Source organism: Mesoplodon densirostris, chromosome X (genome assembly GCF_025265405.1).
Source record: "Mesoplodon densirostris isolate mMesDen1 chromosome X, mMesDen1 primary haplotype, whole genome shotgun sequence".
Taxonomy (NCBI): Eukaryota; Metazoa; Chordata; class Mammalia; order Artiodactyla; family Ziphiidae; genus Mesoplodon; species Mesoplodon densirostris.
The window spans coordinates 95641259-95697460 of record NC_082681.1 but is presented as its reverse complement, the minus strand read 5'-3'; the positions used below and the strand labels follow the sequence as shown (position 1 = coordinate 95697460).

Genomic DNA, 56202 nt, shown 5'->3' with positions numbered 1-56202 from the left:
CAATGGCTAATTACTCAGCAATAAAAAGAAGCAAAAGTGCTGACATACAATACAGATGAGTTTCAAAAGCGTTATGCTGAGTGAAAGAAGCCAGACACAAAAGACCATACAGTGTGACCCCATATATCTAAATTCCATATCACTCTATAACTCCATATGCATGCCTCTGTACTGTATGTTTACCTGAAACTCTAGAACAGGCAAATCTAGTCCATGGTGACATAAAGAAGGTCAGTGGTTACCTCAGGTTGGAGGCGGTGTATAGACCAGAAGTATCATGAGGGAGACTTCTGGGGACTATTCTATATTCTGATTTGAATGAGTTGTCAAAACTCATCAAATTGTACACTTAATATGTGAGCACATTATATACCTTACTGTGTATATTATCCCTCAATAAAAGAAAAGTTTTTTAAAAAAACAACAAAACTTAGAACACAGGATTTACCTCAGAATAATACCAACCCACACCTTTTCCAAGAGGCATAGGTTTGTTTTTACCAAGCATATTGATGCTTTCACAGATTCTGATTTTCTAACATTTGCACCCATGGGATCTTCCTCTGTGGTCCTCTCCCTGCCTGAAGTCTCACCTGAAGGTGTTGGGGACTGAGTGATAGCTGCCTGAGTAGATGGGATGGATCCATTTTGTCTGATGCTGTCTTCCTCACACCTCAACAATGCCTGGACCAGGGTTAGTGCCAGAAATATGTGCTGAATGAATGACACCGGAAAGCCTCCTACAGTAACTGAGAGGACATTTCATCTCATGAACTTTTTTTTTTTTTTTTTTTTTTTTTTTCTTTTTGCGGTATGCGGGCCTCTCACTGCTGTGGCCTCTCCCGTTGCGGAGCACAGGCTCCGGACGCGCAGGCCCAGCGGCCATGGCCCACGGGCCCAGCCGCTCCGCGGCATATGGGATCCTCCCAGACCGGGGCACGAACCCGTATCCCCTGCATCGGCAGGCGGACTCTCAACCACTGCGCCACCAGGGAGGCCCATCTCATGAACTTTTTAAGGTGCATGGTTCTCCAAAACGTACTTGGTTTGTGTGCAAGAAGAATCCTCACTCAAGGAGGGAGGGCTGCAACAGGGTGGAACAGTGGGAGCTGTTTGTCAGTCTCTTCCCATGATCTCCATTTCCATCGGTTCCCAGCAGATCTTTTCCCAAGAGTCAGTATCCAGCGGATTTTACATAGACGTGCATACAAGTAACTATCTTGCTGGTACAAACAGATCCAAAATAAACATTCCCACAGTATTTCTGATTATTTTCTTTATTGGGGTATAATTTACATACAGTAAAAAGCTACCATCTTAGGGTTTACAGGGTGTTGAGTTTTCACAAATATATAGACCCATGTAACCTCAACCCCTACCAAGATATTTCTATCACTCCAGAAAGTTTCATCATGATCTCTTCCCAGTCAATCCTCCCCACCCAGTAGTAACCATTATTCTGACTTCTATCGCAATAGATTAGTTTTGCTTTTCTAAAACTTCAAGTAAATGGAATCATACAGAATGTACTCTTTTCTTTGTGGCTTCTTTTACACAGCATATTGCTTTTGAGATTCCTCCATGCTGTTGCATGTATCAGTTTTTTGTTCCTTTTTATTGCTGAATAGTATTTCATTGTATGGATGCACCAGAGGTTGTTAACCTAGTCACCTGTTGTTGGATAGTTTGGAGCTATTATGAATAATGTTGCTATACATATCCATGAAGGGCAATGAGTTGGTTTCTGAAATGAAAGTCATAACATCCTTCAGGAAAGGTCTGTGTTTGGCTGCTCTATAGTTTTGGTTTTAGAAACTATGTGGGTCAGTAACTGGCAGTCTGGGAAGATGGATGATTGGAAACCTGCCGGGGGTGTGGCACTGGTGTGCCTGTGTTGGGCATTATTCAAGGTTCCTGTGGTTATCACTGTGGATTAGTGATACGAAGAGCCTGGCCATTCCAGTGATTGGGGGACTTTGAAGTGTCCACTGGCAGTCCCTGTAGTTCAGCCATGGGTGGCTTCTGCTGGTCAGTAAATGATTGGCAGCAAGAGGAATCAGGGGCATGGTCCCAGGGATTTGGGACCTCACGTGACCAGAGATCAACTTTCCTGAGTTCATCAATCACTGGAGTACCTGGTGCACACCTGGTTTTCAGTGTCTAAGAAGTGGGTGGGGAGGGTGAGTTTGAGTTTTCATCTGTTAGAAGAGGGAGGGCCAGGTAGGTTGCCCTGGATGTGCACTGAAACATGCAGAAGCTCAGTTTATGCACACAAGATGTTGCCCCCCCTCAGCCTGAACACTTTGAAGACAATGGAAAATAGGAATATTGTTTATTGGGAGCCAACCCTGCATGGGGTTCAGAATCGCAGAGTGACAGGGACTTCCCTGGTGGTCCAGTGGTTAAGACTCCATGCTCCCAATGCAGGGGGCATGGGTTTGATCCCTGGTCGGGAAAGATCCCACATGCCGCATGGCATGGCAAAAAAAAAAAAAAAAAAAGAATCGCAGAGTGACTGAGTATGGGCACTTTGGAGTCAGCTGAACTTGGCTTAACTATTTCCTGGTCCTTCTACTTGCTAGCAGTGTGACCTTGGGCAACCAACTTCACCTCACTGTGCTTCAGCTGCTTCTACTGTCAAATGGTCCTAATGATAATCACTGTCATGTAGCTGACAAGGTTGCAGTGAAAATTAAATGAGGTACCTGGTATTGATCACCAGGGCCTCAGGACAGGGGCAGGTGTGTCACAGGAGGAGCAAATTCCAGACTTGGTGTCCCTGAGACAGGTCACCATCCTCCTGCTGTGTGAGCACCATGGGGCTGGTGTCCCACATCCAGAGCCCTTCCTGTTTCAGTGGAAAATGTGATGCAGCCGATGGAGGAAAGGTGGGATGGGAGGGTCAGCCCCACAGCCTAGAGGAGGGGGAGGCAGCTCCCTGCAGGGTGTCTGCGAGCAAGGTCTGGGTGGGGGTGACCACCGGTCCCAGTCAGGGAGACGCTACCCCCTGATGCCCCGCACAGGCCCTTCAGTCCTCACTGGCTCTGTGCACATGCTCAGTTGATCCCCACCAGAGCTGCTTTCCCCCCAGCACAATACTGTTAATTAAGCTATAGACCTAATTCAAATTTCACCATTTTTCCCACTACTGTTCTTTTTGTTTCAAGATCTTCTCCAACCTTTGTTCCTCTGTCTATCCTTGTCTTTAATGACCTTGACACTTTTGAAAAGTACAGTTCAGTCATTTTGTAGAATGTCTCTCAACTTAGGTTTGTCTGTTGTTTTCTCATGATTAGATTGAGGTTTTGCATTTTAGCAAGAATGCCACAAAAATGTCCTCGGTGCACTTCTTGAGGAGGTACGTGATGTCGATGTTAACCTTGATCATTTGGTTAAGGTAATATCTGCTGGTTTCTCCATTGTAAAGTTTCTATTTTTCGCATTGTACTTAATAAATACCTTGGGGAAGATACTTTGAGACTATGCAAATATTCTGTTTCTATTCAATCTTTTGCCCACTGATTTTAGCATTTATCAGTGGATCTTGCCTACAACAATTATTACCGTGGTGTTTGTCCAATAGTGGTTTTGTATTTCCTTCATTCCTTCTACATTTATTATTTGGGATTATTCTCTAAGAAAGAGCTGTCCCTCCCTTCTCACTTATTTATTGGTTTTTTATTCACTTTTTAATTTATATCAGTATGGACTCATGGATATTTATTTTATTCTCTGGGTTATCCTCCAATACAGTAACCCCTCCTTATCTGCAGTTTAGTTTTCCACAGTTTCAGTGACCCATGGTCAAATGTGTTCCAAAAATATTAAATGGAAAATTCCAGAAACCAACAATTTATAAGTTTTAAAATTGTGTGCCATTCTGAGTAGTGTGATTAAATCTCCCGCCATCCCGCTTCGTCCTGCCTGGGGCTGTGAATCATCCCTTCATCCAGTGTATCCCACCTGTTTGTTGCAATATAGCAGTGATTGTGTTCAAGTAACCATTATTTTACTTAATAATGGTCCCAAAGTGCAGGAGTAGTGATGCTGGCAGTTTGGCTATTCCCTACTGTGCCTAATTTATAAATTAAACTTTATCATAGGTATGTATGTGTATAGGGAAAAATAGTATGTATAAGGATCGGTACAATATGTGCTTTCAGGCATCCATTGGGGATCTTGGAACATATCCCCCATGGATAAGGGGGGAGCTACTGAACTAGCATTATTTATTGTGTTGCTCACATTGTCCCAGCTGTGGCCATTGGGAGCTCCTTCAGGTTGGCTCCTGTGTCCTTTTTTTATTGTTTAAATAAACTTCTAAAAATCTACAATAGCTTTCGATTTATAGAAAAATCTCAAAGATAGTTTTCCCTATTGTTAACATCCTACATTGCTATGGTATGTTTGTCACAACTAAGGAGCCAACATTGGTACATTACTGTTAACTAAACTCCACACTTTATTTGCATTTCTTTGGTTTTAAACTAATGGCTTTTTTCTGTTCCAGGATCTCATCCAGGACACCACATTACATTTATTCATCATATCTCTTTGGCTTCCTCTAGACTGTAACAGTTTCTCAAACTTTCCTTGTTTGTGATGACCTTGACAGTTTTTAGGAGTACTGGTCAAGTGATTGATAGAACATTCTTCAGTTGGTTTTATCTGACATTCTTCTCATTATCCGACTAAGGTTTGAGATATGGGAAGAATACCACAGAAGTGAAGTGCCATTCTCATCACTTCATATCAGGGGTACATGCTATCAACCTGACTTATCCCCAATAATGTTAACCTTGATCACTCCCTTGGCAGATGTTTGCCAGCTTTCTCCACTATAAAGTTACTCCCCACCCCCTTTCTATACTCTACTCTTAGGAAGCAAGTCACTAAGCACACCCAGGGATGGGGAGAGGATGTTAACCACTACTTCCTGGAAGGGGAAATACCTACACACATTATTTGAAATTCTCCAAATTATTTGTCTCATCTCCCCCATTTATTAATTTATTCAATCATGTATTTATATCAGTATGGACTTATGGATATTCATTTTTATTTCATGGATTATAATCCAATACTATTGTTTATGTTTGTTGCTCAGATTTCTAGCTTTGGCCATTAGGAGCTCCTCTGGGTTGGCTTCTGTATCTTTTTGACATGCCCTGCCTTTTTTGAGTACGTTCTTACTTTTTGGCACCACAAGATGTTTCAGGTTCATCTTGTAGTTTCCTTGCTCCAGCCCTGGACTCAACCACTTCTCCAAAAAGCCCTAACTCCTTTTATTGGAGAATGGTATTGAGAAACAGGATCTGGGCACTAGATGTGCTCACTGACTAGTCAGAACACTCCAGTGTTACCTAATATATTCTTAGAGCCCAATCAAGAGACAGAAATCACACAGGAGTTTGAAGAGAGCATGTTTAATATAAGTAATTAACTATAACAGGGAATTGGAGTAATGGGAGATTGGCTCCTAAGACGTAAAGAGCACTCCAAAGAATAGCAAATATAGGGAGTAGCCTTTATCCCTAGTGCTGAGATAAAGCACCTGAGAAAGAGGCCACTCCCCATCTCTCCACGCAGCTTAAAATTTGATCTAATTGGAAAGGGCACGACCATGACCCATTGGATGGCAGAGAAGTTTGCTGAGCTGGTTGGCAGGGCTTGATGGAAGTCTGCCCTCTGGGATGACGGGGGAAGACGCTTATGGGATGTGCCACATGCTTATGGCCGCTGGGTGCTGCTGTCCACCTAGGGATGCATTGCAGAAGCCATGGGTGCTGCAGGAGCTTGGTGAGAGCAGCACACCAGAACTAGGAAGAGAAGTCTCTTCCTCCTCCAGTGTCTTTCTATGCCCTCTACTGATAACTGAAATACTTAGGCTAATTTCTTTCCTTTCCCGTCCTCTTCAGTGCCATTATACTATTCATTTTTAATATAGGTATGTTCATTTGTTAGCTTATATATCATTTAGGGTTCACCCCACACTGTAGTTAATTTTAGTTTTTATTTTTTTGGAGTATGTGAAACAATATGGTTCCATGAGTCAAAGCTACACAAAAAGGTATATTCAGAGAAGTGTCACTTACCCCCTTGTCCCTACTATCCTATCCCTTTCCCACCCATCCCCTATAGGTAAGTGAGCTCTTTAGTTTCAAGTGTATCCTCCTGTATTTCTTTTGCAAGTACATGTATGTCTTCTTATATCCCCTTCTTTCTAGATATTCTTTAAAACTTCACTTTTTTCATTTAACAGTATGAAATCATTCCATATCCATTCATAATCTTCCTTTTGTTGGAGATCTTTAAGGTGGATTTCTAGATGTAGGATTGCTGACTCAAGAGGTAAGAACAAATGTAGTTTAGTTAGATATTACCCAATTCCTCGCCAGAAGGATCGAACCAGTTTGTGTTCCCAACAGAAATATACTAGAGTGCTTTTTTCCCCACAGCCTCACCAACATAATATATTGTCACACTTTTTTTACCAGTCTGATAGATGAGAAATGGTATCTCGGTGTTATTTTAATGTGCATTTTCCTAATTATAAGTAAGTTTGAACTTTAAAAATATATTTGGTGGCCATCGTACATCTCTTTTGCTTCTTGTGAATTGCCTGTTCATGTCTCCCTTTTTTTTTTTTTTTTTTGCGGTACGTGGGCCTCTCACTGTTGTGGCCTCTCCTGTTGTGGAGCACGTCTGGAGGCTCCAGACGCGCAGGCTCAGCGGCCATGGTTCACGGGCCCAGCCGCCCCGCAGCATGTGGGATCTTCCCGGACCAGGGCACGAACCCGTGTCCCCTGCATCGGCAGGCGGACTCTCAACCACTGCGCCACCAGGGAAGCCCCATATCTTCCCATTTTTTATGATGTGTTTGGGGTTTTATTTTCAAACCCACGCATTTTTTTTTTTTTTTTTGCAGTACGCGGGCCTCTCACTGTTGTGGCCTCTCCCGTTGCGGAGCACACGCTCCGGACGCTCAGGCTCAGCGGCTATGGCTCACGGACCCAGCCGCTCCGTGGCATGTGGGATCTTCCCAGACCGGGGCACGAACCCGTGTCCCCTGCATTGGCAGGCGGACTCTCAACCACTGCGCCACCAGGGAAGCCCTCTTCCAATTTTTAAAATTTATTTTTTATTAAAGTATAGTTGATTTACAATGTTGTGTTAATTTCTGCTGTACAGCAGTGATTCAGTTATACATATACATACATTCTTTTTTTAATATTTTTTTCCATTGTTTATCCATTCCATATATGATAACTTGCATATGCTAACCCCAACATCCCACTCCATTCCTCCCCCACCCTCCATCCCCCTTGGAAACCACAAGTCTGTTTTCTATGTCTGTGAGTCTGTTTCTGTCTCGTAGATGCATTCGTGTCATGTTTTAGATTTCATATATAAATGATATCATATGGTGTTTGTCTTTCTCTTTCTGACTTACTGCACTTAGTATGATAATCTCTAGTTGCATCCATGTTACTGAAAATGGCATTAGCTCATTCTTTTTGATGGCTGAGTAGTATTCCATTGTATGTATGTACCACATCTTCTTTATCCATTCATCTGTCAATGGACATTTAGGTTGTTCCCACATTTTTAAAATGAGGTTTTTAGGCCTATGTTTCTCAATTTTATGAGTTCTTTATATCAGGGATCAGCAAACTAGAACCCATAGGCCAAATCTGGCCCACCTCCAGGTTTTATAAATAAAGTTTTATTGAAACACAGCCACACTCATTTGTTTACTTATTGTCTATGCTGCTTTCACACTACACCTGCAAAGTTGGTAGTGTAGGCCGAGTCAATTCTTTTCATTCTTGTTTCTTTATTTTGCTCTGTGGTAGTTATTTCCACTATTTTATCTTCCAGGTCACTTATCCATTCTTCTGCCTCAGTTATTCTGCTATTGATTCCTTCTAGAGAATTTTTAATTTCATTTATTGTGTTGTTCATCATTGTTTCTTTGTGCTTTAATTCTTCTAGGTCCTTGTTAAACGTTTCTTGTATTTTCTCCATTCTATTTCCAAGATTTTGGATCATCTTTACTATCATTACTCTGAATTCTTTTTCAGGTAGACTGCCTATTTCCTCATTATTTGTTTGCTCTGGTGGGTTTTTACCTTGCTCCTTCATCTGCTGTGTATATCTCTGTCTTCTCATTTTGCTTAACTTACTATGTTTGGGGTCTCCTTTTCGCAGGCTGCAGGTTTGTAGTTCCCGTTGTTTTTGGTGTCTGCCCCCCAGTGGCTAAGGTTATTTCAGTGGATTGTGCAGGCTTCCTGGTGGAGGGGACTGGTGCCTGTGTTCTGGTGGATGAGGCTGGATCTTGTCTTTCTGGTGGGCAGGACCGTGTCCGGTGGTGTTTTGGGGTGTCTGTGACCTTATTATGATTTTAGGCAGCCTCTCTGCTAATGGGTGGGGTTGTGTTCCTGCCTTGCTAGTTGTAGGGTGTCCAGCACTGTAGCTTGCTGGTTGTTGAATGGAGCTGGCTCTTAGCTTTGAGATGGAGATCTCTGGGAGAGCTTCCACCGTTTGATATTACGTGGAGCTGGGAGGTCTCTGGTGGTCCAATGTCCTGAACTCGGCTCTCCCACCTCAGAGGCACAGGCCTGACACTTGGCTGGAGCACCAAGACCCTGTCAGCCACACGGCTCAGAATTAAAGGGAGAAAAAAAGAAAGAAAGAAAGAAAAACATAAAATAAAGTTATTAAAATAAAAAATATTAAAAATTTTAAAAAAGAAAGAAAGAAAGAAGAGAGCAACCAAACCACAAAACAAATCCACCAATGATATCAAGCACTAAAAACTATACTAAAAAAAAAAAAAAAACAAAAAAAAACGGACAGACAGAACCCTAGGACAAATGGTAAAAGCAAAGCTATACAAACAAAATCACACAAAGGATGCACATACACACTGACAAAAAGAGAAAAAGGAAAAAAAGTATATATCTATATATATATAAAAAAGGAAGAGAGCAACCAAATCAATAAACATATCTACCAATGATAATAAACTCTAAACACTAAACTAAGATAAACATAAAACCAGAAACAAATTAGATGCAGAAAGCAAACTCCAAGTCTACAGTTGTTCCCAAAGTCCACCGCCTCAATTTTGGGATGATTCGTTGTCTATTCAGGTATTCCAGAGATGCAAGTTGATTGTGAAGATTTAATCTGCTGCTCCTGAGGCTGCTGGGAGAAACTTCCCTTTCTCTTATTTTTTGCATGGCTCCTGGGGTTCGGCTTTGGATTTGGCCCCACGTCTTCGTGTAGGTCGCCTAAGGGTGTCTGTTCTTTGCTCAGACAGGATGGGGTTAAAGTAGCAGCTGATTAGGGTGCTCTGGCTCACTCAGGCCAGGGGGAGGGAGGGGTACAGAATGCGGGGCAAACCTGCGGTGGCGGAGGCTGGCGTGACATTGCAACAGCCTGAGGCGCGCCGTGCATTCTCCTGGTGAAGTTGTCCCTGGATCCCAGGACCCTGGCAGTGGCGGGCTGCACAGGCTCCTGGGAGAGGAGGTGTGAATAGTGACCTGTGCTTGCACACAGGCTTCTTGGTGGCTACAGCAGCAGCCTTAGCGTCTCATGCTCGTCTCTCGTGTCTGCACTGATAGCCACGTCTCGCACTCGTCTCTGGAGCTCGTTTAGGCGGTGCTCTGAATCCCCTCTCCTTGCGCGACCCCAAACAATGGTCCTCCAATACTTCTAGGTAGGTCTCTGGACCTGCTGTGGCACTGTGGGGCCAGCTCAGACTCTTATCTGGCCTTACCTCTGCGTGTACTTGTCTCCAAAGTCCGCAGTTGCCCCCAAAGTCCACAGCCTCGATTGTGGGAACACTCGTTTTCTCTTCAGATATTTCACAGATTCAGGTCTTACCAAGCCAGTTGCAGGGGTTTAATCCGCTGCTCCTGTGGCTGCACGGAGAGATTTCCCTTTCTCTTCTTTCGTCGCACAGCCTCTGGAGTTCACCTTTGGTTTTGGCCCTTCCTCTGCCTGTCAGCCACCCTCAGGCATCTGTTCCTGCCCAGCCAAGAGGGGTGAAAGCAGTGGCTGATTAGGGCTCACTTGCTCACTCAGGCCGGGGAGAGGGAGGGATACAGCAGTCACAACTGGGGTATGTGGGGAGTGCCTGCAGTGCCAGAGGCCAGCAGGAAGTTGCTACAGCCTGAGGCATGCCATGCGTTCTCCCAGGGAAGTTGGCCCCAGGTAATGGGACCCTCGGCAGTGGTGGGCAGCACAGGCTCCCGGGAAGGTGTGGGCAGTGACCTGCACTTGCTCCCAGGACCCTCAGCAGCAGCAGCAGCAGCCGTCGTGCCCGCCTCTGGGGTCCTAGGTAGCAGCTGCGGCTCTCATGGGTGATGCCCTGCTGTCTGTGAGTGCATGTAGGTAGAAGCTCCTATGGCGGGATTGCCCCTCTCCTTGAGCACCCTGCAACAATGGTCTCTTGCCCCTCAGGAAGGCCTAGGCTTTTCCCCAGACTCCCTCAGCTGTGGTGCACTAGCCCCCTCAGGCTGTCTCCACACAGCCAACCCCAGTCGTCTCCCTGGGGTCTGACCTCTGAAGCCTGAGCCTCAGTGCCCAGCCCCCACCTGCCCTGAGCAGACAAGCATCTCAGGCTGGGGAGTGCTGGTCAGCACCAATCCTCTGTGCCGGATTCTCTCTCCTTTGCCCTCCACACCCCTGTTGCTGCGCTCCCTTCCATGGCTCTGAAGCTTCCGCCCCCCCCCCCCCACCCCGCCATCTCCACCAGTGAATGGGCTTCCTAATGTGTGGAAACTTTTCCTCCTTCATGGCTCCCTCCCAGAGGTGCAAGTCCTGTCCCTATTCTTTTGTCTCTGTTTTTTGCTTTTTTCTTTCGCCCTACCCAGCTACGTGGAGATTTTCTTGCCTTTATGGAAGTCTGAGGTCTTCTGCCAGTGTTCAGTAGGTGTTCTGTAGGAGTTGTTCCATGTGTAGATGTATTTTTGATGTATTTGTGGGGAAGAAGGTGATCTCCATGTCTTACTCCCCCACCATCTTGAAGGTCCTCCTGGAAGTTTTATTTTTTTAAATTACAGATTCAATTTCACTTCTAGTGATCAGTCTGTTCAAACTGTGTTTCTGCTTGACTCTGTCTCGGCAGGGTGTATGTTTCTAGAAATTTGTCCATTTCTTCTAGGTTGTCCAATTTGTTGGCATATAACTGTTCACAGTATTCTCTTATGATTTTTTTTTTTTTTTTTTTTTTTTTTTTTTTGCGGTACGCGGGCCTCTCACTGTTGTGGCCTCTCCTGTTGTGGAGCACAGGCTCTGGATGCCTAGGCTCAGCGGCCATGGCTCACGGGCCCAGCTGCTCCGTGACATGTGGGATCTTCCCGGACTGGGGCATCAGCAGACGGACTCTCAACCACTGTGCCACCAGGGAAGCCCTGGCTTATGATTTTTTAAATCTCTGTAATATCATTATTATCTCTCCTGTTTCATTTCTTATTTTGTTTATTTGGGTCCTCTCTCTTTTCTTCTTTGTGAGCCTGGCTAAAAGTTTATCAGTTTCCTTATCTTTTTTAAAACCCAGCTCTTGGTTTCATTTACCTTTTTGGTTTTTTAATCTCTATTTTATTTACTTCCTCTCTGATCTTTATTATTTCCTCCCTTCTTCTGACTTTCAGCTTTGTTTGTTCTTCTTTTTCTAATTCTTATATGTGGTAGGCTAGGTTGTTTATTTGAGATTTTTCTTATTTCTCGAGAATGGTCTGTAATGCTATGAACTGATTTTGCTGCATCCCACAGATTTTAGAAAGTTGTGTTTTCATTTTCATTTGTCTTGAGGTATCTTCTGATTTCCTCTTTGATTTCATTGTTGACTCTTTCTTTAATAGCATGTTGTTTAGTCTCCACGTGTTTGTTCTTTCCCCCTTTTTCTTTCTGTAGTTATTTTCTAGCTTTGTGCCCTTGTGGTCGGAAAAGATACTTGAAATAATTTCTATCCTCTTAAATTTGTTGAGGCTTGTTTTGTGACTTAGTATGTGATCTATCCTGGAGAGCGTTCCATTTGCACGTGAAAAGAATGTGTATTCTGCTTTCTTTTAACGTAGTGCCCTGTAGATATCAATTAAGTCCAACTGGTCTATTGTGTCATTTCGGACCTCTATTGCTTTACTGATTTTCTGTCTCAGTGATCTGTCCATTGATGTCAGTGGGGCATTAAAGTCTCCTACTCTTATTGTACTATTGTCAATTTCTTCCTTTATGTCTGTCAGTATTTGCTTTACATATTTAGGTGCTCCTGTATTGGGCACATATATGTTAACGAGTGTAGTATCCTCTTCTTTTATTGATCCCTTTATCATTATATAATGCCCTTCTTTGTCTTTCATTATAGCCTTTGTTTTAAAGTGTATTTTGATACGAGTATTGCTACCCCTGCTTTCTTGTCATTTCCATTTGCATGAAATAACTTTTTCCATCCCCTCACTTTCATTCTGTGTGTGTCTTTTACCCTGAAGTCTCTTGTAGGCAGCATATTGAAGGGTCTTGTTTATTTATCCAATCAGCCACCCTATTTTGTTAGGAGTATTTAGTCCATTGACATTTAAAGTAATTATTGATAGGCATGTATTTATTACCATTTAATTCCTTGTTTTCTCATTTTTTTGTAGTTCTTTGTTCATTTCTTTTTCTTTTTGTGGTTTGATGATTTTCTTTTGTAGTATGCCTGAGTTCCTTTCTTTTTGGTTTTTGTGTACCTATTGTTGATTTTTGATTTGTGGTTACCATGGGATTCATATATGTTGACCCATAATTGTATCTACTTGCTATAAACTGATAATCATTTAAGTTCAAACACATTCTAAAAGATGTACATTTTTTACTTCCCTCCCCCACATTTTGTGATTTTGATATTCTGTTTTACATCTTCATGCTTATCCTTTTGCTGTTAATTGTAGTTATAATTGCTTTTACAAAAATTTTTTTGATTGTTTTTTAATCTATGTACTGGCTTATTTAAGTGATCATCAATCCTTTTATATATTTGCCTTTCCTATTGTGATTTTTCCTTTCCAATAGATTCTTGCTTCTTTTCTTTTTAGAGAAAACCCTTCAATATTTCTTTTAGGGAGGTTAATATTGCTGAATTATTTTAGTTTTTGCTTGTCTGAGAAATTCTTTATCTTTCTTTCTATTCTAAATGGTAATCTTGCTGGGTAGGGTATCCTAGGTTGCAGGTTTTTCCCTTTCAGGACTTTGAATATATCATGCCACTCTCTCTGGCCTGCAAAGTTTCTGAAGAGAAATCAGCTGAGAGCCTTATGGGGGTTCCCTTGTAACTGACTCTATTTTTCTTTGCTGCCTTTAGAATCCTCTCTTTATCTTTAACATGTTCCATTTTAATTATGATATATCTTGGTGTGAATCTGTATGGGTTCATCTTGTTTGGGACCCTCTGTGCTTCCTGTACCTGGATATCTGTTCTTTCTTTAGGTTTCAGAAGTTTTCAACCATAATTTCTTCAGATACATTTCAATTCCCTTTTCTCTCTTTTCTCCTTCTGAAACCCCTATAATGCGGATGTTGGCATGTTTTATATTATCCCATAGATCTCGTATGTTGCTTTCATTTTCTTTTTCATTTGTCTTTCCGTCTCCTGTTCTAATTGGGTGATTTCCATTTTTCTATCTTCCAGATCAGTTATGTGTTCTTCTGTATCACCTAGTCTGCTGTTAATTCCTCCTAGTGTATTTGTCATTTCAGTTATTTTATTCTTCAGTTCTGCCTGGTTCTTTTTAATATTTTCTTGTTCCTTGTTAAAATTCTCACTGTGTTCATATATTTGTTTCCCTAATTCGGTTAGCATTTTATTGCTAATGCTTTGAACTCTTTAATAATCATAAATAATTTCTGTTTCATTAGTTGTTTTTTCAGGGGTTTTCTCTTGTTCTTTCATCTGAAAAAATTCCTCTGCCTTCTCATTTTGCTTAACTTCCTCTGTCTCTATGAAATTAGGTGAAATAGTTACCTATACCAATCTTGAAGGAGGGTCCTTGTGTGGGAGCATCACAATACTGTCTTCATGTGCCCAGTGGCTTTGATGGGAGAGCTGGATCTGAAGTGAGCATGAATCACATCTTCCCCCAGAGTGTGCTGGTAGCTATCACATTGGTAGGAGGTGGGGCTGGAAATGGAGGGGCTAGAACCAGAGCCAGATGTGGGCTAGGGCTTCTCCTCTGCTCAGTGGCCAACACCACCCTATTGGGGGTGGGGGTGGGTCCTAAGTTGCTGGAGCATAAGTCCTAAGAGTCTGGTCTGAGCTGGCTCCATTCCCTCTAAGTGTGTGCTCTCCTGTCTCCCAGCACTGGCACCCTTGTCCCAAAGGGGAGCAGTGCTGGAGCAAGAGGAGCTGGAGCAGGTGCTTGGTTTGGGTCAGGGCACAGGCTGTGGCAGTACCAGCACCAGTCAGTGTTCTGGACCATTCCTGCAAGTGCCAGCAATGGCTGCCTTCACCTTGTTTAGATGCCATGCTGGGTCTGAGCCAGCTCTATCCCTCACAACTGCGCACTCCCCTCCGCCATGGTAGCCCTCACCCTAATGCAGAGCCGCACCATGGAGCAAGTGGGGCCAGAGCAGATGCTTAGCTCAGGCTGGGTCACATGCTGGGTTGGTCATGGGAAACCAGCCAGAGTCCTGGGTAGTTTCAATATTCTTCCCCACCCTTGTTCTGGGAAGTAAGCAAGTATGAGCATGCTCTTCATGAGTGGTGTGTAGGTTTCTTACAGCCCTCCTATTAGTCTCACTGGTTTTCAAACCAGCTCCAGTTTCTTGTCTTCCCCGTGTCAGACCCCAAGGCTGGGTGCTCAATATGTGGCTTGAACTTCTCACTCCCCAGGGAGGACCTCTGAGCCTGTGCAGTCCCCTTCATCTTCTGTGCCCCCTCCCAGGGCTGCAGGTCTTAACCTGATTGCTTCTCTTCCCTTCCTAGTTGATTCTGTGTGGATCATTTTTACAGCCTTTTTGCCAGTCTCCAGTTTGTTTTCAGTGAGAATTGCTCCACACGTTGATGTATTTTTCATGTGTTTGTGGGTATAGGTGAGCTCTGCATCCTCTTCCTCTGCCATCTTGATCTCCCCTTCTCTCCTCCCTCCCCCTTTTTTCAATCTCCTCTTCTCCTGACCTTTGAAAAACTTTAAGAATTACAAAAACAGCTTTCAAAAAAACTGTCCTGAAAGCTGCAGGCATGAGATTGCACCTATGATCCTGAGAAAAAGGCATGAAAAACTGGAACAGTCTCTCAACAGTTCCAACCACAAACTTTCAGCAGTTACAGATAAGAAAAATTGCAGCCTGGGACAGACCTCAGTCATATGCCCTTCTTGCCCTATATAAATTAATCCTGCTTCAGCTTGGGAAGTTTATTGTTCTTAAGTTTCTAACTGATGCACATCAGTTGAGTAAAATCTTTAAATACTCTTAGAGTCACAGTTTTTCTCTTGACAGGTTCATTCTGTAATAATAAAGGGGTTAATTCATCAAAAGGACATAACAATCCTGAATGTTTAGGGACCTAATAACAGAGCTTCAAAATATGTCAAGGAAAACCTGATAGAACTGTAAGGAGAAATAAATCAATCCACAATTACAGTCCAATATTTCAACACCCTTCTCTCAATAATCACTAGAGTAAGTAAACAGAAGAGAAGAAGTAAGGATGTAGAAGACTTGGATAACACTATCAACCAGCTTGCCCTCATTGACATTTATAGAGCATATCAGCAGACTACACTTCCTTTACAAGAGCACATGTAACCCATTTACCAAGATAGACCATATTCAGGGTCATGAAACCAATCAAATACATTTAAAAGTATTCATATCATACAAAGTATGGCCTGGGACCAGAACTGAATTAAATTAGACATCAAAACCAGAAAGATCCCTGAAAAATCCCCAAATGTTTTGAAACTAAATTACATACTTCTAAATAATCTGTAGATTAAAGTAGAAATAAAACTTGAAATTAGAAGGTATTTTGACCTAAATGAAAATGAAAGCACAGCATATAAAAATTTGGGGATTCAGCTAAAGAAATATTTAGAGGTAAATGTATAACACTAAACATTTATATTAGAAATTAAGAATGCTCTTAAAGCAATAATTTCAGCTTCCTTCTTAAGAAACAAAAGCCATAGGAGCAAATTAAATCTAAAGTAATTAGAAGAAGGGAAATAATAAAGATCAGAGCAGAAATCAATGAAATAGAAACCAGAAAATCAATAGAGGAAATCAATGAAACCAGAAACTAGTTCTTTGAGAAGATCAATAAAATTGTGAAACTTCTAACCATAATGATCAGGAAAAAAAGAGAGAAGACACCAGTCACTAAGATTAAGAATGACAGAGGTGAAATCACTGCAGATCCTAAAGATGTAAAAAAGGATAAAGGGGAGCACTATAAGGAAAGATGGAGCACTATTAGCAAAAAAAAAAGGATAAAAGGGAGCACTATTAGCAAAGATTAGCACTATTAGCAAAACACCCATTAGCAAAGATGGAGGAGTAAGGACCCCTGGACTTTCACCCTTCCATAAAAGCAATGAAAAAAACTGGCAAATATTGTCAAAATCAACTTTTTCACAACTCTGGAAATTAACCAAAGTTTTTCAGTTACCTGGGAAGCATTTAGTCAAGAACATATACTGAATCTCAGTAAGAACAACAAGTTCTGTGGCATTTTAACTTATCCTACTCCCACCCCCAACTCCCCAGTTCAGTGGCAGACTTGAAAAAACCACATTCCCAGTACTGATAGGAGCAGAACAGAGTTACTGCTCTTTCTAAGAGCTGCTATAAAGATGGGAGTACAGGGCTTCCCTGGTGGCGCAGTGGTTGAGAGTCCGCCTGCCGATGCAGGGGACACCGGTTCGTGCCCCGGTCCAGGAAGATCTCACGTGCCGCAGAGCAGCTAGGCCCATGAGCCATGACCGCTGAGCCTGCGCATCCGGAACTCTGCCACAGGAGAGGCCACAACAGTGAGAGGCCCGCCTAACACACACACACACACACACAAAGGGAGTACAAATATCTCTTTAAGACCCTGTTTTCAATTCTTTTGAATATATATCCAGAAGTGGAATTGCTGGATCATATGGTAGTTCTATTGTTAATTTTTTGAGAAACCGTTATACTTTTTTCCATAGTGGCTGTACATTTTACATTCCCACTAACAGTGCACAAGGGTTCCAATTTTTCCACATCCTTGCCAACACTAGTTATTTTCTGTTTTTTGATAGTAGCTCTGCTAATGAGTGTGAAGCGGTATTACATGTAGTTTTGATTTGCATTTCTCTAACGATTAGTGATGTTGAGTGTATTTTCATGTGCCTGTTGTCCATCTGTGTGTCTTCCTTGGAAAATGTCTATTCAGGTCCTCTGCCCACTTTTTTTTTTTTGGCTGCACTGTGCAGCATACAGGATCTTAGTTCCCTGACCAGGGATTGAACCCGTGACCCCTGCAGTGGAAGCAAAAAGTCTTAACCACTGGACTGCCAGGGAAGTCCCATGCCCACTTTTTAATTGGGTTGTTTTGTTGTTGAGTTTTAGGAGTTCTCTATATATTCTGGATATTAATCCCTTATCAGATATACAATTTGCAAATATTTTCAACCATTTTTCACTCTATTGATAGTGTCTTTTTTAAATTAATTAATTTATTTTTGGCTGCATTGGGTCTTTGTTGCTGTGCGTGGGCTTTCTCTAGTTGTGGTGAGCTGGGGATACTCTTTGTTGTGGTGCACAGGTTTCTTATTGTGGTGGCTTCTCTTGTCGTGGAGTCTGGGCTCTAGGCGCGGGCTTCAGTAATTGTGGCACATGGGCTCAGTAGTTGTGGCTTGCAGGCTGTAGAGCGCAGGCTCAGTAGTTGTGGCACACGGGCTTAGTTGCTCCATGGCATGTGGGATCTTCCTGGACCAGGGCTTGAACCCATGTCCCCTGCATTGGCAGGTAGATTCTTAACCATTGCACCACCAAGGAAGCCCTGATAGTGTCTTTTGATGCACAAAAATTTTTAATTTTCATGAAGTTCAATTTGTCAATTTTGGGGGGATTGTTGTTGTTGCCTATGCTTTTGGTGTCATACCCAAGAAACCATTGCTGAATCTAATGTTGTGAAGTGTTTGCCCTATGTTCTTAGAGTTTTAGACTTTACATTTAGATCATGGATCCATTTTGAGTTAATTTTTTTATATGGTGTTAGGTAAGGATCCAATTTCATTGTTTCACATGTGGATATTCAGTTTTCCCAGCACCATTTGTTGAAATGGCTGTTTTTCCCCCCACTGAATGGTCTTGATAGCCTTCTCAAAAATCATTTGATCATATATACAAGGGTTTATTTCTGGATTCTCTGTTCTATTCCATTGGCTTATATGTTTGTCTTTATGCCAGTACCATATTGTTTTGATTACTGTACCTTTGTAGTAAGACTGAAATCAGGAAATGTGAGTCGTACAGTTTTGTTCTTCTTTTTCAAGATTGTTTTGGCTATTCAAGGTCCCTTGAGATTCTATATGAATTTTAGGATTATTTTGTGTGAAAAAAAATGGGATTTTGATAAGGATTGCATTGAATCTAGATCAGTACTGACATCTTAACTATGTTAAGTTTTCTAATCTATGAACATGGGTTATTTTTCCACTTATTTATGTCTTTATTTTCTTTCAGAAATGTTTTGTAGTTTTCATTGTACAAGTCTTTTAACTTCCTTGGTTAAGTTAATTCCTAAATATTTTTATTCTTTTTGATATTATAAATGTAACTGGTTTTTAAATTTCCTTTTTGGATTGTTCATTGTTAGTGCATACAAATGCAACTGATTTTTGTGTGTTGACTTTATGTCTTGCTATTTTGCTGAATTTGTATATTAGTTCTAACAGGGGTTTTTTTGGTGTCTCTATGGAATATAGGGTTTTATACATATAAGAGCATATTATCTGTGAAAAGAGATCATTTTACTTCTTCTTTTCCAATTTATATGCCTTTTATTTCTTTTTCTTGCCTAATTGCTCTGGTCAGGACTTCCACTATTATGTTGAATAGAATTATCAAAGGTGGACATCCTTGCCTTGTGTCTGATCTTAGAGGAAGTTTTCAGTCTTTTACCACTGAGTATGGTATTTTCTGTGGGTTTTTCATATGTGAATCTTACTATGTTGAGGTAGTTTCCTTCAATTCCTAGTTTGTTGAGTTTTTTTTTTTATCATGAAAGAGTGTTGAATTTTGTCAAATGCTTTTTCTCCATCAATTGAAATGATCATTTGGCTTTTCAACCTTTCATTTTGTTAAGTTGGTGTATTACATTGTTCAGTTTTCATGTTGAGCCAACCATGCGTTCCAGAAATAAATCCCACTTGATCATGTTGTATAATCCTAATATGCTGTTAATTTGGTTTGTTGATGACTTTTGCATCAATGTTCATAAGGGATTTTGGTCTGTGATTGATTTTTTTTTCTTGTAGTGTCTGTCTGGCTTTGGGATCAGCATAAGGCTGGCCTCATAGAATGAATTAGGGAACATTCCCTACTCTTCAATTTTTTTTTGAAAAGCTTGAGAAGGAATGATGTTAGTTTTTCTTTAAATGTTTGGTAGAATTCATTGGGAAAGCTATTAGGCCCAGGGATTTCCTTTCTGGGAGATTTTTGATTACTGATTCAATCTTTTTACTAATTATTGGTCTCTTCAGATTTTCTATTTCTTCATGGTTTAGTCTTGGTAGGCTTTGTTTTTCTAGGAATTTGTCCATTTCATTTAGGTTATCCAATTAGTTGGCATACAACTGCTCAGAGTACTCTCTTTTACTTCTTTTTATTTCTGTAGAATTAGTAGTAATGTACTCACTTTCATTTCTGATTTTAATAATTTGGATCCTCTGTTTCTTTCTTAGTCCATCTAGCTAAATGTTTATCAATTTTTTTGATCTTTTCAAGAATCAGCTTTGAGTTTCGTTGCTTTTCTATCACTTTTCTATTCTCTATTTCATTTATCTCTAATATTTATTATTTCCTTCCTTCTGCTAGCTTGGGTTTAATTATCTCATCTTTTACAGGTTCCTTAAGTTGTAAAGTTAGATGTTGACTTGAGATCTTTCTTGTTTTTTTTTTTTTTTTTTTTTTTTTTTTTTTTTTTTTTTTTTGTGGTACGTGGGCCTCTCACTGTTGTGGCCTCTCCCGTTGTGGAGCACAGGCTCTGGATGTGCAGGCTCAGCGGCCATGGCTCACGGGTCCAGCCGCTCCGTGGCATGTGGGATCTTCCTGGACCGGGGCATGAACCGGTGTCCCCTGCATCGGCAGGCGGACTCTCAACCACTGTGCCACCAGGGAAGCCCATTTCTTGTTTTTTAATGTGTTTATAGCTATAAATTATCCCTTAGCATTGCTTTCACAGTGTCACATAAGCTTTTCTTTTTCTTAATTTTACTTATTTTGGGGCTGTGTTGGGTTTTTGTTGCTGTGCACAGGCTTTCTCTAGTTATGGCAAGCAGGGGCTACTCTTTGTTGCAGTGTGCAGGCTTCTCATTGTGGTGGCTTCTCTTGTTGCAGGGCAGGGGCTCTAGGCACCAGGCTTCAGTAGTTGCAGCACACGGGCTCAGTAGATGTGGTATGCGGGCTCTAGGGTGGATGGGCTTCAGTAGTTGTGGTGCATGGGCTCAGTAGTTGTGGCTCATGGGCTCTTTATTTTTTCATATGGCTTCAAGTTACTCTCTGTTGGCCTTTCCTTTCAATCTTCAGGACTCCCTTTATAATTTCTTTTTTTTAAACATCTTTATTGGAGTATAATTGCTTTACAATGGTGTGTTAGTTTCTGCTTTATAACAAAGTGAATCAGTTATACATATACATTTACATATGTTCCCATATCTCTTCCCTCTTGCATCTCCCTCTCTCCCACCCTCCCTATCCCACCCCTTTAGGTGGTCACAAAGCACTGAGCTGATCTCCCTGTGCTATGTGGCTGCTTCCCACTAGCTATCTATTTTACGTTTAGTAGTGTATATATGTCCATGCCACTCTCTCACTTTGTGAAGGCTATTTCTTAAAATAAACCTTAAAACTTTGGTTTTTTATAACATCCAATATATGAGTCACCAACAACTGTTGTAGGAACACTGTGCTGGGAGTCATTCACACGCCAGCATTGCCTTAACTGTCTAGTAGAGGAGAGAAACCTGCAACCCACACAGTGACACAAAGAAGAATGACAGAGGTGTTGTGAGAAAACTGAAAAAGGAGGAGCAAGGGGTTTGGTGAAGGCTTCCCAGTGGGGCAGGCACCTGAGCTTAACCTTGAAAGATAAGCAGAAAGTTGACAGGCAAAAACAGACAAATAATACAAAACAGACAAGTACAGGCAACTCTCCCCCATCCTTTATAATTCCAAGGTTAAAATAAGAGGAACACCACTCACTATTATAACTATTTCCACAAGTGCATTGAGAAGAGAAGCAGGTCACTTGGTTGGAAAGGAAGTAGAGGGAACTTCCCAGCTGGTGATGCCAAAGCTGAGTCTTGAAGGGTGAGCAGGAATAAGCAAAAGAAGGACAAGCCTGAGCAAAGGCCTGGAATGTGGAAGCCCATGCTGGATTGACAAGAGAGTGACTATCCAGGATGTCCTGAGTGTTTGACACCTGGAGGGCCTGGGAAGAGGATTCGTCTATCACAGGAAAGTGGGGCCCTGTCATAGAGAACTTTGATGGGCACACCATAGAGTGGAGAACTGATTCTGAATACCCTGGGAATCCAGGGAAGATTCCCAAGGAGAATGGTGACATAATTTTTTCATCTGTGGCCCTTTGGGAAGACAACCCTGGAGGCAAAATGGATTAGCCAGCCACATCTCAGAGGTGGGAGTTCATTATAATGTAAAATACAGGAAACCTGAAGTAGGGCTTTGGAACCGGGAATGAAAGAAATAAGCAGTAAAGAGACAGGAGATATTGGAGAAGTAGGTCTGAAGTCAGAGGTGAAGAGCCAAACGCTGTCCAAGATTCTTTGAATGAGCCACAGTGATGAAAAATAACTCAAAGGGAAGTTAAAAGATTAGCTTGGACAAAACAAGTAGTGTTTATAAACATTCACAGCCATAGAGAGGTAGTAATGCTTCCTTTAGAGCTCACAGACTACTTCTTAGTTCAGCTCAAATTTCTCACCTCTTGCCCCAATCCCTAAACTGGATTTGATTAAAAACTGTAAAGACTTAGCAGGGGATACTGTCTTTAGAGGCTAGGCTCGAACCAGGAAAATAGCTTCTTAACAGCAACATCTTAACATTTTTGAACTTTGCTTTTCTACATGATGATTAGTTAAATGCAACTCTAGTGTAAATTACAGCATTTATTTGCTTTTATCTTCAAGGAATAATATGGAGCCAGATAAATTGCAGTAATTTGCCACTTTGCAAGAACACCAGGCAAGGCACCAGGTCATCAATGGCTACTGGACACTCTTGTGTGTCATGTGTAAGCTGGGCACTGGGTAACCAGTAGTGACCAAGACCAACATTGTCCCTGCCTTCATTTCTAGTTGAGGAAGATGGGTGTGACAAAACAGGTGTGAGGGGTTCAGACAATGCCTCCGTTTACTTCTTAATTTCAAGATTAAAATAAAAGAAACATTCCTGCTGTATAATTATGTCCATAACTTCATTCAGAAGAGAGGCTGGTCATCCAGATGGAGAGGAATCAGAGAGAGCTTCCCAGATGGTGATGCCAAAGCTGAGTCCTGAAAGGTGAGCAGTGTGATTGTAATCTTTCACAATGATAATATTTTTTTCTATCTTACTTTTGTTTTACTTTTACTAATATATTTTTCTTTGTTTTTATTTTACATCATTTTAATCATGTATTATGTAAGATTGGAATTTTTACATGTTTATGGTGAATCAAATCATTATGGAATGACCCTTTCAACCCCAATTAATACTTCTGGTCTTAGTATTTTTAGTCTGATATTAATATAATTGGCATTGCTTTATTTTGATTAGCATGTACCTGGCAAATTTTCTTCCATCCTTTTATTTCAAACGTTTCTGTATCCTTATGATTTGCCAGGTTTGGCATAAACAGCATATGGCTAGACTTGTTAATTTTCATTCAAAATGACAATCTCTGACTTTAACTGGAGAGTTTACCCCATTAACAATTCTTTATTCTTGATTATGTAATAAAATATAAACTTCAAATATGAACTTATTACTACCTTCTTAAATTTTGCTTTCTATTTTTCCTGCCTTTCTATAAATCTTTTTCTACTTTCTCGACTTCTAAAAGCTGATTTACTTGTTTTTGTTTGTTTTTCTCATTGCCTACCTCATGATTTATATAGCAGATAGTAAAATGGTACTAATATGAAATTATTCAAAATAATTGGAAATGATAAGGGGATCAATTTTCCTGCCACATAACAATAAAGCAATGAAGATCACTCTGATGTGTGAAACAGTGAGGCGCTGGTGTCAAAAGAGACAACTGTACCCTTTATGGGGCACAGAACAGCGTGCATGTACCTGTGTGGTTGCTCTGTAACCATTTGCTTCAAACTTTGGGCTGTACTGCAGCTCCGTTATTAAGGGTCTGGAGCAAGTGCAAACACAGTACATTCGGGAAGGGGTGGCATTAAGGTCGATTCCGGACCGGAAGTCGCTTTGCCACCATTTTTTACGTCATCTGCCTTGACGCTCTCCGCCGCAAAGCAGCTTCCGGGCGCCGCTTTGCCACCATTTTTTTACGTCATCTGCCTTGACGCTCTCCGCCGTGTAGCGGCTTCCGGGCGCTCAGGTACCTTGCGAGGGCTTTGAAGAGGGACTTGAAAGGGTGAGTGTGGGGGTCATTGAAGGGGATTTGGGGGTTGATAATGGGTATCTTTGGAGTCAGTATGGGGACTCGTTCGAATTTGAGTTGAGCGCTCCGATCATTATTTTCTGTCTTCTTATATTGTCAACTGAGACCACAGTTGGGTATGTATTGTTTTCGTTTTCGTTTAGTTCTAAGTATTTTCTAATTTCAGTTATTTTTTTTTTTACCAAGAGTTTAGAAATGCCTTCTCAATCTTCAAAAGTTAAGGCTTTTGTTTCTAAGGCAACTTATCTGTGCCCTGTGTGATGCTTATTCATTGGAAAGTGTTCAGACTTCCTTTAAGACTACGGCCAGGGTGAGTTTTTATTAATATTGCATCTGTAGCTCGAAACTAGTATGTGTTCTCTGGTTGATAACTGTCTTAACCAAAACGTGTGTAGTCTTTGTGTGTGTGCTTGCTCTTTTAATCTTTGAGAGTAATGATTTGTGTGTGTGTGCATATGCATGCAAACATTTAAAAACATTTGTATATTTATATATTTTAGTAGGTATTACTGGGTTCAGGTAGGAGTAGTTTTCAGAATAAAGATTGTCAAATTATTCTAGGTGAGTGAGCCAGACAGCATGCGCTGTGCGCTGCGCTGTGTGCGCACAGCGTGGCATGTGCAAGTGGGGGAGGGGGCAGGGCTTGGCGTGGCTCAGCATGTGAGAGGTAAGGCAGAACAGAGTATGTACAGGAAGTGGGGAGGGGTATATGAGGCTGAGTCTGGGAGGCGGGCAGGGCCTGGCAGTGCATGGGACCCACAGGGCTGGGAGCCTTAAGGCAAGACAGAGTGTGTCCAAGAAGGCAGAGTCAGGCATGTGGAGCCTGGAGAGACTAGGCAGACTGGGCGGGACAGAAAGGTGGGCGGAGCATGTCTGAGGGGCTAGGCCGGCTGGGCAGAGGAGGCTTGTCTGGGTCCATGGTGTAGGGCAAGCAGGGCAGCGGGTGTGTCCTGGAGGGTGGACAAGGCAGGCTGAGCCCTCTAAGTGTAAGGAGGTGGAGTCTAGCTTTTCTGGGTGGATATGCAGGGCCTTATGAATTCGACTGGGCAAGATGCAGCCAGATGGACTAGCCAAGTGTGTCTGGATAAGGTGGGCAAGCAGGGCCAGGTGGTGCCAGTCATTCCCAGGCAGGCAAGACCTAGTGTATCCAGGCAGGTGCTGTGGGCCCCAGCCACAGTGGCCAGAGGGTGAGGCCAGGAGTGTTGGGGCAGGGTGAGCCCATCCCCACCCACTTAGCGCTGACCCAGAGCCCTCCTCCCATCAGCACAGGAACGCTACTTGTAGTCCTTGGTCTCTGGTGAATCTAGGACACAGGATGGATGGGGGAATGGAGCTGGTGCGAGGGTCTGCCCCTCAGTTCTTAACTGTGATACTCTCAGAGACTTTGCCATGGTCCCCCTGACAACTGCTCACTCGATCACACCTGCCTCAACTACAGAAGTCTGAGCTGTCCCAGAAGTACCAGGTGGTGGCAATGCCATTGGCAGTAAAGGAGGCCATACACCAGCTGTTGTCTGAAAAGAACCTGCCTCAGTACTGAAACTTACACCAGGACTTTTATATACTAGACTCTTGACAATCAAAGCCTGATGAGTGTATGGCAGGGCCCCTGCGTGGAAGGATGAGGACATTGAAGGCAGGAAGGCTCAGCAATGAAGAGAGAGGAGGCACGGAGTGTCCAGAGATCATTTAAGAAACAAATTGGGGAGGCCTGTCAGCATTTTCCTAGCCTACAGCCCTGGATGAATGACACTGAGGACTTCCCATTCCTAGATTCTGCACTGCAGAAGCAGGCAATGGATATGAAGAAACGGAAGAATTTGAAGAAAAAAGTGGAGTGGGAGGTGACAGAAATGGTGGAATGAGGGGCGTGGAGGCAGAGGTTGGGGGCAGAATGCAGGGTAGTAGTACAGGGTTAGGGGGCTGACACTGATTCCCCTGCCCCTGCCTTGACCACTCTTGTCTCACAGAAGGAGACGCAGCAGAAGCTCATGGAAAAGTCAGAAGACCCAGAGCAGTCAGATGCCGAGCACCTAGATGCCGAGCACCCAGCCTCACTGCGGCAGTGCCTGGGACCTGACTGTGTGCACCCCAGCCGGCCAGGCTCCAAGTACTGCTCGGATGACTGTGGCATGAAGCTGGCAGCTGAGTGAGTGCACCTGGAGGTTAAGCAACCTCCATCAAGTAGGGCATGGAGTAGGGCATGATCTATGCCAGCTGTAATTCCATCTACCCCGCTACCTAGGTATCCTCCACCATTTGTCCACTCACCCACCTATCCATCCACCCTTACATCCACCGACCCGCTGAACCACCCATCCACATTCCATCCACCGACCCACGCATTCACCCTCAACAGTCACTTACCCACCCAGCTGTCTAGCCATCCACCCAACCATCCACCATCCAATCACCCATTCACCAACATTCACTCATCTACCATTCATTATCCTAAACATCCACCACTCGGTCACTCATCCATTTCTTCCTATTTTGATGCCCCCACATACGCATTCCATTCTTGCTGTCTCCCCTTCCAGCCGCATCTATGCGATCCTGCCCAAGCGCATCCAGCAATGGCAGAAGAGCCCTTGCATTGCTGAGGAGCATGACAAGAAAATGCTCGAGCGCATCCACCGTGAACAGCAGGACACCCACACCCGCCTGAAGGACATAGAGTGCCATTTCCATGAACTTGAGGCCATCATTCAGCGTGGCAAGCAGCAGGCTGTGTGCAAAGAGGAAGAGGTGAGTGGGAATGGGTGGGGTGGAGCAGAAAGGTGCCTGATATCTTGCCCTGCCGTCCCCACTCTGCACTGCTTTACTGGCCCTTCTACTGTCCTATGCAGAGCAACCAACGTGGCAGGAACAGCGTCAACCTGCAGATCTTCTGTGTCTCCTGCGGGCAACCCATCAATAGGCGGGTTGCCCTGCGCCACATGGAGCGCTGCTTCGCCAAGGTTGGACCATTGGCTGGGGGCAGATGGGGCAAGGGTGTTTTCGGCTGGGTGGGGTCCATGAGGAGGGGGGCAGGTTTGGTGCCCGGGTATTTGTTGTAGAAGAGAATACAACACACATCCATGTCTCTACCCATTTGTGTTTTTCTTCCATCCCCAGTAAAAGGCCAAGATTTGGGCATCAGCCACCGGTGAGGGGGGGACATTGGCTGCAGACAGGAGCGTAGGGTCCACAGGGAACAAATGTGTTGTTTGGGGCTTTGTCATGGGAGGGTATGCAGTGTGTGTCTATAATTCCTCCCATTTGTACTCTTTTTTTCCCCAGTATGAGCGCAAATGGTCCTTCAGGTCCACGTACCCCACTTGCATTCAGGGGTGAGTGTGAGTGCTACTCAGGGTCAAAGGCATGATGTGGACAAGGTCAGGAACAGCGTGGGCAAGATTAAGGGCAGGATGTGGGTAGGCTCAGAGACAGAGGTGGGCGGATTAGCGGCAGGGTATTGGTGGGGTTGGGGACAAAGTATGGGCAGGGTTCAGGGTGGGACCACCCTCCTCCTGACCCTTAGCACCTCACGTTAACCTCTCCCCAGAGCCACAGGGCTCTTCTGTGATGTTTACAACCCATGGAGTAGAAGGTACTGTAAGCGACTCCAGGTGTTATGCCCTGAGCACTCGAAGGACCCCAAGGTGAGACTTTTCTTTCTCTACCTCATCGCCCTCCATTCCTCCCCTTCTCCCTACCTGACCACCTTCCTCCTCTCGTCCTCCAGTGCTTGATTGCCTCCTATTCCTTCTTCCTTCTGCCTGACTGCCTTCATACCTCCTGACCAATCCCTATGTATCCCCTCCTCCTTTCCTGACCTCCCCTACACCCCGCTCCTCACTGCCCAATCACTTTCTCGTTTTACTTTTCTCTCTGCCTGTTTGTTTATTCATAATCTCCTTGCCTGACCCCACCCCCCAACATTTCTCTCTCCCTCTGCCTGACCAGCCTCCGTTCCTCTCCTCCTCTCTGCATAACCATTCCCCATTCTTCCCTTCTCCTTGCTTGCTCATCTCCCTTCTTTTCCCAGCCCCTGCCTGACCACCCCACAATCCCCCCTCCCTCCCTGCATGGTTACCCTCAATTCCTCTCTTCTTACTTGCTGGCTTCCTTCTATTCTTATTCTCCCTGCCTCACTTCCCCAATCACCTTCTCACTGCTTGTCATCTCCTAAATCCCTTCTTCTTCCCTGTTTGATCAGCCCCCATCCCTGTCACCCTCCCAGCCTTACTCCTCACCTCCCCCATGCTTTACCAACCCTCATTCATCTACTTCTCCCTGTCAGACCTCCCCTCCATCCTTCCTCCTTCCTGTTTGGTCTCTTTCTGTTCTTCCGTCCTTCCTGCCTGATCACCTCCATTCCTACATCCCTGCTTAACTTCTTCCTCCATTCTCCATGATTGATCATCCCCCTTTGGCCCCCTCTTCTTTACCTAATCACTGAATTCCTCTCTTCCCCCCTGCTAGGTCACCACTCCCCATTCCTCTCCTGCCTGCCTGCCTGTCTGCCTGTCCTCCATTCCCCTCTTCCTTTCATCCTGCCTGCCTGATCACCCTCCATTTGGCACCCTTCACCTACCTCATCATCTTTCATTCTTCCCCACAGGTACCGGATGATGAAGTGTGCGGTTGCCCACTAGTGAAAAACGTCTTTGAGCCCACTGGTAATTTCTGTTGCCTCCCCAAACGGCTGTGCAATCACCACTACTGCTGGGAGAAGCTGAGACGTGCCGAGTTGGACCTAGAGCGCATGCACATGGTACGTTACAAGGCTGAGTGGGGCTGAGGGGCGGGATGGAATCCTAGAAGCCCCTTCTCATGCTTGCCCCCCCACAGTTGCTCAAGCTGGAAGAGCTGGCTGAGCAGGAGAAAAAGGTGCGCACAGCCATGAAGAATCGGGCAGGGCTGCTGGCCCTGATGCTTCATCAGACAATCCAGCATGACCCGCTCACCACTGACCTACGCTCCAGAGTAGACAGCTGAGCTCTGCTCAGCTGAGGTCCTGTACTCAATACCCTGTGCAAGGGAGACACTCTACGAATTCCTCACACACCTGTTCCTCTAACATCTTTCTCAGGGCATCTCAGAATTTCTCTGTGCTTCTCTGTTCCCCATTTAGTCTCCTGTCTCGGTCTACGCCTCCTAGAGGTGGGGTGGTCCTCAAAATCCCCCTCTTTCTGTCCGTTCCTGTATCCCCCATCTCTTTCTTTCCTGAATCTGGGCGGAGCCAGGAGATCTGCCCTGCCCTCATCTCCCACCATCCAGAGTTTTGTTTAAAAACTTTAGAACAAGGGGCTTCCTTGCTGATGCAGTGGTTGAGAATCTGCCTGCTAATGCAGGGGACACAGGTTCGAGCCCTGGTCTGGGAAGATCTCACATGCCGCAGAGCAACTAGGCCCGTGAGCCACAAGTACTGAGCCTGCGCGTCTGGAGCCTGTGCTCCGCAACAAGAGATGCCGCGATAGTGAGAGGCGTGCACACCACAATGAAGAGTGGCCCCCGCTTGCCGCAACTAGAGAAAGACCTCACACAGAAATGAAGACCCAACAGAGCAAAAATAAATAAATAAATAAATAAACTCCTACTCCCAACACCTTCTTTAAAAAAAAAAAAAAACTTTAGAACAAGAGATTTTAATATTCTCTGATGGCCCCTAAGCCGTTCTCTCTGGCCACAAACCCAATTCCGAACCTCCAGTGGTGGTGGGTGACAGTGCAGTTTTACTTGGGGGGTGGGCTACAGTGCACATTTGGGGGTGCCTGTGATGCCCACTGTGCTCGGTGCATCCTCTTCTGTCAACGGAGATGTGATCTTACGAAGGGAATGCCAGTGACCCTTGTTCTCCTAAGTCCCCCATCCCAGTCCATCAAACACGTAGTTGGCACCTGATTAGTGTACTTTGACCAACTTCTGTATAATTGTTAATATTCCCCAGGCCAGAGGTGCTGGGAAAATGTTGCAATGGAAGGAATAGGTGAGTGTGGGATAGTCCTCCTTGGTGATTCCACTTTGGGACACTGAGGACAGTTCAGGGTGTCATAGCAATTGTGTCCCTGCCCCCACCCACCTTGATCCACCCTTTACCATACCACGAGGTCCCAGCCTTTTCTGTCAGCCTTGGCTCCTGCCAGTCCAGTCCTGGTCTATCTGTCTCCCCCACAAACTTGCCCATCTTGTCCTGTCCTCCTCCTCCCACTACCCTGCTCGGGGTCTGCCCTTTCCAGCTGGCTCTGCCCATTTCAAGCCTATAGGGTTGCCAGAAGAGGACTGGGACATCTGCCATATCTGCCTTTGCCAGCGCCAGCCAGGCCTCCTGTGCCAGTAGAGGTGTGTCAAGCAGTGCTGCCTGTGGGTACTGGTTTGTCTCAATGATGGACTTGAACTACTCTTCCTATTCTTTCTATATTCACTGGCCCCTTAGGAATTTTTTCATTAATTTTCACTATTACATTTTCCCCTGGGGACTCACATATTTCACCTAAATGTTTAAGTATGTTGCTCTAGACTTATACCTCATATTCCACAATAACTAGTATATTAGCTCTCGAATGCACTACATATCCGGTGCAATATCTCCTTTTTTTTATTAGTTTCTGCTTTATAACAAAGTGAATCAGTTATACATATACATCTGTTCCCATATACCTTCCCTCTTGCATCTCCCTCCCTCCCACCCTCCCTATCCCTCCCCTCTAGGTGGTCACAAAGCACCGAGCTGATCTCTCTGTGCTATGCGGCTGCTTCCTACTAGCTAGCTACCTTACGTTTGGTAGTGTATATATGTCCATGCCACCCTCTCGCTTTGTCACAGCTTACCCTTCCCCCTCCCCGTGTCCTGAGGTCCATTCTCTAGTAGGGCTGTATCTTTATTCCTGTGTTACCCCTAGGTTCTTCATGACATTTTTTTTTCTTAAATTCCACATATATGTGTTAGCAGACGGTATTTGTCTTTCTCTTTCTGACTTACTTCACTCTGTATGACAGACTCTAGGTCTATCCACCTCATCACAAATAACTCAATTTCGTTTCTTTTTATGGCTGAGTAGTATTCCATTGTATATATGTGCCACATCTTCTTTATCCATTCATCCGATGATGGACACTTAGGTTGTTTCCATCTCCGGGCTATTGTAAATAGGGCTGCTATGAACATTTTGGTACATGACTCTTTTTGAGTTATGGTTTTCTCAGGGTATATGGCAGGCAGATTCTTTTTTTTTAACAAATTTAATCAGTTATACATATACATATGTTCCCATATCCCCTCCCTTTTGCATCTCCCTCCCGCCCTCCCTATCCCACACCTCCAGGCGGTCACAAAGCACCGAGCTGATCTCCCTGTGCTATGCGGCTGCTTCCCACTAGCTATCTACCTTACGTTTGGTAGTGTATATATGTCCATGCCGCTCTTTCGCTTTGTCACAGCTTACCCTTCCCCCTCCCCATATCCTCAAGTCCATTCTCTAGTAGATCTGTGTCTTTATTCCTGTCTTACCCCTATTTTCTTCATGACATTTTTTTTCTTAAATTCCATATATATGTGTCAGCATACAGTATTTGTCTTTCTCTTTCTGACTTACTTCACTCTGTATGACAGACTCTAGGTCCATCCACCTCATTACAAATAGCTCAGTTTCGTTTCTTTTTATGGCTGAGTAATATTCCATTTTATATATGTGCTACCTCTTCTTTATCCATTCATCTGATGATGGACACTTAGGTTGTTTCCATCTCCGGGCTATTGTGAATAGAGCTGCAATGAACATTTTGGTACATGACTCTTTTTGAATTATGGTTTTCTCAGGGTATATGCCCAGTAGTGGGATTGCTGGGTCATATGGTAGTTCTATTTGTAGTTTTTTAAGGAACCTCCATACCGTTCTCCATAGTGGCTGTACCAATTCACATTCCCACCAGCAGTGCAAGAGTGTTCCCTTTTTCCCACACCCTCTCCAGCATTTATTGTTTCTAGATTTCTGGATGATGGCCATTCTGACTGGTGTGAGATGATATCTCATTGTAGTTTTGATTTGCATTTCTCTAATGAGTAAACATGTTGAGCATCCTTTCATGTGTTTGTTGGCTGTCTGTATATCTTCTGTGGAGAAATGTCTATTTAGGTCTTCTGCCCATTTTTGGATTGGGTTGTTTGTTTTTTTGCTATTGAGCTGCATGAGCTGCTTATAAATTTTGGAGATTAATCCTTTGTCAGTTGCTTCATTTGCAAATATTTTCTCCCATTCTGAGGGTTGTCTTTTGGTCTTGTTTATGGTTTCCTTTGCTGTGCAAAAGCTTTTAAGTTTCATTAGGTCCCATGTGTTTATTTTTGTCTTTATTTCCATTTCTATAGGAGGTGGTTCCAAAAGGATCTTGCTGTGATTTATGTCATAGAGTGTCCTGCCTATGTTTTCCTCTAAGAGTTTGATAGTGTCTGGCCTTACATTTAGGTCTTTAATCCATTTTGAGCTTATTTTTGTGTATGGTGTTAGGGAGTGATCTAATCTCATACTTTTACATGTCCCTGTCCAGTTTTCCCAGCACCACTTATTGAAGAGGCTGTCCTTTCTCCACTGTACGTTCCTGCCTCCTTTATCAAAGGTAAGGTGACCATATGTGCGTGGGTTTATCTCTGGGCTTTCTATCCTGTTCCATTGATCTATCTTTCTGTTTTTGTGCCAGTACCACACTGTCTTGATTACTGTAGCTTTGTAGTATAGTCTGAAGCCAGGGAGGCTGATTCCTCCAGCTCCATTTTTCGTACTCAAGATTGCTTTGGCTATTCGGGGTCTTTTGTGTTTCCATACAAATTGTGAAATTTTTTGTTCGAGTTCTGTGAAAAATGCCAGTGGTAGTTTGATAGGGATTGCATTGAATCTGTAGATTGCTTTGGGTAGTAGAGTCATTTTCACAGTGTTGATTCTTCCAATCCAAGAACATGGTACATCTCTCCATCTATTTGTATCATCTTTAATTTCTTTCATCAGTGTCTTATAATTTTCTGCAGACAGGTCTTTTGTCTCCTTAGGTAGGTTTATTCCTAGATATTTTATTCTTTTTGTTGCAATGGTAAATGGGAGTGTTTTCTTGATTTCATTTTCAGATTTTTCATCATTAGTATATAGGAATGCCAGAGATTTCTGTGCATTAATTTTGTATCCTGCTACTTTACCAAATTCATTGATTAGCTCCAGTAGTTTTCTGGTAGCATCTTTAGGATTCTCTATGTATAGTATCATGTCATCTGCAAACAGTGACATCTTTACTTCTTCTTTTCCGATTTGGATTCCTTTTATTTCCTTTTCTTTTGTGATTGCTGTGGCTAAAACTTCCAAAACTATGTTGAATAAGAGTGGTGAGAGTGGGCAACCTTGTCTTGTTCCTGATCTTAGTGGAAATGGTTTCAGTTTTTCACCATTGAGGACGATGCTGGCTGTGGGTTTGTCATATATGGCCTTTATTATGTTGAGGAAAGTTCCCTCTATGCCTACTTTCTGCAGGGTTTTTATCATAAATGGGTGTTGAATTTTGTTGAAAGCTTTCTCTGCATCTATTGAGATGATCATATGGTTTTTCTCCTTCAATTTGTTAATATGGTGTATCACATTGATTGATTTGCGTATATTGAAGAATCCTTGCATTCCTGGAATAAACCCCACTTGATCATGGTGTATGATCCTTTTAATGTGCTGTTGGATTCTGTTTGCTAGTATTTTGTTGAGGATTTTTGCAGCTATGTTCATCAGTGATATTGGCCTGTAGTTTTCTTTCTTTGTGACATCCTTGTCTGGTTTTGGTGTCAGGGTGCTGGTGGCCTCGTAGAATGAGTTTGGGAGTGTTCCTCCCTCTGCTATAGTTTGGAAGGGTTTGAGAAGGATAGGTGTTAGCTCTTCTGTAAATGTTTGATAGAATTCGCCTGTGAAGCCATCTGGTCCTGGACTTTTGTTTTTTGGAAGATTTTTAATCACAGTTTCAATTTCAGTGCTTGTGATTGGTCTGTTCATATTTTCCATTTCTTCCTGATTCAGTCTTGGCAGGTTGTGCATTTCTAAGAATGTGTCCATTTCTTCCAGGTTGTCCATTTTATTGGCGTAGAGTTGCTTGTAGTAATGTCTCATGATCTTTTGTATTTCTGCAGTGTCAGTTGTTACTTCTCCTTTTTCATTTCTAATTCTATTGATTTGAGTCTTCTCCCTTTTTTTCTTGATGAGTCTGGCTAATGGTTTATCAATTTTGTTTATCTTCTCAAAGAACCAGCTTTTAGTTTTATTGATCTTTGCTATCGTTTCCTTCATTTCTTTTTCATTTCTTTCCGATCTGATTTTTATGATTTCTTTCCTTCTGCTAACTTTGGGGTGTTTTTGTTCTTCTTTCTCTAATTGCTTTAGGTGCAAGGTTAGGTTGTTTATTCGAGATGTTTCCTGTTTCTTAAGGTAGGATTGTATTGCTATAAACTTCCCCCTTAGAACTGCCTTTGCTGCATCCCATAGGTTTTGGGTCGTCGTGTCTCCCATTGTCATTTGTTTCTAGGTATTTTTTAATTTCCTTTTTGATTTCTTAAGTGATCACTTCGTTATTAAGTAGTGCATTGTTTAGCCTCCATGTGTTTGTATTTTTTACAGCTCTTTTCCTGTAATTGATATCTAGTCTCATAGCATTGTGGTCAGAAAAGATACTTGATACAATTTCAATTTTTTTCAATTTACCCAGGCTTGATTTGTGGCCCAAGATATGATCTATCCTGGAGAATGTTCCATGAGCACTTGAGAAAAATGTGTATTCTGTTGTTTTTGGATGGAATGTCCTATAAATATCAATTAAGTCCATCTTGTTTAATGTATCATTTAAAGCTTGTGTTTCCTTATTTATTCTCATTTTGGATGATCTGTCCATTGGTGAAAGTGGGGTGTTAAAGTCCCCTACTATGAGTGTGTTACTGTCGATTTCCCCTTTTATGGCTGTTAGTATTTGCCTTATGTATTGAGGTGCTCCTCTGTTGGGTGCATAAATATTTACAATTGTTATATCTTCTTCTTGGATCGATCCCTTGATCATTATGTAGTGTCCTTCTTTGTCTCTTCTAATAGTCTTTATTTTAAAGTCTATTTTGTCTGATATGAGAATTGCTACTCCAGCTTTCTTTTGGTTTCCATTTGCATGTAATATCTTTTTCCATCCCCTTACTTTCAGTCTGTATGTGTCTCTAGGTCTGAAGTGGGTCTCTTGTAGACAGCATATATATCGGTCTTGTTTTTGTATCCATTCAGCCAATCTGTGTCTTTTGGTGGGAGCATTTAGTCCATTTACATTTAAGGTAATTATCGATATGTATGTTCCTATTCCCATTTTCTTAAGTGTTTGGGGTTCGTTATTGTAGGTCTTTTCCTTCGTTGTGTTTCTTGCCTAGAGAAGTTCCTTTAGCATTTGTTGTAAAGCTGGTTTGGTGGTCCTGAACTCTCTCAGCTTTTGCTTGTCTGTAAACATTTTAATTTCTCCATCAAATCTGAATGAGATCCTTGCTGGGTAGGGTAATCTTGGTTGCAGGTTTTTCTCCTTCATCACTTTAATTATGTCCTGCCACTCCCTTCTGGCTTGTAGAGTTTCTGCTGAGAGATCAGCTGTTATCCTGATGGGGATTCCCTTGTGTGTTATTTGTTGTTTTTCCTTTGCTGCTTTTAATATGATTTCTTTGTGTTTAATTTTTTTTTCTTTTTTTTTTTTTTTTTTTGCGGTATGCGGGCCTCTCACTGTTGTGGCCTCTCCCGTTGCGGAGCACAGGCTCCGGATGCGCAGGCCCAGCGGCCATGGCTCACGGGCCCAGCCGCTCCGTGGCATGTGGGATCCTCCCAGACCGGGGCACGAACCCGTATCCCCTGCATCGGCAGGCGGACTCTTAACCACTGCGCCACCAGGGAGGCCCTGTGTTTAATTTTTGACAGTTTGATTAATATGTGTCTTGGCGTATTTCTCCTTGGATTTATTCTGTATGGGACTCTCTGTGCCTCCTGGACTTGATTATTTCCTTTCCCATATTAAGGAAGTTTTCAACTATAATCTCTTCAAATATTTTCTCCGTCCCTTTCTTTTTCTCTTCTTCTTCTGGAACCCCTATAATTCGAATGTTGGTGCGTTTAATGTTGTCCCAGAGGTCTCTGAGACTGTCCTCTGTTCTTTTCATTCTTTTTTCTTTATTTTCCTCTGCATCAGTTATTTCCACTATTTTATCTTCCACCTCACTTATCCGTTCTTCTGCCTCAGTTATTCTGCTATTGATCCCATCCAGAGTATTTTTCATTTCATTTATTGTGTTTTTTTTTTTTTTTTTTTTTTTGCGGTATGCGGGCCTCTCACTGTTGTGGCCTCCCCCGTCGCGGAGCACAGGCTCCGGACGCGCAGGCTCCGGACGCGCAGGCTCAGCGGCCATGGCTCACGGGCCCAGCCGCTCCGCGGCATATGGGATCCTCCCAGACCGGGGCACGAACCCGTATCCCCTGCATCGGCAGGCGGACTCTCAACCACTTGCGCCACCAGGGAGGCCCCATTTATTGTGTTTTTAATCGATGCTTGATTCATCTTTAGTTCTTCTAGGTCCTTGTTAACTGTTTCTTGAATTTTGTCTATTCTATTTCCAAGATTTTGGATCTTGGAAATAGAATCTTGGATCATCTTTACTATCATTATTCTGAATTCTTTTTCAGGTAGACTGCCTAGTACCTCTTCATTTGTTAGGTCTGGTGGGTTTTTATCTTGCTCCTTCTCCTGCTGTGTGTTTTTCTGTCTTCTCATTTTGCTTATGTTACTGTGTTTGGGGTCTCCTTTCTGCAGGCTGCAGGTTCGTAGTTCCCGTTGTTTTTGGTGTCTGTCCCTAGTGACTAAGGTTGGTTTAGTGGGTTGTGTAGGCTTCCTGGTGGAGGGGACTAGTGCCTGTGTTCTGGTGGATGAGGCTGGATCTTGTCTTTCTGGTGGGCAGGTCCACGTCTGGTGGTGTGTTTTGGGGTGTCTGTGGACTTTTTATGATTTTAGGCAGCCTGTCTGCTAATGGGTGGTGTTGTGTTCCTGTCTTGCTAGTTGTTTGGCATAGGGTGTCCAGCACTGTAGCTTGCTGGTCGTTGAGTGAAGCTGAGTGCTGGTGTTGAGATGGAGATCTCTGGAAGATTTTCGCCATTTGATATTATGTGGAGCTGGGAGGTCTCTTGTGGACCAGTGTCCTGAAGTTGGCTCTCCCACCTCAGAGGCACAGCAGTGACTCCTGGCTCCTCAATTTGGGATGATTTGTTGTCTATTCATGTATTCCACAGATGCAGGGTACATCAAGTTGATTGTGGAGCTTTAATCCGCTGCTTCTGAGGCTGCTGGGAGAGATTTCCCTTTCTCTTCTTTGTTCCCACAGCTCCCGGGTCTCAGCTTTGGATTTGGCCCCGCCTCTGCGTGTAGGTCGCCGGAGGGCGTCTGTTCTTCGCTCAGACAGGACAGGATTAAAGGATCAGCCTCTTCGGGGACTCTGGCTCACTCAGGCCGGGCGGGAGGGAGGGACACGGCGTGCGGGGCGAGCCTGCAGCCGCAGAGTTCGGTGTGACGTTGCACCAGCCCGAGGCGCGCCGTGCGTTCTCCCAGGGAAGCCATCTCTGGATCCCGGGACCCCGGCAGTGGCGGGCTGCACAGGCTCCCGGAAGGGTGGTGTGGACAGTGACCTGCGCTCGCACACAGGCTTCTTGGTGGCGGCAGCAGCAGCCCCAGCGTCCCACGCCCGTCACTGGGCTCCGCGCTTTCAGTCGTGACTCGCGCCCGTCTGTGGAGCCCCTTTAAGCAGCACTCTTAATCCCCTCTCCTCACGTACCAGGAAACCAAGAGGGAAGAAATAGTCTCTTGCCTCTTTGGCAGCTCCAGGGTTTTCCCGGACTCCCTCCCGGCTAGCTGTGGCACATTAGCCCCCTTCAGGCTGAGTTCTCACCACCAGCCCCAGTCCTCTCCCTGCGCTCTGACCGAAGCCCGAGCCTCAGCTTCCAACGCCGCCCGCCCCGGCGGGCGAGCAGACAAGCCTCTCGGGCTGGTGAGTGCCGGTCAGCACCGATCCTCTGTGCAGGAATCTCTCCGCTTTGCCCTTCCCAGGTACGTGGGGAGTTTCTTGCCTTTTGGGAGGTCTGGGGTCTTCTGCCAGCGTTCAGTAGGTGTTCTGTAGGAGTTGTTCCACGTGTAGCTATATTTCTGGTGTATCTGTGGGGAGGAAGGTGATCTCCGCGTCTTACTCTTCCGCCATCTTCCCCGGAAGTCCCCAGATTCTTAACCACTGCACCACTAGGGTAGTCCTCCATAAGCTTTTTTTTTTTTTTTTTTTGTGGTACATGGGCCTCTCACTGTTGTGGCCTCTCCCGTTGCGGAGCACAGGCTCTGGACGTGCAGGCTCAGCGGCCATGGCTCACGGTCCCAGCCACTCCGCAGCATGTTGGATCTTCCCAGACCGGGGCACGAACCCGTGTCCCCTGCATTGGCAGGCGGACTCTCAACCACTGCACCACCAGGGAAGCCCCCATAAGCTTTTATATGTTATGTTTTCTTTTTCATTTGTCTCTAAGTATTTCCTAATTTCCCTTGTGATTTCTTTATTGATCCATTGGTTGCTTAAAAGTGTGTTGTTTAGCTTCCACAGATTTCTGAACTTTCCCGTTTTCTTTCTGTTGTTGATCTCTAATTTCATCCCATTGTTTTAATTTATTTTTTTAATATTTTATTATTGTTTTTTATAGAGCAGGTTCTTATTAGCTATCTATTTTATACATATTAGTGTATATATATCAATCCCAATCTCCCAGTTCATCCCACCCCCCCACCCCCCACCCCACTTTCCTCCCTTGGTGTCCATACATTTGTTCTCTACATCTGTGTCTCTATTTCTGCCTTGCAAATCAGTTCATCTGTACCATTTTTCTAGATTCCACATATATACGTTAATATACGATATTTGTTTTTCTCCTTCTGCCTTACTTCACTCTGTATGACAGTCTCTAGGTCCATCAACATGTCTACAAATTACCCAATTCCATTCCTTTTTATGGCCGAGTAATATTCCACTGTATATATGTACCACATCTTCTTTATCCATTTGATTGTCGATGGGCATTTAGGTTGCTTCCATGCCCTGGCTATTGTAAATAGTGCTGCAATGAACGTTGGGGTGCATGCGTTTTTTTGAATTATGGTTTTCTCTGGTTATATGCTCAGTAGTGGGATTGCTGGGTCATATGGTAATTCTATTTTTAGTTTTTTAAAGAACCTCCAAACTGTTCTCCACAGAGGCTGTATCAATTTACATTCCCACCAACAGTGCAAGAGGGTTCCCTTTTCTCCACACCCTCTCCAGCATTTGTTGCTTGTAGATTTTCTAATGATGCCCATTCCCATTGTTTTTAGAAAAGATACTCTGTATGATATCTAACTTTTAGAAAATATTGAGATTTAATCTGTGGCCTAACCTGTGGTCTATCCTGTAATATGTCCCATGTACACTTGAGAAGGATGTGTATTCTGCTATAGTGGGTAGAGTGTTCTGTATATGTCTGTTAGATCGAGTTTGTTTATTGTGTTGTTCATGTCCTCTGTTTCCTTAGTTATCTTTTGTCTAGTTGTTGTATTCATTATTGCGAGTAGAGTATTGAAGTCTCCAACTATTATTGTAGAACTATCTATTTCTCCAATCAATTCTGTCAATTTTTGCTTCATATATTTTGATGGTCTGTTATTAGGTGTGTACATGTTTATAATCGTTATATATTATCACTGTTTTGAACTTTTTATTGATATATAGTGTCCTTCCTTGTCTCTTGTCAAGAGTTTTTGACCAAAAATTTATTAGGCTGATATTAGTATAGCCATCCCTGCTCTCTTTTGGTTATTATGCATGGAATAACATTTTACATACTTTCACTTTCAACCTATTAGTGTTCAGGGATCGAAAATGAATTTCTTGTAGACCCCATGCAGTTGGATCCCCTTTTTGAAAAAAAATCCTTTCTGCCAATCTCTATCTTTTGATTGGAGAGTTTAATCCATTTACATTAAAATAATAACTAATAAGGAGGGACTTACTTCCATTTTGGCATTTGTTTTCTATATGTCTTTTAGATTTCTGTCCCTACTTCCCTGCAACACTGTCTTCCTTTGTGTTTAGTTATTGGGTTTTTTTTTTTTTTTGGTAATGAAATTTTGAAATTCTTTCCTTATTTTCTTTTGTGTGTATTTTATAGCAATTTTCTTTGTGGTTACCATGGGGGTTTCATTTAACATCCTAAAGTTATTACACTCTATTTGAATTTACACCAGCTTAATTTCAGTAACATATACAAATATCTCCTTTAATAGCCCCATCACCACCTCTTTGAGTTGTTGATTTCACAAAATCACTCTTTCTTTTTTTTTACATCTTTATTTGAGTATAATTGCTTAACAGTGGTGTGTTAGTTTCTGCTTTATAACAAAATGAATCAGTTATACATATAAACATGTTCCCATATCCCCTCCCTCTTGCGTCTCTCTCCCTCCCTCCCTATCCCAACCCTCCAGGCGGTCACAAAGCACCGAGCTGATCTCCCTGTGCTATGCAGCTGCTTCCCACTAGCTATCTACCTTACGTTTGGTAGTGTATATATGTCCATGCCTCTCTTTCGCTTTGTCACAGCTTACCCTTCCCCCTCCCAATATCCTCAGGTCCATTCTCTAGTAGGTCTGTGTCTTTATTCCTGTCTTACTCCTAGGTTCTTCATGACATTTGTTTTTTCTTCTTAAATTCCATATATATGTGTTAGCATACGGTATTTGTCTTTCTCTTTCTGACTTACTTCACTCTGTATGACAGATTCTAGGTCTATCCACCTCATTACAAATAGCTCAATTTCATTTCTTTTTATGGCTGAGTAATATTCCATTGTATATATGTGCCACAACTTCGTTTTTTTTTTATTTTACAAATTTAATCAGTTATACATATACATATGTTCCCATATCCCCTCCCTTTTGCGTCTCCCTCCCACCCTCCCTATCCCACCCCTCCAGGCGGTCACAAAGAACCGAGCTGATCTCCCTGTGCTATGCGGCTGCTTCCCACTAGCTATCTACCTTACATTCGGTAGTGTATATATGTCCATGCCGCTCTTTCACTTTGTCACAGCTTACCCTTCCCCCTCCCCATATCCTCAAGTCCATGCTTTAGTAGGTCTGTGTCTTTATTCCTGTCTTACCCCTATGTTCTTGATGACATTTTTTTTCTTAAATTCCATATATATGTGTCAGCATACAGTATTTGTCTTTCTCTTTCTGACTTACTTCACTCTGTATGACAGACTCTAGGTCCATCCACCTCATTACAAATAGCTCAATTTCATTTCTTTTTATGGCTGAGTAATATTCCATTGTATATATGTGCCACATCTTCTTTACCCATTCATCCGATGATGGACACTTAGGTTGTTTCCATCTCCGGGCTATTGTAAATAGGGCTGCTATGAACATTTTGGTACATGTCTCTTTTTGAATTATGGTTTTCTCAGGGTATATGCCCAGTAGTGGGATTGCTGGGTCATATGGTAGTTCTATTTGTAGTTTTTTAAGGAACCTCCATACCGTTCTCCATAGTGGCTGTACCAATTCACATTCCCACCAGCAGTGCAAGAGTGTTCCCTTTTTCCCACACCCTCTCCAGCATTTATTGTTTCTAGATTTCTGGATGATGGCCATTCTGACTGGTGTGAGATGATATCTCATTGTAGTTTTGATTTGCATTTCTCTAATGAGTAAAGATGTTGAGCATCCTTTCATGTGTTTGTTGGCTGTCTGTATATCTTCTGTGGAGAAATGTCTATTTAGGTCTTCTGCCCATTTTTGGATTGGGTTGTTTGTTTTTTTGCTATTGAGCTGCATGAGCTGCTTATAAATTTTGGAGATTAATCCTTTGTCAGTTGCTTCATTTGCAAATATTTTCTCCCATTCTGAGGGTTGTCTTTTGGTCTTGTTTATGGTTTCCTTTGCTGTGCAAAAGCTTTTAAGTTTCATTAGGTCCCATGTGTTTATTTTTGTCTTTATTTCCATTTCTATAGGAGGTGGTTCCAAAAGGATCTTGCTGTGATTTATGTCATAGAGTGTCCTGCCTATGTTTTCCTCTAAGAGTTTGATAGTGTCTGGCCTTACATTTAGGTCTTTAATCCATTTTGAGCTTATTTTTGTGTATGGTGTTAGGGAGTGATCTAATCTCATACTTTTACATGTCCCTGTCCAGTTTTCCCAGCACCACTTATTGAAGAGGCTGTCCTTTCTCCACTGTACGTTCCTGCCTCCTTTATCAAAGGTAAGGTGACCATATGTGCGTGGGTTTATCTCTGGGCTTTCTATTCTTTTCCATTGATCTATCTTTCTGTTTTTGTGCCAGTACCATACTGTCTTGATTACTGTAGCTTTGTAGTATAGTCTGAAGTCAGGGAGCCTGATTCCTCCAGCCCCATTTTTCCTTCTCAAGATTGCTTTGGCTATTCTGGATCTTTTGTGTTTCCATACAAATTGTGAAACTTTTTGTTCGAGTTCTGTGAAAAATGCCAGTGGTAGTTTGCTAGGGGTTGCACTGAATCTGTAGATTGCTTTGGGTAGTAGAGTCATTTTCACAATGTTGATTCTTCCAATCCAAGAACATGGTATATCTCTCCATCTATTTGTATCATCTTTAATTTCTTTCATCAGTGTCTTATAATTTTCTGCAGACAGGTCTTTTGTCTCCTTAGGTAGGTTTATTCCTACATATTTTATTCTTTTTGTTGCAATGGTAAATGGGAGTGTTTTCTTGATTTCACTTTCAGATTTTTCATCATTAGTATATAGGAATGCCAGAGATTTCTGTACATTAATTTTGTATCCTGCTACTTTACCAAATTCATTGATTAGCTCTAGTAGTTTCCTGGTAGCATCTTTAGGATTCTCTATGTATAGTATCATGTCATCTGCAAACAGTGACAGCTTTACTTCTTCTTTTCTGATTTGGATTCCTTTTATTTCCTTTTCTTCTCTGATTGCTGTGGCTAAAACTTCCAAAACTATGTTGAATAAGAGTGGTGAGAGTGGGCAGCCTTGTCTTGTTCCTGATCTTAGTGGAAATGGTTTCAGTTTTTCACCATTGAGGACGATGTTGGCTGTGGGTTTTTCATATATGGCCTTTATTATGTTGAGGAAAGTTCCCTCTATGCCTACTTTCTGCAGGGTTTTTATCATAAATGGGTGTTGAATTTTGTTGAAAGCTTTCTCTGCATCTATTGAGATGATCATATGGTTTTTCTCCTTCAATTTGTTAATACGGTGTATCACGTTGATTGATTTGCATATATTGAAGAATCCTTGCATTCCTGGGATAAGCCCCATTTGATCATGGTGTATGATCCTTTTAATGTGCTGTTGGATTCTGTTTGCTAGTATTTTGTTGAGGATTTTTGCATCTATGTTCATCAGTGATATTGGCCTGTAGTTTTCTTTCATTGTGACATCCTTGTCTGGTTTTGGTATCAAGGTGATTGTGGCCTCGTAGGATGAGTTTGGGAGAGTTCCTCCCTCTGCTATATTTTGGAAGAGTTTGAGGAGGATAGGTGTTAACTGTTCTCTAAATGTTTGATAGAATTTGCCCGTGAAGCCATCTGGTCCTGGGCTTTTGTTTGTTGGAAGATTTTTAATCACAGTTTCAATTTCAGTGCTTGTGATTGGTCTGTTCATATTTTCTATTTCTTCCTGATTCAGTCTTGGCAGGTTGTGCATTTCTAAGAATTTGTCCATTTCTTCCAGGTTGTTCATTTTATTGGCATAGAGTTGCTTGTAGTAATCTCTCATGATCTTTTGTATTTCTGCAGTGTCAGTTGTTACTTCTCCTTTTTCATTTCTAATTCTATTGATTTGAGTCTTCTCCCTTTTTTTCTTGATGAGTCTGGCTAATGGTTTATCAATTTTGTTTATCTTCTCAAAGAACCAGCTTTTAGTTTTATTGATCTTTGCTATCATTTCCTTCATTTCTTTTTCATTTCTTTCTGATCTGATCTTTATGATTTCTTTCCTTCTGCTAACTTTGGGGTGTTTTTGTTCTTCTTTCTCTAATTGCTTTAGGTGCAAGGTTAGGTTGTTTATTCGAGATGTTTCCTGTTTCTTAAGGTGAGATTGTATTGCTATAAACTTCCCTCTTAGAACTGCTTTTGCTGCATCCCATAGGTTTTGGGTCATCGTGTCTCCATTGTCATTTGTTTCTAGGTAGTTTTTGATTTCTTCAGTGATCACTTCGTTATTAAGTAGTGTATTGTTTAGCCTCCATGTGTTTGTATTTTTTACAGATGTTTTTCTATAATTGATATCTAGTCTCATAGCACTGTGGTCAGAAAAGATATTTGATACAATTTCAATTTTCTTAAATTTACCCAGGCTTGATTTGTGACCCAAGATATGATCTATCCTGGAGAATGTTCCATGAGCACTTGAGAAAAATGTGTATTCTGTTGTTTTTGGATGGAATGTCCTATAAATATCAATTAAGTCCATCTTGTTTAATGTATCATTTAAAGCTTGTGTTTCCTTATTTATTCTCATTTTGGATGATCTGTCCATTGGTGAAAGTGGGGTGTTAATGTCCCCTACTACGATTGTGTTACTGTCGATTTCTCCTTTTATGGCTGTTAGTATTTGCCTTATGTATTGAAGTGCTCCTCTGTTGGGTGCATAAATATTTACAATTGTTATATCTTCTTCTTGGATCGATCCCTTGATCATTATGTAGTGTCCTTCTTTGTCTCTTCTAATAGTCTTTATTTTAAAGTCTATTTTGTCTGATATGAGAATTGCTACTCCAGCTTTCTTTTGGTTTCCATTTGCATGTAATATCTTTTTCCATCCCCTTACTTTCAGTCTGTATGTGTCTCTAGGTCTGAAGTGGGTCTCTTGTAGACAGCATATATATCGGTCTTGTTTTTGTATCCATTCAGCCAATCTGTGTCTTTTGGTGGGAGCATTTAGTCCATTTACATTTAAGGTAATTATCGATATGTATGTTCCTATTCCCATTTTCTTAAGTGTTTTGGGTTCGTTATTGTAGGTCTTTTCCTTCTGTTGTGTTTCTTGCCTAGAGAAGTTCCTTTAGCATTTGTTGTAAAGCTGGTTTGGTGGTGCTAAACTCTCTCAGCTTTTGCTTGTCTGTAAACGTTTTAATTTCTCCATCAAATCTGAATGAGATCCTTGCTGGGTAGAGTAATCTTGGTTGCAGGTTCTTCTCCTTCATCATTTTAAATATGTCCTGCCAGTCCTTTCTGGCTTGCAGAGTTTCTTCTGAAAGATCAGCTGTTAACCTTATGGGGATTCCCTTGTGTGTTATTTGTTGTTTTTCCCTTGCTGCTTTTTATATGTTTTCTTTGTATTTGATTTTTGACAGTTTGATTAATATGTGTCTTGGCGTATTTCTCCTTGTATTTATCCTGTATGGGACTCTCTGTGCCTCCTGGACTTGATTAACTATTTCCTTTCCCATATTAGGGAAGTGTTCAACTATAATCTCTTCAAATATTTTCTCCGTCCCTTTCTTTTTCTCTTCTTCTTCTGGAACCCCTATAATTCGAATGTTGGTGCGTTTAATGTTGTCCCAGAGGTCTCTGACTGTCCTCAGTTCTTTTCATTCTTTTTTCTTTCTTCTGCTCTGCAGTAGTTATTTCCACTATTTTATCTTCCACGTCACTTATCTGTTCTTCTGCCTCAGTTATTCTGCTATCGATCCCATCTAGAGTATTTTTAATTTCATTTATTGTTTTTCTAATCATTGCTTGATTCATCTTTAGTTCTTCTAGGTCCTTGTTAACTGTTTCTTGCATTTTGTCTATTCTATTTCCAAGATTTTGGATCATCTTTACTATCATTATTCTGAATTCTTTTTCAGGTAGACTGCCTATTTCCTCTTCATTTGTTAGGTCTGGTGGGTTTTTATCTTGCTCCTTCTCCTGCTGTGTGTTTTTCTGTCTTCTCATTTTGCTTATCTTACTGTGTTTGGGGTCTCCTTTTTGCAGGCTGCAGGTTCGTAGTTCCTGTTGTTTTTGGTGTCTGTCCCCAGTGGCTAAGGTTGTTTCAGTGGGTTGTGTAGGCTTCCTGGTGGAGGGGACTAGTGCCTATGTTCTGGTGGATGAGGCTGGATCTTATCTTTCTGGTGGGCAGGTCCACATCTGGTGGTGTGTTTTGGGGTGTCTGCGGACTTTTTATGATTTTAGGCAGCCTCTCTGCTAATGGGTGGCATTGTGTTCCTGTCTTGCTAGTTGTTTGGCATAGGGTGTCCAGCACTGTAGCTTGCTGGTCGTTGAGTGAAGCTGGGTGCTGGTGTTGAGATGGAGATCTCTGGAAGATTTTCACCGTTTGGTATTACGTGGAGCTGGGAGGTCTCTTGTGGACCAGTGTCCTGAAGTTGGCTCTCCCACCTCAGAGGCACAGCAGTGACTCCTGGCTGCAGCACCAAGAACCTTTCATCCACATGGTTCAGACTCCTCAATTTGGGATGATTCGTTGTCTATTCATGTATTCCACAGATGCAGGGTACATCAACTTGATTGTGGAGCTTTAATCCGCTGCTTCTGAGGCTGCTGGGAGAGATTTCCCTTTCTCTTCTTTGTTCTCACAGCTCCCGGGTCTCAGCTTTGGATTTGGCCCCGCCTCTCCATGTAGGTCGCCGGAGGGCATCTGTTCTTTGCTCAGACAGGACAGGGTTAAAGGAGCAGCCGCTTCAAGGACTCTGGCTCACTCAGGCCTGAGGCGGGGAGGGAGGGGCACGGAGTGTGCGGTATGAGCCTGCGGGGCTGAGGCCGGCGTGACATTGCACCAGCCCGAGGCACGCCGTGCGTTCTCCTGGGGAGGCCATCCCTGAATCCTGGGAGCCCGGCAGTGACAGGCTGCACAGGCTCCCCGGAAGGGGGGCGTGGACAGTGACCTGTTGGTGGCGGCAGCAGCAGCCCCAGCAGCCCCAGCGTCCCACGCCCGTCTCTGGGGTCTGCGCTTTCAGCCGCGGCTCACGCCCGTCTGTGGGGCTCCTTTAAGCAGCGCTCTTAATCCCCTCTCCTCGCGCACCAGGAAACAAAGAGGGAAGAAAAAGTCTCTTGCCTCTTCAGCAGGTCCAGACTTTTTCCCGGACTCCCTCCCGGCTAGCTGTGGCTCATTAGCCCCTTCAGGCTGTGTTCACGCCGCCAGCCCCAGTCCTCTCCCTGCGCTCCGACCAAAACCCGAAGCCCGAGCCTCAGGTCCCCACCCCTCCCACCCCAGCGGGCAAGCAGACAAGCCTCTCGGGCTGATGAGTGCCGGTTGACCCGGATCCTCCGTGCGGGAATCTCTCCGCTTTGCCCGCCGCACCCCTGTTGCTGTGCTCTTCTAAATGACTCGGAAGCTTTCCCCCTCCACCACCCACAGTCTCCGCCCGTGAAGGGCCTTCCTAGTGTGTGGAAACCTTTCCTCCTGCACGGCTCCCTCCCACTGGTGCAGGTCCCGTCCCTATCCTTTTGTCTCTGTTTATTCTTTTTTCTTTTGCCCTACCCAGGTACGTGCGGAGTTTCTTGCCTTTTGGGAGGTCTGAGGTCTTCTGCCAGCGTTCAGTAGGTGTTCTGTAGGAGCTGTTCCATGTGTAGCTGTATTTCTGGTGTATCTACAAAATTACTTCTTTATACATTGTGTGTTCAAAAACTTAAGCTAATAATTTTTTAAAAATGCATTAGCCTGTCAAATTATGTAGATAACAATATGTGGAGTTACAAACCAATGTTATACTAATAGTAGCTTCTAGATTAATAATTGCTTTTTTAATGTATTAGTCTCTTAACTCATGTAGAAAACAAACAGTGTGGTTATGCACCATTGTTACAATAATGCTGCCTTTTATAATTGCCCATGGATTTACTTTACTGAGATCTTTATTTTTTCATATGGCTTCAAGTTACTCTCTGTTGGCCTTTCCTTTCAATCTTCAGGACTCCCTTTATAATTTCTTTTTTTTAACATCTTTATTGGAGTATAATTGCTTTACAATGGTGTGTTAGTTTCTGCTTTATAACAAAGTGAATCAGTTATACATATACATTTACATATGTTCCCATCTCTCTTCCCTCTTGCATCTCCCTCTCTCCCACCCTCCCTATCCCACCCCTTTAGGTGGTCACAAAGCACTGAGCTGATCTCCCTGTGCTATGTGGCTGCTTCCCACTAGCTATCTATTTTACGTTTAGTAGTGTATATATGTCCATGCCACTCTCTCACTTTGTGAAGGCTATTTCTTAAAATAAACCTTAAAACTTTGGTTTTTTATAACATCCAATATATGAGTCACCAACAACTGTTGTAGGAACACTGTGCTGGGAGTCATTCACACGCCAGCATTGCCTTAACTGTCTAGTAGAGGAGAGAAACCTGCAACCCACACAGTGACACAAAGAAGAATGACAGAGGTGTTGTGAGAAAACTGAAAAAGGAGGAGCAAGGGGTTTGGTGAAGGCTTCCCAGTGGGGCAGGCACCTGAGCTTAACCTTGAAAGATAAGCAGAAAGTTGACAGGCAAAAACAGACAAATAATACAAAACAGACAAGTACAGGCAACTCTCCCCCATCCTTTATAATTCCAAGGTTAAAATAAGAGGAACACCACTCACTATTATAACTATTTCCACAAGTGCATTGAGAAGAGAAGCAGGTCACTTGGTTGGAAAGGAAGTAGAGGGAACTTCCCAGCTGGTGATGCCAAAGCTGAGTCTTGAAGGGTGAGCAGGAATAAGCAAAAGAAGGACAAGCCTGAGCAAAGGCCTGGAATGTGGAAGCCCATGCTGGATTGACAAGAGAGTGACTATCCAGGATGTCCTGAGTGTTTGACACCTGGAGGGCCTGGGAAGAGGATTCGTCTATCACAGGAAAGTGGGGCCCTGTCATAGAGAACTTTGATGGGCACACCATAGAGTGGAGAACTGATTCTGAATACCCTGGGAATCCAGGGAAGATTCCCAAGGAGAATGGTGACATAATTTTTTCATCTGTGGCCCTTTGGGAAGACAACCCTGGAGGCAAAATGGATTAGCCAGCCACATCTCAGAGGTGGGAGTTCATTATAATGTAAAATACAGGAAACCTGAAGTAGGGCTTTGGAACCGGGAATGAAAGAAATAAGCAGTAAAGAGACAGGAGATATTGGAGAAGTAGGTCTGAAGTCAGAGGTGAAGAGCCAAACGCTGTCCAAGATTCTTTGAATGAGCCACAGTGATGAAAAATAACTCAAAGGGAAGTTAAAAGATTAGCTTGGACAAAACAAGTAGTGTTTATAAACATTCACAGCCATAGAGAGGTAGTAATGCTTCCTTTAGAGCTCACAGACTACTTCTTAGTTCAGCTCAAATTTCTCACCTCTTGCCCCAATCCCTAAACTGGATTTGATTAAAAACTGTAAAGACTTAGCAGGGGATACTGTCTTTAGAGGCTAGGCTCGAACCAGGAAAATAGCTTCTTAACAGCAACATCTTAACATTTTTGAACTTTGCTTTTCTACATGATGATTAGTTAAATGCAACTCTAGTGTAAATTACAGCATTTATTTGCTTTTATCTTCAAGGAATAATATGGAGCCAGATAAATTGCAGTAATTTGCCACTTTGCAAGAACACCAGGCAAGGCACCAGGTCATCAATGGCTACTGGACACTCTTGTGTGTCATGTGTAAGCTGGGCACTGGGTAACCAGTAGTGACCAAGACCAACATTGTCCCTGCCTTCATTTCTAGTTGAGGAAGATGGGTGTGACAAAACAGGTGTGAGGGGTTCAGACAATGCCTCCGTTTACTTCTTAATTTCAAGATTAAAATAAAAGAAACATTCCTGCTGTATAATTATGTCCATAACTTCATTCAGAAGAGAGGCTGGTCATCCAGATGGAGAGGAATCAGAGAGAGCTTCCCAGATGGTGATGCCAAAGCTGAGTCCTGAAAGGTGAGCAGTGTGATTGTAATCTTTCACAATGATAATATTTTTTTCTATCTTACTTTTGTTTTACTTTTACTAATATATTTTTCTTTGTTTTTATTTTACATCATTTTAATCATGTATTATGTAAGATTGGAATTTTTACATGTTCATGGTGAATCAAATCATTATGGAATGACCCTTTCAACCCCAATTAATACTTCTGGTCTTAGTATTTTTAGTCTGATATTAATATAATTGGCATTGCTTTATTTTGATTAGCATGTACCTGGCAAATTTTCTTCCATCCTTTTATTTCAAACGTTTCTGTATCCTTATGATTTGCCAGGTTTGGCATAAACAGCATATGGCTAGACTTGTTAATTTTCATTCAAAATGACAATCTCTGACTTTAACTGGAGAGTTTACCCCATTAACAATTCTTTATTCTTGATTATGTAATAAAATATAAACTTCAAATATGAACTTATTACTACCTTCTTAAATTTTGCTTTCTATTTTTCCTGCCTTTCTATAAATCTTTTTCTACTTTCTCGACTTCTAAAAGCTGATTTACTTGTTTTTGTTTGTTTTTCTCATTGCCTACCTCATGATTTATATAGCAGATAGTAAAATGGTACTAATATGAAATTATTCAAAATAATTGGAAATGATAAGGGGATCAATTTTCCTGCCACATAACAATAAAGCAATGAAGATCACTCTGATGTGTGAAACAGTGAGGCGCTGGTGTCAAAAGAGACAACTGTACCCTTTATGGGGCACAGAACAGCGTGCATGTACCTGTGTGGTTGCTCTGTAACCATTTGCTTCAAACTTTGGGCTGTACTGCAGCTCCGTTATTAAGGGTCTGGAGCAAGTGCAAACACAGTACATTCGGGAAGGGGTGGCATTAAGGTCGATTCCGGACCGGAAGTCGCTTTGCCACCATTTTTTACGTCATCTGCCTTGACGCTCTCCGCCGCGAAGCAGCTTCCGGGCGCCGCTTTGCCACCATTTTTTTACGTCATCTGCCTTGACGCTCTCCGCCGTGTAGCGGCTTCCGGGCGCTCAGGTACCTTGCGAGGGCTTTGAAGAGGGACTTGAAAGGGTGAGTGTGGGGGTCATTGAAGGGGATTTGGGGGTTGATAATGGGTATCTTTGGAGTCAGTATGGGGACTCGTTCGAATTTGAGTTGAGCGCTCCGATCATTATTTTCTGTCTTCTTATATTGTCAACTGAGACCACAGTTGGGTATGTATTGTTTTCGTTTTCGTTAAGTTCTAAGTATTTTCTAATTTCAGTTATTTTTTTTTTTACCAAGAGTTTAGAAATGCCTTCTCAATCTTCAAAAGTTAAGGCTTTTGTTTCTAAGGCAACTTATCTGTGCCCTGTGTGATGCTTATTCATTGGAAAGTGTTCAGACTTCCTTTAAGACTACGGCCAGGGTGAGTTTTTATTAATATTGCATCTGTAGCTCGAAACTAGTATGTGTTCTCTGGTTGATAACTGTCTTAACCAAAACGTGTGTAGTCTTTGTGTGTGTGCTTGCTCTTTTAATCTTTGAGAGTAATGATTTGTGTGTGTGTGCATATGCATGCAAACATTTAAAAACATTTGTATATTTATATATTTTAGTAGGTATTACTGGGTTCAGGTAGGAGTAGTTTTCAGAATAAAGATTGTCAAATTATTCTAGGTGAGTGAGCCAGACAGCATGCGCTGTGCGCTGCGCTGTGTGCGCACAGCGTGGCATGTGCAAGTGGGGGAGGGGGCAGGGCTTGGCGTGGCTCAGCATGTGAGAGGTAAGGCAGAACAGAGTATGTACAGGAAGTGGGGAGGGGTATATGAGGCTGAGTCTGGGAGGCGGGCAGGGCCTGGCAGTGCATGGGACCCACAGGGCTGGGAGCCTTAAGGCAAGACAGAGTGTGTCCAAGAAGGCAGAGTCAGGCATGTGGAGCCTGGAGAGACTAGGCAGACTGGGCGGGACAGAAAGGTGGGCGGAGCATGTCTGAGGGGCTGGGCCGGCTGGGCAGAGGAGGCTTGTCTGGGTCCATGGTGTAGGGCAAGCAGGGCAGCGGGTGTGTCCTGGAGGGTGGACAAGGCAGGCTGAGCCCTCTAAGTGTAAGGAGGTGGAGTCTAGCTTTTCTGGGTGGATATGCAGGGCCTTATGAATTCGACTGGGCAAGATGCAGCCAGATGGACTAGCCAAGTGTGTCTGGATAAGGTGGGCAAGCAGGGCCAGGTGGTGCCAGTCATTCCCAGGCAGGCAAGACCTAGTGTATCCAGGCAGGTGCTGTGGGCCCCAGCCACAGTGGCCAGAGGGTGAGGCCAGGAGTGTTGGGGCAGGGTGAGCCCATCCCCACCCACTTAGCGCTGACCCAGAGCCCTCCTCCCATCAGCACAGGAACGCTACTTGTAGTCCTTGGTCTCTGGTGAATCTAGGACACAGGATGGATGGGGGAATGGAGCTGGTGCGAGGGTCTGCCCCTCAGTTCTTAACTGTGATACTCTCAGAGACTTTGCCATGGTCCCCCTGACAACTGCTCACTCGATCACACCTGCCTCAACTACAGAAGTCTGAGCTGTCCCAGAAGTACCAGGTGGTGGCAATGCCATTGGCAGTAAAGGAGGCCATACACCAGCTGTTGTCTGAAAAGAACCTGCCTCAGTACTGAAACTTACACCAGGACTTTTATATACTAGACTCTTGACAATCAAAGCCTGATGAGTGTATGGCAGGGCCCCTGCGTGGAAGGATGAGGACATTGAAGGCAGGAAGGCTCAGCAATGAAGAGAGAGGAGGCACGGAGTGTCCAGAGATCATTTAAGAAACAAATTGGGGAGGCCTGTCAGCATTTTCCTAGCCTACAGCCCTGGATGAATGACACTGAGGACTTCCCATTCCTAGATTCTGCACTGCAGAAGCAGGCAATGGATATGAAGAAACGGAAGAATTTGAAGAAAAAAGTGGAGTGGGAGGTGACAGAAATGGTGGAATGAGGGGCGTGGAGGCAGAGGTTGGGGGCAGAATGCAGGGTAGTAGTACAGGGTTAGGGGGCTGACACTGATTCCCCTGCCCCTGCCTTGACCACTCTTGTCTCACAGAAGGAGACGCAGCAGAAGCTCATGGAAAAGTCAGAAGACCCAGAGCAGTCAGATGCCGAGCACCTAGATGCCGAGCACCCAGCCTCACTGCGGCAGTGCCTGGGACCTGACTGTGTGCACCCCAGCCGGCCAGGCTCCAAGTACTGCTCGGATGACTGTGGCATGAAGCTGGCAGCTGAGTGAGTGCACCTGGAGGTTAAGCAACCTCCATCAAGTAGGGCATGGAGTAGGGCATGATCTATGCCAGCTGTAATTCCATCTACCCCGCTACCTAGGTATCCTCCACCATTTGTCCACTCACCCACCTATCCATCCACCCTTACATCCACCGACCCGCTGAACCACCCATCCACATTCCATCCACCGACCCACGCATTCACCCTCAACAGTCACTTACCCACCCAGCTGTCTAGCCATCCACCCAACCATCCACCATCCAATCACCCATTCACCAACATTCACTCATCTACCATTCATTATCCTAAACATCCACCACTCGGTCACTCATCCATTTCTTCCTATTTTGATGCCCCCACATACGCATTCCATTCTTGCTGTCTCCCCTTCCAGCCGCATCTATGCGATCCTGCCCAAGCGCATCCAGCAATGGCAGAAGAGCCCTTGCATTGCTGAGGAGCATGACAAGAAAATGCTCGAGCGCATCCACCGTGAACAGCAGGACACCCACACCCGCCTGAAGGACATAGAGTGCCATTTCCATGAACTTGAGGCCATCATTCAGCGTGGCAAGCAGCAGGCTGTGTGCAAAGAGGAAGAGGTGAGTGGGAATGGGTGGGGTGGAGCAGAAAGGTGCCTGATATCTTGCCCTGCCGTCCCCACTCTGCACTGCTTTACTGGCCCTTCTACTGTCCTATGCAGAGCAACCAACGTGGCAGGAACAGCGTCAACCTGCAGATCTTCTGTGTCTCCTGCGGGCAACCCATCAATAGGCGGGTTGCCCTGCGCCACATGGAGCGCTGCTTCGCCAAGGTTGGACCATTGGCTGGGGGCAGATGGGGCAAGGGTGTTTTCGGCTGGGTGGGGTCCATGAGGAGGGGGGCAGGTTTGGTGCCCGGGTATTTGTTGTAGAAGAGAATACAACACACATCCATGTCTCTACCCATTTGTGTTTTTCTTCCATCCCCAGTAAAAGGCCAAGATTTGGGCATCAGCCACCGGTGAGGGGGGGACATTGGCTGCAGACAGGAGCGTAGGGTCCACAGGGAACAAATGTGTTGTTTGGGGCTTTGTCATGGGAGGGTATGCAGTGTGTGTCTATAATTCCTCCCATTTGTACTCTTTTTTTCCCCAGTATGAGCGCAAATGGTCCTTCAGGTCCACGTACCCCACTTGCATTCAGGGGTGAGTGTGAGTGCTACTCAGGGTCAAAGGCATGGTGTGGACAAGGTCAGGAACAGCGTGGGCAAGATTAAGGGCAGGATGTGGGTATGCTCAGAGACAGAGGTGGGCGGATTAGCAGCAGGGTATAGGTGGGGTTGGGGACAAAGTGTGGGCAGGGTTCAGGGTGGGACCACCCTCCTCCTGACCCTTAGCACCTCACGTTAACCTCTCCCCAGAGCCACAGGGCTCTTCTGTGATGTTTACAACCCATGGAGTAAAAGGTAGTGTAAGCGACTCCAGGTGTTATGCCCTGAGCACTCGAAGGACCCCAAGGTGAGACTTTTCTTTCTCTACCTCATCGCCCTCCATTCCTCCCCTTCTCCCTACCTGACCACCTTCCTCCTCTCGTCCTCCAGTGCTTGATTGCCTCCTATTCCTTCTTCCTTCTGCCTGACTGCCTTCATACCTCCTGACCAATCCCTATGTATCCCCTCCTCTTTTCCTGACCTCCCCTACACCCCGCTCCTCACTGCCCAATCACTTTCTCGTTTTACTTTTCTCTCTGCCTGTTTGTTTATTCATAATCTCCTTGCCTGACCCCACCCCCCAACATTTCTCTCTCCCTCTGCCTGACCAGCCTCCGTTCCTCTCCTCCTCTCTGCATAACCATTCCCCATTCTTCCCTTCTCCTTGCTTGCTCATCTCCCTTCTTTTCCCAGCCCCTGCCTGACCACCCCACAATCCCCCCTCCCTCCCTGCATGGTTACCCTCAATTCCTCTCTTCTTACTTGCTGGCTTCCTTCTATTCTTATTCTCCCTGCCTCACTTCCCCAATCACCTTCTCACTGCTTGTCATCTCCTAAATCCCTTCTTCTTCCCTGTTTGATCAGCCCCCATCCCTGTCACCCTCCCAGCCTTACTCCTCACCTCCCCCATGCTTTACCAACCCTCATTCATCTACTTCTCCCTGTCAGACCTCCCCTCCATCCTTCCTCCTTCCTGTTTGGTCTCTTTCTGTTCTTCCGTCCTTCCTGCCTGATCACCTCCATTCCTACATCCCTGCTTAACTTCTTCCTCCATTCTCCATGATTGATCATCCCCCTTTGGCCCCCTCTTCTTTACCTAATCACTGAATTCCTCTCTTCCCCCCTGCTAGGTCACCACTCCCCATTCCTCTCCTGCCTGCCTGCCTGTCTGCCTGTCCTCCATTCCCCTCTTCCTTTCATCCTGCCTGCCTGATCACCCTCCATTTGGCACCCTTCACCTACCTCATCATCTTTCATTCTTCCCCACAGGTACCGGATGATGAAGTGTGCGGTTGCCCACTAGTGAAAAACGTCTTTGAGCCCACTGGTAATTTCTGTTGCCTCCCCAAACGGCTGTGCAATCACCACTACTGCTGGGAGAAGCTGAGACGTGCCGAGTTGGACCTAGAGCGCATGCACATGGTACGTTACAAGGCTGAGTGGGGCTGAGGGGCGGGATGCAATCCTAGAAGCCCCTTCTCATGCTTGCCCCCCCACAGTTGCTCAAGCTGGAAGAGCTGGCTGAGCAGGAGAAAAAGGTGCACACAGCCATGAAGAATCGGGCAGGGCTGCTGGCCCTGATGCTTCATCAGACAATCCAGCATGACCCGCTCACCACTGACCTACGCTCCAGAGTAGACAGCTGAGCTCTGCTCAGCTGAGGTCCTGTACTCAATACCCTGTGCAAGGGAGACACTCTACGAATTCCTCACACACCTGTTCCTCTAACATCTTTCTCAGGGCATCTCAGAATTTCTCTGTGCTTCTCTGTTCCCCATTTAGTCTCCTGTCTCGGTCTACGCCTCCTAGAGGTGGGGTGGTCCTCAAAATCCCCCTCTTTCTGTCCGTTCCTGTATCCCCCGTCTCTTTCTTTCCTGAATCTGGGCGGAGCCAGG

General features: G+C 43.7%; 2 protein-coding genes across 2 annotated transcripts; both read left to right on the top strand.

Annotated features, from left to right (window-relative positions):
• The first annotated feature begins 25530 nt into the window (after positions 1-25530).
• Positions 25531-52510, top strand: LOC132481705 (CXXC-type zinc finger protein 1-like). The gene is made up of 11 exons (XM_060086528.1): positions 25531-25722; positions 25849-26027; positions 26419-26626; positions 26728-26838; positions 27161-27210; positions 27426-27522; positions 28485-28637; positions 28715-28849; positions 50890-50943; positions 51532-51630; positions 52409-52510. The coding sequence occupies exons 1-11, from the start codon at positions 25531-25533 to the stop codon at positions 52508-52510; spliced, it is 1380 nt and encodes a 459-aa protein (XP_059942511.1).
• A 112-nt stretch (positions 52511-52622) lies between these two features.
• LOC132481704 (CXXC-type zinc finger protein 1-like) lies at positions 52623-55953 on the top strand. Its single transcript, XM_060086527.1, is given in 8 exon segments — positions 52623-52814; positions 52941-53119; positions 53511-53718; positions 53820-53930; positions 54253-54302; positions 54518-54614; positions 55577-55729; positions 55807-55953. Coding segments are annotated over 8 exon segments (1137 nt in total).
• Positions 55954-56202: the final 249 nt, after the last annotated feature.

Excerpts from the sequence above, each read along its gene's own strand:
- LOC132481705 (XM_060086528.1), top strand. The coding sequence starts at position 25,531 with ATGAAGAGAGAGGAGGCACGGAGTGTCCAGAGATCATTTAAGAAACAA. Across the intron at positions 25,723-25,848 it reads AGAAAAAAGTGGAGTGGGAG|AAGGAGACGCAGCAGAAGCT; the intron begins GTGACAGAAATG and ends CTTGTCTCACAG. Across the intron at positions 28,638-28,714 it reads ACCTAGAGCGCATGCACATG|TTGCTCAAGCTGGAAGAGCT; the intron begins GTACGTTACAAG and ends GCCCCCCCACAG.